The sequence below is a fragment of the Lactuca sativa genome, chromosome 6 (genome assembly GCF_002870075.4).
Source record: "Lactuca sativa cultivar Salinas chromosome 6, Lsat_Salinas_v11, whole genome shotgun sequence".
Classification (NCBI taxonomy): domain Eukaryota; kingdom Viridiplantae; phylum Streptophyta; class Magnoliopsida; order Asterales; family Asteraceae; genus Lactuca; species Lactuca sativa.
Genome location: NC_056628.2, coordinates 23,728,528 through 23,800,616, shown reverse-complemented (window position 1 = coordinate 23,800,616; position 72,089 = coordinate 23,728,528). Strand labels below are relative to the sequence as shown.

The 72,089-nt window shown below is 35.7% G+C and overlaps 2 protein-coding genes and 2 pseudogenes across 2 annotated transcripts; 2 read left to right on the top strand and 2 right to left on the bottom strand.

Moving 5' to 3' along the window:
- Positions 1-3,370: 3,370 nt before the first annotated feature.
- LOC111883011 (AP-1 complex subunit gamma-2-like) lies at positions 3,371-11,761 on the bottom strand (annotated as a pseudogene).
- Positions 11,762-30,482: 18,721 nt separating this feature from the next.
- On the bottom strand, positions 30,483-38,907 carry LOC111882989 (long-chain-alcohol oxidase FAO4A). The gene is given in 4 exon segments (XM_042895671.2): positions 30,483-30,653; positions 30,656-32,405; positions 37,961-38,230; positions 38,317-38,907. Coding segments are annotated over 4 exon segments (2,277 nt in total). The 5' UTR covers positions 38,524-38,907; the 3' UTR covers positions 30,483-30,603.
- Positions 38,908-43,826: 4,919 nt separating this feature from the next.
- Positions 43,827-47,095, top strand: LOC111882991 (protein LONG AFTER FAR-RED 3-like). The gene is made up of 5 exons (XM_023879349.1): positions 43,827-43,935; positions 44,014-44,225; positions 45,360-45,422; positions 46,887-46,982; positions 47,075-47,095. The coding sequence occupies exons 1-5, from the start codon at positions 43,827-43,829 to the stop codon at positions 47,093-47,095; spliced, it is 501 nt and encodes a 166-aa protein (XP_023735117.1).
- Positions 47,096-47,248: 153 nt separating this feature from the next.
- LOC111882992 (dynamin-related protein 3B-like) lies at positions 47,249-71,243 on the top strand (annotated as a pseudogene).
- The last annotated feature ends 846 nt before the right edge of the window (positions 71,244-72,089 follow it).

Below are 72,089 nucleotides of genomic sequence, written 5' to 3'. Positions count from 1 at the left end.
GTGAGAGTGACACATGGACTAGCTAACTATAGCCCAACAGTTAAATGAGTGTTTGAAATCACAACAAGGAATATTAGTAGGAAAACACAAGTGTATAGATTTTCCCACAGATAGATGGGTGTCAAAACTACTGGCATTACTGATGTAATAAGTTCAGGGAAAATTGACTTAACAGTAGGTCTTACATCATACCATACAAAAAGTTTGACAGTTCTTAGATTCCTAATTAGAGTACTGAAAGTTAGGAATATTTACAGACAAATGCTACTTAGAGCACAGATGTTCAAGGATATTCCTAAATCAAAAGACAGAGATGTACTAGGCATCATCTAACGGCGATGGGAATTCCTCGGGCGAGCCCTGAGGTCTAACACTTGACGAGACACCTCTTGAAGGTGTCGATCCTAAGCTCTCTGACGGGCTCTAAGTTCCACGACCTCAGCTCGGGAGGCAGCCAGTTGTTGTTGTAGGGTTTCGTTGGTTCTCCGGGTCCGTTCCATGTCTTCTTCAAGACGGCGGATGCGAAGTGTGTTGACACCAGAGTTGGCATCAATCTCCATGACCCGGTCGATGGCTGCTCGACCTTGCTCGACATTACGAGCTATTCTGCGGATAATGACAGGTAGAGCTCGGTCAGCAGAGCCACCATCACTGACGTTGTAAAAGGTTTGGTCCCCAAAGTATGGTAAGGGTTGACCCTGTTCATCACTCCAGCGATTCAAGTTGGTTGCCCACAAGGGAGTAGGACCTGGAAAAGCTGGTCGGGGATTGTTGTTCGGGGCTTGACCTACTATCGGTAGGTTGTTGACTTCGGGCTCAGAGTCAGGTCCATCAGAAAAGCCTTCTGCGAGGTGATCATCCAAAGGGATTGGATGGTCATCTTCGGGCTCTTCTTCAATCCACTCTGCATTGCCTTCATTTGGAAAGTACGGGTCGCCGTGATGGTATCCAGCCATTTAAATCTACGCGAGAAGAGAGGTATAAGAATATAGTATACATGTAACTAGTAGTACAAAATACACCTATAGTATTTTAAGTTTAAGTTCTACTGATCTTCTTGTGGTATTGTTGGTAAGTTTTTAGACTTTTTAACACATCACAACCATTCTAGGGCATATGCTAATCACTCCTAGAACCAGCATAGTTGATCAGGCTATGCCATTCCCAGGACAGACCATACATCCCCGCGCTCACTTGTGATATTCAACAATCGTAATAATTTTGTTCTTGTCATTGTGACACTGATTTTAGTATGAATGTAGACTAGTATACTTGATTAAATATTTTAATATTTAAAGTATAGACTCTTGGTCAGAGTGCTTTAATCCCTATTAGGTTTATAGTTTAGTATATCTTTTATGGGTCGATATACTTGATTCACTATAAACACTGCTCTGATACCAATCTGTCACACCCCAAAACCAAGAACGGTGGAAACGTTCTGGGGCGGAGGACGTCATGTATAGTATCACAACACAGTAAATGTAAATAAGCAAACAACATCATCCATTGCATTAAATATATAATTTTAATACAAGCGTGTTCTGTACAGTTATAGACACCATAATAATGTAAATCAAAATAATAAGATGAGTCTTGAATATGCTCCATCTTCTCAAAAGCTGGCCTCGGTACTTGTCTACTGATGACCTGAGAATACAAGTTATTTTGAAAGAGTTTATCAGCATTAAGCTGGTGAGTTCATAAGTATTTTAGTGTCAATGTTTGTTGTCAAAAATGTTTGAACCTGTCTCAATGTATAAGTTTGTATAAATGTAAGTAAGTGTTTGAAAGTGTTTGTAAAAGTTTGAATCTCTCAGAAAAACCTATATTTTCTATTAAAGTAACCTTCTACCAAGGCTTAACTGTTTTGTATGCTCGTTTGTTGTAAATGTGAGTAATTTCCCAAGGGTAACTATCATTTAACAAAATATAGTTTGTACATTAATGTTTAAGTGAGGTTATCATTAAAATATGTAATGGGTAAATCATTGTAGTACTGTAGTTTTGTATTATAGGAACTACTGTTGTACTAACTACCTTAAACCGGATTTATATTAAGGTATAGTGTGATAAATTGCACCATGCTATCGACTGGTAACAGCGACATAATGAATGGTCGTAATAACGGAATGACGTTTGGCACCCGCAGACCTGCAGGTCCGGCTGTAGCTAGCAGCAAGGTGTAGGATAGTCAATCCAGTATAGATCTATACGCAAACTCACGCTCTCCCTCCAAGAGAATTATGGCTACAACTCGGTCCATGACATTTAAGGCATGCTCCGACACAGTGGATCACAATTGTTAACGTGTTCATGTATATGTAATGTTTCTCGTTCTACTATAGTTGTATATGTTCTGTTTCTAGTATAGTTGTATATGTTCTCCTTCTATTATAGTTGTATATGTTCTCCTTCTAGTATAGTTGTATATGTTCTGTTTCTAGTATAGTTGTATATGTTCTGTGTTACCCCGATGGTAACTAACTATTGATGTACTGATAAGTATGAATATGGAAGTACTTTTATGTCTATACATTTATTTATGATATATAACTAATATTAAAACGACCCTCGGATGGTCACCCGAAATCCCACCAGACCACATCCAAATCGAGGAAAAGGAAATAGGGCGGATGGCCTTCCTAAGCCCTTTAAACATTACTTATATATCTATGCATATATGGGCATGCAATTTTTATAAGGAATAATCTAAAGTTTAATAAAAGCATTTGGTAAGTAAAGGAGTTTGTAAAACAATTTGATAAACAGTTTGAACAGTGAATAAATCATTGGTTTTCTAGTTATTAATCACATGTGATTAAATCAATCACATGTGATTGATGCAATAACTATAAGTATTTAACTTGTATTCCCCCCCCCCCCCCCCCCCCCATAAAGCATTTAAAACATTTAAAAGCATTTCAAAGGATAAAACAAGTAATAAAACACATCTAGGAAAGTAGACTCACAATCTGGGATGAAAACCTAAAGATCCGTCAGAGAGAAAATGGCTTTTCTCTAGTTGGAATTGTGAATAATGAATTAATTAAATTCAGAAATCTATTTATAGTCCTGAAATATTTTGACAGAAAATATTTTTATTCCGGAAGTTGGACTATAACATTATGAAACTTGGAATGCTCAAATTTCACAAACCCAAGAGTATCCACTCTCTTGATATCTCCTTAAACGTAAACCCTAATGTACGCAAACTTATACGGAAAAGTCTGAAACTCACTGAAACTGGACTAGCTTCTATTGAATAGATAATGTTCGTACAAATGGAAATTTCGGGTTGTCACAGAAAAAATGTGAAACATTGTTGTATAAATAAGTAACTAACCCTAAACAAGAATTAGGAGTCCCTTATAAGTCTTTAGTAGCATACTAATAACTTCCATTCCACCAAGGTTTTTATAACAATTTAGAGGTCACTAGAAATGCATGGAAAATGAAATTCATCATTTACAAGAACCTACTACCATAATACATACCTCAGAAAGAACCATGAGCATCTGATCAATGTACCAAATCTTATCAGGGGAAAGCCTACAACACCAATCAAGAAATGTTATTGTGTGTATGATACTTTGAAAATCATCAAAATATGCTATAATAATATTACATTCACCAAATTAAAAGATAAAAATGAAACCTTCAACTTACTTTTCTACAATGGAGCAAATTTTTTCAGTAAGATCTCCCTTGAAGTCCTGGTCACTTACATGTAGATAATCAATTAACTCCTTGGTCAAAGGTTTGATATTTGTCTCATTCACCAGAAGGTATACAAGTTCAAGAGCTCTTTTATGAATTAAAGCATCTGAATCCTGAATCATAAAGAAGCATTCAGAAACCACAACAAACTTATATAACTTGATTGATATTTCTTTTTGTTAAGAGAAAATTTTTACCTTTACACATTCCAAGATTGTTGCACGATGTCTCTGAACTGCTTGATCATCTAGTGAAATTGCTTTCATCAGCATGTTCAATGCAACATATCTGCCATATAACAAATCCCAATATTTTAGACCATAATAAAGGGAATACTCATAACACATATTAACACATAACTCACCTGATATTGTTGTCACGATTAGACAAGAATCTTCCCAATATATTGATTGCAAGAACACGTAAACCACTGCTATCTTCAATGCTCATAATGGTTTCTACACATTCATAAAGTATTGCATTCCCTGCATTCTTGTTTGACTCAGTTTTTGTTGCCACCTACACAAGGAATTTCATAAATTCTTATAATTTTGAATTATATATCACAATTCACAATGAGCTTTATTAAAATAAAAGCTAACCTGGGCAAGAATGTCATTCATGGAATCACTAGCATCAGCATCTCCATGGCCCAAAACACGCAAAAGGCGAAGCAGTCTTATATGAAGAAAAGGGTCTGCAATACCTGAAACATCATATTCAGGAGCATATGGGCTGTTGACAACATCCTTCAAAACTTTCACCAACACCTCTGTGCATATCTATACCAAAGGAAGAAAAAAGAAAATATATCTCATTACTAAAATTACTAATTTGCGCTTATAGAATCATATGTCAAACAGTTCGTAGCGCAAATACACAGTAGAAAGATAAAGAAAGAGAACAAGAACTAGAAGAAGACAATCCCAACAAATAATAGAGGATCTTTAACAAGATCAAGTATATTTACCTTCCTAAAAAATTCAAGAGCCTCTTCATTAAGGTTACGGAGATCTGTACAGAGCTGGATTACTGTTAAAAGAACCCCATGATGTTTTCTTTAAGTAAGGAAACAACAGGGTTGACAAAATTTTCTGCAAGGTCAGGGACCTTCTTTACAATACTTATTGAGCACAATGCTGCCTGTAAACTGTAAGAACTTATGTGAGTATGATTCTTCATATGAAATGTGAGAATTAGATGAAACATCCTTGAGAGATCATGAAATGAAATAAATGTTAACATCAGCTTACTTTCTTACGGATATTTGGATCTCGAAATTGCAACAATCTTTCAACTTCAGGTGCAAGATCACGAGCCATTTCTGCAGAACATATATTACCCAAAGCACAAAGAGCTAGTCCCACAATGTACTGATTGGTGTGGTTAAGATCTCTGCAGATGATGAAAAAAAATATTCTCAAGTCAACAATGTTGCTTGAACACAAGATATAGGAAAGATAAGAGTGAAGAAAGACAAGAGCATACTGCTTTAGTGAATTGGTGACAAGCATCAAAACTTCTTGTCTTTCATCAAGAAGCAACATAAGTCCCAGATATCCTATTCTCTTTTCAGGAAATCCAAGAGGTGCTATAAGTTTCAAGCACTCCAGTTGGCCAAAATGTGTGGGGTATCCTAACATGTGAATGAACATGAGCTTTGCCAAGTTATGGTGTCTGTAATCATTATCATTATCACTAACTGATGCGCGAATAGAAGCACATTCTTTTCTAACAACAACACGCTCTTCTGCAGCAGTTTTGGAGGCTCGTATTGCCCTAATCATGTCCCTGCAGTAGACCAATAAAGTTTCATTTACATTTTCAGACCCAACTAATTAACATCAAATTACGCATGTGGTATGAAATGTAGTCAAATCTTTTGCAGGTGAAGGATAAACCAAATCTTTTGTGGTATGAAATGTAGTCAAATCTTTTACAGTTTCAGACCCAACTAATCAACAGGCAAGCAGCTCAATGCTTTTTCCTAGACCCATTTCATTTGTTGTTTTTATAGAAACAAATCAGTAAAAACATCAAAACAGATATATGAAATATTATAAAACCAATCGGATTCTTCTGGAATTAGGGTTCTAATATGGCTTAAGATATCAAGGAAGAAGAAGAAGAATAAGTGAAGAAATTGTATGTGTTCCAAAAGTGAAGAAATTGTAGGTGTTACACGAAAAATTAAGATATCAGGGAAAGAAGAAGAAGAAGAAGAAGAAGAGACTAGATGAATAACGGTAAGCACAACATACCTTAGTGCAACCAGAAGAGAAGTATCAGACCTGCTTCATTGAATAGAATGAGATATTTCTTGAAATCGGACCTAGGGCTTGTAAGCAGAACAAAGATTCATGACAAATCATGCTCAGTAAAGCATACATTAGTTCAATCCGAGCTAGGGCTTGTAAGGCCCTAAATCGTCGGCGCTTTGTGGGATGAGAAGTTGTAAGGCCCTAAATTGTCGGCTCTAGGATAGAAGTAGATGGAACATGTAAGTTCTTCACACTTTCAAGCATAATTGTAACCCAATCGTTGGCTCAATCATAATTGTAACCCAATCATAGTCACTCAACGCGAAAATATGCGATTTTGGAATGGCGGAACTCTATGGCGAAACCGATAGCAGCTTGGAACGAGATTCAAGTAAGCCAAATTCAAGATTTGTGAAATTATAGGGCACACGAGGCTACATGTTGCCTGAATTTCAGTCTACCGGAGTTCCGACACATAAGTCCGACTTGTACGCTTTCGGAGTTGTACTTTCTTGAGATATTGTCAGGCGAAGAAGGCAAGTGAGGAACGAAGGAAGGAGTGTCGATAACTAGGCAAGGCGGCAGTCGAATCTACGGAGGGGGAAGAAAGCATCGTAATTAGGGCAAGAAGGAAACAAAAGTGGAGGATAAAAAAGAAGGCGGATGTTCAAAATTTTAGGGATTTCATTTTCCCATATCTACTAAACGCGCTTTTCATTAAAATTATAAAGCGACACTCATAAAGGACGCCCATTTAAGATACAGCGCCCTTTGTGTTTTTAATGTTTTCTCGTATGACGCTAATTTAAGGGCACGCAATAATGCGTGACCCAAATCCTTAAATTTTTTGAAGAGATGACACTTTTTTAACGTCACTCTCCATTGCGTAACATAAATCAATGAGTGTCGTGGTTTGCGCGTCGTAAAAGGCTATTTTTCTTGTAGTGGATAATTTACATGACGTCCTCCACCCCCGAACGTTTCCGCCGTTCCAATTTTGGAGTGTGACAGATTGGTATCAGAGCATTGTTTATAGTGAATCGAGTATATCAACCCATAAAAGATATACAAACTATAAACACATAGGGATTAAAATACTCTGACCAAGAGTTTATACTTTTGAGTATTAAAATACTTAACTAAAAGTATACATAATTACATGCCTACATACTTACTATAGAACAATGTCATTCTAGAACATAACAAAAGTATTTAACTGTTGGACACAACAGTCAAACCTTGGTAGTTATGTAATCGTATCTGGGATAAATATAGCCTGATCAACTATATTTATTTGAGATACAGTGAACGTGTGCCAGGGAGTGATTGGGGTGTTGCAACAAACCTAAAACTTACCAAATTATACATCTTCATATACAGAAGAACATGAGAACAAAAATAAATTAAAATACTATAGGAATGTTTTAGACACTATTTATTCAAAGAACAAACTTATTAGGAGTAGCAGTAAGTTTCCCTTGTAGAAACTTTTTATTTGTTTATCGCTTCATTTTAGAATTCTAAGATAAATTTTTTACCCTTATTTCTCGTCTAGATAGATGGCTGAATTCCACCTCCCCGGCGACCCTTACTTTCCCGGCCAAGAGAATGGTGGAGGGCTAAATATAGAACCAGAAGCAGAACTTGAACTCCCCTTAGATGATGATTTGGCAGAAGACTTTCTAGAGGATCTTGATCCCGAGCCAGAAGTTGAGAATCTACCCCCAGTGGTTCTAATCCCAAATCCTAACCCTCGTTCGGATTTTCAAGGCCCGACGCCTCCGTAGGTGGAAAGCTTGGAAACATGGAGCCAAGAGCATAATCAACCCATGCCATTCAATGGTGACCAAAGCTTTTATGAGCTGAGCAAAGGAGGCTCAGTAGACAGGGTCTTGCCAATCCTAGTCCGCAGAGTTGCCCGAAACGAAATACAGGGCAAGACAGTTCTCTATCAAATCACGGAAGTTAATGCCAATGCAAGAATGCATACCATCCGCACCATTCATCTTGAAGATGCCCATGAGAGGTCTAGGAGAGACCACGAGGCCCTACAGTAAGAGCTTGTAGCAACTCGAGCTGAAGTCATAGAGCTCCGAGTACGCCAGAGGGTATACGAAAGACACCTACTTGATATGGAGCGTCAGCTGGATGAACTAAGGGTTCATCCGAGGGATACCTGTCACCAGTAGGAGATGCTCTACCTTCCTTCCTTTTTGGGTTAAGGAATAACATTCCTATCTATGCTCTAACTAGCATGTTCCTATGTAACTACCCATGTACTGTATGTACTTTTTCGCGGGCCTTCGTTTTGTCAAAACTTTTCTACTTCGGATATGATGTAAGACCTACTCCAAGGTCACTTTTCCCGAACTTATTACATCTTAAATGTCAATGACATTGACATTCGGCTAATCCCTGCGACAATCCTTGTTCAAATACTTTCATCCTACTATCGTTAGAATTCTATCTAAATCTTACTCTCATAAAGTTTTTGAACGATGGTAATTTAAGTCATGGATCACTTCCAATTCTTTTCCGAAAGTTGGATCATGTTATCCACAACCAATGATAGCCTAGTCTGGACGACAATCGTCTTGTAACCATTCTATGAACTTACTTTTACTCTTTACCAGTACTACATCATAGGGATGTAGGTCAAACCACTGGGAACTTTAACAAAACGAAAAATTTACATTGCTTGAATGATTAGAATACAACTAGGACCGACCATAATTGCTCACCAACTCATTTTCTTATCGTATAACAGAATCATGTCATCATCCAGAAATAGTCAGCCAAACGACGAAACCCCGATCCTTCATGTAGACACCGCTACCTTCCAAGCCGCGGTAACAACTACCATGACAGCTGTCCTAGCACAATTCACCGCTAGTAACGCAAACAAAGATGGAAATGGAGTTGACAATTCAAATCGTGGTAACAATCCGGGAAATCAACAAATGATAACAGTCACAAACACCTAAAGCCACAAATCTGAGTATAAGAAACGAAAGCGTCAAGCCCAAAAGGAACGCAACCAATCTCAAAGACTTTCCATGAAACAACAACAAGTGGCGACCCTTGTCACTTCAGCACTGATCAAACGATATGAGGGAACACTCCCGAAGTGTAACAAGTGTAACTTTCATCATAACGGAGTCTGTTGTGAGTTGCAATGCAACGATTGCAACAAAATGGGGCACACTGCTCGTGTCTGTAGAACGCCAGCACAAACCACCTCCCAAATCACTGGTACCGGAGCCAGCCAGGCTTGCTATAGTTGTGGTGAAACTGAACACGATAATAGGGATTGTCCAAAAAGGAGGAACAATGAAAGTGCTCGTGTCCACATAACTCTACACATCACCTCCACCACCGACGCTGGTACAAGCCAGATATGTCATATATGCGGTGAGATAGGACATCTCAAGGAGGATTGTCCGATAACAAAGAACTCTGGCACAGACGGGAAGATACTAAGGATCACCGCCGCAGGAGAGACTACTCTGGAACCACGTTGAAATACTAGTACATTCCGTAGTGATAAAGTTAGACTTATAAAAACTTTTAAACTACTAGTGCAACTCGAATCATATCATTCTGTGAGATCCCATCGGTTCTAGGGACTCTCGTGCTACTTGTACTTGATTTTTGCAATATACCTTGTTTGCAGCAACATTATCATAGTTGAAACTAAAGTACCGAAACTCTGACATAAGTTGCACCATGTGTTTTTGTAACACCTTGCTGGACTAGTCTAACGCCAGTTATTCCGAGTAGTCTGACATTGTCATTTGACCCCAGTGAATTCGATCCTCACAATGCCAGTTTCGTGCAAAAATTCTTTTCCCCGTAATCGACTTTCTACCAAGGCCGTCGTTCCAGAACTCTGAGGTACTCATGTGTAGAGCGCATTATGTTTCGTATCCTTCATGAAGAAACCTCAACAAACCTCCTCGGAATACCACTCGTACAGTACGTCAAGTTCAATCCAAAGACCCATACGGTTAATCTATTACCGAGGAATCTATACGCAAGGGTGGTACATAATCAAGGATCTACAGGCTTAGAATTGATGATTCTGGTTTAACTTCTTTTCCTTGTTTGGATGTGAGCTTAGAGAAGAATCATTTATTCGAATGCCTTTTCAATCTTAATTGTATACGGCTCGTATATATGAGACTGTGATTGATGAATATATTATGAGTTATAATATGAACTTCAGGACGGAGACTGCTCAAGACTACGAGTGATAGTGTTGTCATGCGAATAAACTTAGAAGCCCAACAAATGCCTTTCCACCGAGCGAGACAAGGGATGCAGATAGAACAGAAGTATCTATCCTTTTCCTTGATTCATGAGTAATCGTACTTTCTTTTAGATCTTCACGACATCTAATCCACCACAAGGTTTTGACGTTATAAACGGTATGAATTGGTTGGGTCTACATCGAACTGACATCATGTGCTTTTAGAAAGCAGTTCGTCTTAACCTCCCTAACAACAAAACTCTATTTATCTACGACGACAAATCAAGTACGAACCTTCGCATTATTTCGTGTAGTTAAGCTCAGAAGCGCTTACGAAAGGAAAATCACGTGTTCCTTGCACAAATCGTCCTATCGTCTAGCACCTACAGAGATGCAAGAACTGTCCAGTCAACTTAACGAACTACTCAACAAGGGATTTATAAGACCAAGCTTCTCACCCTGGGGAGCACCGGTCTTGTTCGTCAAGTAGAAATACGGATCGTTTCGTATGTGCATCGACTACAGGGTGCTTAACAAGCTAACCGTTAAGAATCGTTACCCTCAACCTCGCATATATAATTTGTTCGATCAACTTCGAGGGGCGAATTACTTTTCAAAGATAGATCTGATATATGGGTATCACCAGCTACGAGTTCTAGAGGAGGATGTCCTGAAGATAGCCTTCCGAACTCGTTATGGACACTACGAGTTCGTAGTAATGCCATTTGGATTGACTAATGCGCCCGCAGTATTCATGGACATAATGAATAGGGTATACCGTCCTTACTTAGATCAGTTTGTCATTGTCTTCATAGATGACATACTTATCTACTCTCGTAGTAAAGAAGAGCATAGTAAGCATCTACGTTAGATCTTGGAAACGTTATGATCAGAGAAGCTCTAAGCGAATTTCTCTAAATGCGAGTTTTGGGTTCGAAGAGTCGAATTCTTGGGTCACATTGTTAGTGAAGAGGGGATTCATGTGGACCCTTCCAAAATCAAAGCCATTGAGAACTGGTCAGCACCGAAGACGCCTACAAAAATTTGTCAATTTCTAGGCCTCGCTGGCTACTATCGTTGGTTCATTAAGAACTTCTCTCGAATTGCGAAACATCTTACGACTTTGACCCAGAAGGGCGTGGCCTTTGACTGGGAAGAGAAGCAATAGAAAGCGTTTCAAACGCTGAAGCAAGCCTTGTGCATCGCACCGATAATATCCCTCCCAGAAGGGATATAACATTTCGTTGTGTGTTGCGATGCATCTAACCAAGGGCTTGGTTATGTGCTTATGCAAAGAGGAAAGGTTATTTCCTATGCCTCCCGTCAGCTTAAGGCACTTGAATCCAACTATACAACACACGATCTGGAGTTAGTGGCAGTGGTATTTGCTCCGAGGATCTGGAGACACTACCTATGTGGTACAAAGAGTACTGTATTCACAGACCACAAAAACCCTCAACACACATTCGACCAGGAAGAAGTATCATCCCAGTTAAGTCGAACAAAAGAAGCAAAGGCGTGTCCCGATAGTGAAAGGTTCGCTGGTATACCAAGCGAGGACCTGAATTTCACTTGGGGACATGAGGATCAGAGGAACGGAAATATCCTCATCTTTTCGCTTAGTTACTTGTATTAACTTAATAGCTTAAACTCTAATTTCAGGACGAAATTCTCTCTAACGGGGGGATGATGTGACAACTCGAAATTCCTAGCTTGTATAAACGTTCAAATCTATCAAAGTTAGACTCGTGTTGCTATCTTTTAGCACTGTTCAGGGTCTATTCTGATTATTCTAAGACTAGTGCATCACAAGAGTCAGTGTTTGGATTTGTCAGTTAAAGTTCCAAACCATCTAGCAAACCGTAAACCTCCTCAAAAGGAGTTTACGGTCAGGAAATTTAGAGATTATGGTCATGGTGACCATAAAATCCTCCCTACATATATAATGGTTGATCATTTCAACCATTTTTTCACTTTTCAAGCCTTAGAACCGATTCTCTCTCAAGTATCATCCGACTTTTCTCTTAGATCTTCAAGATTCTAAGCATTTCTTCCCTTGATTAGTGGATATCCTTCTAAATCTAGTGATTATACATGATTACATCCATGAAATCTCTTTACTTTGATAGATCTTCAAGTGTTCTTCATTTCACCAAGAACACACACTAGTGTTCTTGGATCCTAATCACCCTTACAAGCTCCAATAAGTATGTACACTACCCTTAGCTTATTATATACTTGTATCACTTGTTAAACACCTAGAAACATCAAGAAACTCAAGAACAAAAGGTGTTTACGGTCTAGTGCATCTTCATAGACCGTAAACCCTTATAAAGGGTGTTCTTATAGCCTTTACCCTTCATAAGGCTAAGCATGGTCCCCAGAATCCAATACCTTTGATTGAAGCCCTTGAAAACCATCATTTGTGACAGATTTGGTGAGTTTGCGGTTGGATTTCCTTAGACCGTGAACTCCATGACCGTAAGGTCATTAGACCATGAACCCAAGAACCGTAAATTCCAAGGACCGTGAACACTTGGACTGTGAACTCCCTAAGTCATGCCATTTAGACCGTAAACTCAATAGGGTGGCCATACACCCTAGTTATGCAATCATATGTGATTGTATCCCTTCAATCTAAGAGTTTCCTAGTCATTTAGGGTGTTATCCCTTATAATTAGTTGTTTATACAGTAATCAAATACACATACATGTCATTATATGTTTATTAGGATCTTTGTGTGCTCAAGGTTTCACCTGACACTCTACATCCTATTTCCAAACATACTTTCGTATCACTCACTACAGGTGAGTTCATACCCCTTAATCCATATTTTAAATGATTTTAAATGCTTTTATGGGGGGGGGGATACAAGTTGAAACATTATAGTTATTATATCAATTACATGTGATTAATTACTATCAAACAAATAGATTTGCTATACTTTTAACTGTTTTATCAAACAAACTACTTCAAAATGTTTATCAAACTCTTCTACATGTTAAACTCTTTATCAAACTTGTTCTTCCATGACAAACATTATCTTTTAACTCTTTTAAACTTATATATTGTCAAAACAATCTCTAATGCATATATAGTTGTATAAGTAAGGTTGGAAGGACTTAGGACTGATAACTTACTTTATTTTACTGTTCCTCGTTTGGTTGTGGACTTAGAGTACCATGTTATTTGTCCGAGTGTCGTTTGATCCTTAGTTATATATTATGTATATTTGTATAAGACATAAAAGCTTTTATCTCAGTTCAATACACTCAGTCATACAAACAACTATACTAGTAAACTATAATAGGTATAGTTTAGGAAGATACTACTCATTACTTCTATTACAATGAAACATACAAAGAATCAGTTCATACATGAGTCAATACTTACTATATGAGAAACAGAACGAATATACTATATGAGAAATAGAATAAACTCACTATATGAGAAACAGAACAAACTTACTATATGAGAAACAGTATGAACATACTATATGAGAAACAGAACGAACATACTATATGAGAAACAGAACAAACTTACTATATGAGAAACACTACAAACGTACTATATGAGAAACAGAACGAACATACTATATGAGAAACAAAGAGAACATACTACATACTAGACATAGAGAACATACATTACACTAGTACATACAATACATATACAAGAATACTATAACATAAATGTGAGCCACGGTTTCGGGGCATGACATCACCAGTCATGGCTCGTTTTGTATCCAGAATCTCCTAGAGAGAGAGAGAGAGTGAATTTGTGTATAGATCTATACTAGATTGACTATCCTACACCTTGTTGTTCGCTACAGTGGGACTTGTAAGTCTACGGGTGCCAAATGTCATTTCTTCCAACGTCTTTCATCGTCGTGTTATTAGTCGATAGTATGGTGCAATCATATCACATTATACCTTAAATAACAGTTGGTTTAAGGTAGTTGGTACAACAGTAGTTACTATAATACAACACTACAATACTTTATTATTTCCCCATTGCATTCACATTGTGATCTTCTCACATAAACGGTAATGTAAAACTATATTTTTGGTTAATGATAGTCACACTTGGGAAAATGCACACTCTTACACGAAACAAATATACAAAACATTTGATACCTTGGTAGAAGTCTACGTTTAGTAGAAAATATAGGATTTTCTAGGAGTTACAAACATTTATTACAAACATTTACTACAAACATTTGCATTGAACATTTACAAACGTTTTCATCAAACTTATAGAAACATTGACGCTAAATGCTTATGAACTCACTAGCTTTAAAGCTAATAAACTCTTTCAAAATAACTTGTATTCTCAGGTCATCGGTAGACAGGTAAAGTCGACCAGGTTTTTGAGAAGACGGAACATGTTCAAGACTTGTCTTTTATTTTGATTACTTGTTTTGATGTCTTTTTACTATGATATAACACACTTTTATTAATTTGTACTATTAATGAAATGGATGATGTTGTTGCTTGTTTACTATTTTGCGTTGTTATGATACTGTAAATGACGTCCTCCACTCCCGAACGTTTCCACTGTTCTGGTTTTGGGGTGTGACACAATGAATGGAGCAGGGGAATCAGTCTACCGATCTAGAAATCTCATTACTCCCTGATTCAAGATTAAGCACAAAAAGTAAGGAGCAGGAATTTAGAGTTAAGTCATAAAGCAAACTAGTCCTCCCACATCGATTCAGTCTTAGTTGGTTCCATAACTTGTTAGTTCTCTGACCTCATCTTCTCCAACTCCAGTTACTGTTCCAGTAGGTGAGAGATTGTAGGTGGATTTCAAGTTCGAGAGCATTATGGTGGATTTGGGGCAGGAGCATTGTGGTGGATGTGTTCACCGACGAAGGTTACCTGTAGAGAATATTTTTCACATAGTAAACACACAAAATCAAGAGAGAAAGAGAGAGAGGGGGATGTCCCCTCTTAATTTTTAATTGTTTAAATAAATAAATAAGTATTAGATTAAAATATAAACAAAAATAGAAAATAAATACCCCAAGGCTATGAAAGTCATTTTAGTTTATCGAGGGACTAAATCTGCAACAAATCTAGCTCAAAAGGACCACAGAACCAAAAAAGTTGAGGTTTAGACTAAACATCAGAAAAAATGCGTACGATAGGGACCATTTTTGTAGTTTTCTCTCTCTCTCTCTCTCTCTCTCTCTATATATATATATATATATATATATATATATATATATATATATATATATATATATATATAGAGAGAGAGAGAGAGAGAATAAGTTGTTATGAAGATATTTGATATCGAATGTAATGTATATATATCGAAGTGTCTGTATTGAAGATGTACTTTGTACTATATATGAAGGTTACCCACCTTCTATACATCTATGTATTTCAATTTATATTTATGTAAAAGTCATTTGATGTCAAAGAAACACTGTAGATTTTGTAGTATGTGATAGCACCATAAATAGTGTTGTAGTCTAGAGTATTAGGTATGCACTTTTCTATACTTTGCATACTTGTACTCTTACTACTTCCAGACTAAATCAGAACTTAAACATAATTATTTGGATCTAGTGTTCATTTCATTTCTGAATTCTTTACTTGATTTAATCCTTAACTCATCAAGTGGTATCAAAGTGGGAATCACAAATCGTTGTTTCAACTGTTTATGAATTCAAATTTTCTGCAATTGAAATTTACCTTTCTTGAAACATTGTTTGAGATCAATCAATTTGAAATTAGGATTTCAATTTATTCAATTTATTTCAATCAATCTTTCTTTCAATTCATTTCTTCTTATCTTGATGGCTAATCTGAACGTAAACGCCATAATGATCTATGTTAATTTGCTTGGATCTTCAATGAAAACCCCAATGCTTCTTCTAGAATACTATGATCAATAGGCAGACCGTATGGTAGATTATATGTATGGAATTGATGAGTGTTCGTAGTACAAGGTTGTTAGAGTTTCATATTGAAGTGTATTATGATCGCTTTAATGATTTGATCTATTAGTGTTCATAGTACAAGGTTGTTAGAACTGAATTAGAGTTTAATTAACATCACTTTTGTTCAAGGTTTAAGGAAGGAATGGAGGAATATTAATTTGATGATGAACACTCATGAGAATTTTGACTCATATTTTTTTTCAGTTCTGTATAACATTCTCAAAGCAAATTAATCTGAAGTCAAGGAGATTAAAGATGATAAAGATACGACAATGTTTGGTGGTCCTTTGGCACTTGTATCATAATCAAATTTTAAAGAAGGTGGTTCGAATGAAGAAGAAGATGATGATAAAGGAGTAATTGTAAATTCTGATGACGAAGTGGTGGCCTATTACTAAAAAACAATGCAAAGAAGTTTTACAAGTCAATAAAAGAGAATTTCAAAAACAGTACTTATTAGAAAAAATCATTGAAGCCCGGTTCAGGAAATCAAAGAAAAATTTATGATGGTACTAAGAAATTCAACTCACGGAACGAATCTTTGTCAAACAAGAAGTTAGTAGAAGACTTTGGATATGATTGCAACTATTGTAATGGTAAGAATCATCTTGCTAAAGTCCTTGTGTTGAAAAAGAAAGAAGAGAAAAAAGAGAAAGTCAAGCATGAAGCCTACTATACGATGAAGATAGAGGAGCTGAGAGTGGAGACTAAGAATATTTCTCTCATGGAGAAAGGTGAAGAGGAGAAAGAAGGCACATACCAAATTTGGTTATCAGGCTCCGATGAAGAAGAAATGTGTCATCCCACACATGGAGCTTTGTTTGCAAAGCATGGATTGTTAAGCATTGATGAGGCTGTGAGTAATGGAGAAGCTAAGAGTGATAGATAGGCTTGGAGTGATGGAGTAGATCGTGTTGAAGGACACTAATTAATGGCAACATCTTCATGTTCTTCTATAATGGAGAAGGTATGTACTCTTTTAATATCATTTGATATTCCTTCTAGATCACATGATTATGTTTTATTTAATATAGATGATAATTGTGCTTGCTTAAATGATTTGTTAATTTCTTTAAGTAGTGACATGGAGAAAACAAGGTTTGGGTTGTTTGAGGTTAAGAATAAGATTGAAAAGAGGAATTCTAGGATAGAAAGTTTGATTACGAAATTGAAACATGTTACTTTAGATAGGGATGTTGTAAGAATTGACAATATCTTATTGGTAAGACAACAAAGTATCTATTATAATACTGCTAAAAGGTTGTATGGTAAAATTACTTCACTATATCATTCATAGGACATATCCAAAGAACATCATGGGAAACTTTTTCCATTTATCACTTTTAAGAAAGAATTGGTTGATGAAATATCTTATGATTGTGAGAGTAGAGTTTCTATGTTTGATCAGGTTCCAAATGATTTATATGCTTATGGAATTGTAAATGTTGATGAATATTTGGATTCTAATGATTTGGTGAATATTGTGAATGATACTTTGAGCGAAAAGGAACAAAATCAAATTTTTAATAAGATTGAATCATCGACACAGAGTCATCAAGTAAATTGTGCTGATATCAAAGATGATTATGATGATATTAGTGAAATCAAAGAAGAGTTGTGTGTTGATTGTTCTGATTTCTAGATTATAAAAATTGATTCATTAACTCAAAATGATAAACCTGTTACTTTGACATCGAATGAAACTATTAACATTTAGCAAAAGCAATTTGCTTGAAGATCCTTTGATGTAGAAATAGAAATCACCAAGGCAAAGAAGATAGCAACCAAAGTAGATTGTATCTAATGGTTCACGCCCAATAATTCCAAATTATTGATGCTAGAAGATAAACCCCTAGAGCAATAAAGATTGACTAAGTAATTAATCTTGAGAGAAGATAAACTCTAGAAATGTAAAGCATGATGAAAGGTGTCAGGGAGGGTATTTATAGCTTTTGGTTACTTGAAAAGAAAACTAAAAATAATAATTAAATAATCTAATTCAAACCTCCTTTCCTTCTATAGCCTTGGACGAAAATCTCAATTATAATTTTTTGCTGATTTTCATCCACCTCCATAGAGGATCCATAACCTTCCTTTATTCAATAAATGAACTATTAACATTTAGTCTCTATATTTTTAATTAATACAAATTAATTCTAGTTAATTCCAAACTAGTTTCTAATTAATTTATCATCACATTATCAATTAATAAACTATTTGTATCTTCTCTCTCTCATAACATTCTAATACAATTAGGATCATTAAAGGAAACCCAAAAAACACCATTCTATCAACGAGTAGTCATATTAACTAGTTATGACACTAGACACTATTCCAACAATACATACTTTATACACATGTATAATCCGTATTTCCTACAAATACACATATATATACACACATAATTTCCTATTTTCATACGTACGAATACATAATATACACACATACAATTCACATTGTACACACTTATATACATGTTATACATACATACAATCCACATTACATATAAATACACACACACATATGTATGTATGTATATATATATATATATATATATATATATATATATATATATCAATTCCTTTTTTCTTAGATAAAAATACATATTATACGCATATATACATACATTACACACACACACACACACATATATATATATATATATATAAACATCCAAAATCGTGTTCATCAAAGACAACTCACTGGAAAGAAGTGAAAGAGAAAAAAGAGAAGAGAAGAACGTGTGGAGGTCGTTGATTATGGATTAAACTTGTCGGTAGTGGAGGTGGTTCCTGGTGGCAGTCGATGGTCGAAATCAGTGAAACCCCAAATTAATCACCGAAAGTAGTAATGAAATCGCCGGTGTGAAATAATGAGAGAAATGGAAGCATAAATGGAAGTCGATGGAGGGAACATTTTTGTGGTTTAATTTTTCGAGCATTAGCGACGATAAGTGTTGCAACTATTGAAGTTTCCGGTAATTATTTTATACGACACACATCTCCAATCATCGAATGTACACCACCATTCAACGATTAGGGTTACAAGATCAGAACTCATATAGATCGCCATCAAATGCCTTTAGCGACAAATGTTTGGTGTTGCCACTAATTGTGGTTATTGTCGGCAATGGCGTCTCTGCCATTGCCCATTACTTTTGTAGTAAAATAATAGCTACAACTTTCAATTTCTAGCTACCACCCCATAAAACAAATGTGCATATACATATATGCATATTGATACATATAGATCATATGCTCAAAAAAAACATCACGAAACATATGTATAAGCTGCATCAAAGATGTTTTTTTTTTCTTTTTAAAGTTTATTTTTCCTGTACCAGCAACTAAAAGATTTTGTGAATAAGTTTTGTGAAAAAGTATTTTTTGGCATATGCATATATATATATATATATATATATATATATATATATATATATATATATATATATATATATATATATATAGACCATATGCTAAAAGAAACATCAAGACACACACACATATACATACGCGCGCGCGCGCGCGCACACACACACACACACATATATATATATATATATATATATATATATATATATATATATATATATATATATATATATATATATATATAAGCTGCATCTAAAATGTTTATTTATTTTTTAAAAAAATCTGTTTTTCATATGCATATGACATCATGTATATGCACATACGTGATATGCATATGACGAAAAACGATTGTAAATCTCTTTTAATGTTTCTCTTAAGCGTCGAAACGTTTGAAATATGGTCTTAATGTTATATTTGTTTTAAAAAAAATATGAATTTAATTTTGGATCCTAACATTTTTAAGTTATCATTTGATCCATATATATATATATATATATATATATATATATATATATATATATATATATATATATATATATATATATATATAAAAAGTTTCTTTGAGTTTTGAAAAAAAAGGGACTTTAAGCTTTTTATTTCATATATAATTACTTTGTATTCATATATGAATAGTACGACGTCCAAAAAACTTGTATTATACTACATAAATACTATAATCATATTTTGACAAAAATTTAATATTTATGCAATTTATATGTAAAACTCACTCCATGAGATGTTATTCAAATTGTTTTTTGGTTCTTTGAATAATAACTAGGGAAAACTGCAATAAAATCCCTACATATTGGCCTCATAATCGATTTAGTCATTATATATTTTTTTATTCAATTAAGTCCCAAATACCGGTAATTGTATTCAATTTAACCTTTTGACCCGGTCAACAGGTCATCCAACTTTCAAAAATTATATTTTTGGCCCAGATTTCAAAATTTATTACAAATTTGGTCCAAAATTTATACTTTTGGCCCAAATTTTAATTTTTTTTTACAAATTTGGTCCAAAATTTACCCTTTTTGCCCAAATTTTAAAATTTTATTATGAATTCATCCTAACTTTAGTTTTTTTTATAGCTTTTTTTTTTCTCAAAAATTTGTTTCTAATATGTTTTTCTTTATAAACTCATATTTATACAAAAAAAACATATTTTCACATAAAAATCTTATTTTTTCTATATAAAAACTTTTTTTTTGAGTTTTTGTATATGAAATATCTACTTGTAAAAATAGGTTTGGATTATTTGTGTGATTTTTCTCTTGAAAAATCATTTAACAAATTAAAAGGAACCATAAATTATACTATCAAATTATAGTTTGTTAAAAACTAGTTACACTCATTTTAATATTATTTATTTGTTCTTTAATCACATTTATAAAACAAATAATGTTAGATCTTAATTGTAGTTCATAGAAAAAAAAAAAAACCATTTTATTAAAAAATTTCGACAGCATGTTTTTAAGTAGGTTGTGATACTTTCCTTGTGAAGCTCAACTCAAGCATGTTTTTGAGTATTTTTTTTTAACCAAACTCATGTGTGAATTCTTTAGAACCTTATTTAAAGTATTCTATTATGTTATTGATAGTTATAATATTTTATATATTTATGTTGCTATTGTATTTTTGGTCATTTCTCACTCCCCTAAAAACATGTTTAGCGATAATAAATTGCAACCAATATTCATATAATAGACATTAAAAAATAAAGGAAATACAAGATTATAAATAATCCAAGTAAGAAGAGGTTGATTGGCAATAAAAAATCACAACCTAGATCGGACACGTGCCATGAATAGATATGTTTTATTTAGATAATATATTTATTAAAAAGTTATAAAAAATATATCAAAGTTATGATTTTAACTTTTTTCTTAAAAAAATTCTTATGAATAAAATATAATACTATTATAGTATATATATTTTAAACTTTCATATATAATGTAACTAGTTTAAACTTTTATATAAATGTGATTAAAGAACAAATAATCCAAACCTGTTTTTATAATTTAGGGTTACTTATAATTTCTTAATTGATATTTTAAGAGATATCACACAAATAATCCAAACCTATTTTTATAAATAGATATTTTATATACAAAAAACTTTTTAAAAAAGTTTTTATATAGAAAAAATAAGATTATTATGTGAAAATATGTTTTTTTTTTTTGTATAAATATGAGTTTATAAAAAAAAACATTTTAGAAACAAATTTTTGAGAAAAAAAGTTGTAAAAACAACTAAAGTTAGGATGAATTCATAATAAAATTCTAAAATTTGGGCAAAAAGGATAAATTTTGAACCAAATTTGTAAAAAAATTTAAAATCTGGGCCAAAAGTGTAAATTTTATACAAAATTTGTAATAAATTTTGAAATCTGGGCCAAAAATGTAATTTTTGAAAGTTGGATGACCTGTTGACCGGGTCAAAGGGTTAAATTGAATAAGATTACCGGTATTTGAGACTTAATTGAATAAAAAAAATATATACGGACTAAATCGATTATAAGACTAATATGTAGGGACTTTATTTCAATTTTCCTTAATAACTAAAAAAATATGTGGTGTTTAATAAACTAAAATGTCAAACTTGTAAGAACTGTTTTTTGCTGGTCACTTTGGCTTAGCATTAACGTATTAACGTTACACTCTGTCATTTAGTATTTAGAAGTAAGTAAAACTTGTCAAACAAAAAATCTCCAACGGTTATTTTATGTTATCACTCAAAGAAAATACTATGTCATCACTCAATTAATTTTGACCTATAAATAAACGACAACTTCAATGGTTAAACTTATATATATATATATATATATATATATATATATATATATATATATATATATGTTAGTTATTTTGTTTTTAGTAACTATTGTGTGCCAAAATACACATATCTGGACCATCGGATGGAATATAATCAAAGGTAATGATCTGAGGGTCTATGATAGTAGAACAGGATAATATATACCATATAATCACACAAATTTCAGCATAAGGGCATTTTAGTCAATTAACCTATATTAAAAAAAAGTAAATTTTCGGATTTTTAGGGATAATTAATTCCTTTATTTTTAAAAATCTGAATATTTTAAATTAATTCAAAATTAGAAATTTGATTTTATTCTATCAGAATGGTAGAATGTTAACCATAAACTAGTAAATATATTCGTCGATTATATTCTGTCAGAATGACAGAATGCCAGCCATAAACTAGTAAATACATTCTAAAAACAATTCTTGAACTAATAATATCCAAATAATTACATTGTATGATTATGATTAATTGAATAATAACAACATTATGAAATAACAAAGAAAAAAAACATCACAATCTAACAAAAACACTAATCTATTATAATAGAATATTATTTTTTAGCAACACTTTATATATTGTAGCATAACAAATTCTGGTATATAATACACTCTCGTTCTCTATGTTTTCTTCCTTCTCCACATCAATGTTAGCCTCTTCAAAACCTAAATCCACAAAGAAAACATAATCAAGTTTCAAAAATTAAAAAATTCAATGCGTTCTAAGAGAATAAAAACTATAAATTCTAACAGAATGTACTTGTTGTTGACAATTATTCTCAAACATTCTAATAGAATACATCTATATAAACTATAATTTCTTGTTGTTGACAATTATTCTCAAACATTTTAACAGAATACATCTATATAACTATAATTTCTACAAATAGAATATAACTATAACTATATTGTTCCAGTTATCATATAAGCATCTTAAGAATAACATCTAGGTTCAATAGAAAATTAAAGAACAAACACATACACAATTGGCCTTTGTAATCAGTTTTCATTTCACATACAAAGGTAAACTACACATTCAAAGGTATTTCATTCAAAATCAGTTCTCATTTCACATTTAACTTCAAATCAAAAAAATCCACAGCAAGGAAAATTCATATCATGAACCAGAAAACAGAAACCAAAAAATCGACAGCTCCTTTGTCAAAAAAAGAGAAACATGAAATACAAATCTTAACATATTAGATTTTAATCTCTACATTTTATATATGGAATCAATTCAGTATATGATTTTTTGAGTTCCAATTCAATTCAGTATAAATATTGATTGAAAATTTAGAGAACCAAAAAATTAATCTAACAGATACAGAAAACAGGGAAAAAAATGAAGATCGATAGAAGCACAAATCGACAGCAAGGAAAAAAACATGAATGAAAGCAGACAGAGAAAGACGAATGTAGACAGTAGGAACAAACAAAAACCTGTGTGGTCGAAGGAAAAATCGACAGCTCTGGTGTTGCGGTGGGCTGCGACGATCTCCGGCCGATGGCGAGGAAATGCCTAACGGCGGCGAGCAGGGGTGGATCGCTTGAGGAGTCAACGACAGGAGCAGACCATCGTCGTTGGAGGAGGCGTATGTGATATGTTGTATAAGGTTATTAGGTCAAATATATTTACTTTATTTCCATAATTATAGGATTTCAATTAAATGATTTCCTTAATTAAAAGTACAAAATGTCCAAAATACCCTTTATTGATTTATTTAATTATTTATTATTTCTTGAATTCTCATTGGTGCATTTAGGCACACAATATTTGTTGAAAACATTTGAACCTAACTCTCTCTCTCTCTTTCTCTCTCTCTCTCTCTCTCTCTCTCTATATATATATATATATATATATATATATATATATATATATATATATATATATATATATATATATACTAGGTGTGAAACCCGTATGTTATACGGGTTTGATAAAACAAAAAATTAAATATGAAAGTTTAAACAAAAATTTATTTAAATTTGAAATTTAAAATTTAAAATTTAAATTTAAAAGGAAACATATTAAATACTATATGAATACTAATATTATAATTTATTGATTATTTTCAATTAAGACAATTATTAGTTGAGGTGTAAACATGATTGTTAATTAAGAAAAGATAAAAAAAAATGAGAAAATGGCAAATGAAAAAAACATTTAATTAAAAATACCAAAAAATAACATGTGTCCAAGTTAATGAGAGAGTGACATGTGGCAAAATTATTTTCATTTATTAGAGATAATTTCAATTAAGGCAATTATTAATTGAGGTGTAAATATGATTGTTAATTAAGAAAAAGATAAAAAAAAATAAGAAAATGACAAATGTAAAAAAACATTTAATCAAAAATACCAAAAAATGACATGTGTCCAAGTTAATGAGAAAGTGACATGTCGCAAAATTATATTCATTTATTAAGGAAGATATATATATATATATATATATATATATATATATATATATATATATTACCCTCACCTATCTAAAATAATTTATAAAACATTCTCATTAATTAGTCAATTTTAAACCCAAATAATATTTTAATAAAAACATACAAATACAACTATATCGGTTCATTATTTAGATATATACATAAAATATAAAAACAAATATTATGTTATAGTTTAAAAAAAAAATAAAAATAAATAAAAACATTGAAAATATTATATTATTGTCATAAATTTTATATTTTATAGATGAGATGTCGTTGATTATTTAATAAAAATAATTAATTAGTAAAGGAATATAAAATATATAAAAATCCATTATAATTAAATGGGTAAAATGAAATATGTTTAAAATTGAAAGGTTACATGTACAAGTATATTAAACACTTAATATATATATATATATATATATATATATATATATATATATATATATATATATATATATATGATAAAAACAAATTAAAAAAGAAAAACTATTTTGTTCAATGGTATTAAATGGTCGATAAAAAAATCTACACTTCAGCTATTTGCTAAGGGCCTTTCAATGTCGTTTGGAGGCTGAGGTGGTCAGCCTCAACGCCTTTAAGGTAATTGAAATATCGCCCCGGCTACATACATCATGGCTATATGTGGAGTTCTCAACAATGGTCTATAAAGTTATGTGTTTGCAAATCTTGATTGATGAAAAATACATACATCAGAGGGCTATTTGTAGCCATTTACAACAGATGAAAAGGAGAAGATTATGGACCTAAACTAGGCAAGATACAACAATAATATATTGACTAGGAATAAATCAATTTCATTAAATTCAAATTATGAATTTGAATATTTTGATTGATCCGTAATACGCCCCGCAAGATGGAGGATCCATTGGAGACTCCAATCTTGGACCGTAGATGAAGAAATGTAGAACGAGGCAGCGACTTGGTAAGAGCATCTGCAGGTTGATCCGTGGAGTTGATATGGAGTACTCGAAGGGAGCCATTGGTGACTTTTTCTCGCACAAAGTGATAGTCCAAGGCGACATGTTTCATCTTAGAGTGGTAAACCTGGTTAGAACATAAATAGGTGGCACCTGTATTGTCGCAATAGAGAGTAGGAGGGTGATCCGTGGGTATACCAAGTTCATGGAGTAGATTTTGTACCCAAGAGACTTCTGCTGCAGCATTGGCAAGAGCCTTGTACTCTGCTTCCGTAGAAGATCAGGATACCGACTTTTGTTTGGCAGATCGCCAGGAGATGATGTTGCCCCCAAGATATAATAAGTATGCTGTATTGGATCGACCGGCGGTGGAAACACCACCCCAGTCAGAATCTGAGAAGACCTTGAGGTCAAGTGTAGTTGCCCGTTTTAAGAAGAGACCATGATGTATTGTTCCTATTAGGTAGCGAAGAACTCTTTTTAATGCTTGCCAGTGTGTTTGAGAAGGAGCATGCATAAACTGAGATAACTTGTTAACCGCAAATAAGACATCAGGTCTTGTAAATGCAAGATATTGAAGGGAGCCCACTAGTTTGCGATATAGAGTTGGGTCAACCGGGGGAGAGCCATCCATTAAGGATAGAACAACTGATGAGGATAGGGGAGTAGCAACTTCTTTTGCACCATCCATGTGAAAGTGGGTGAGAAGGTCTTGAATGTGACGGTGTTGAGAGAGGAAAAGGCCAGAAGCGGTGGAAATAACCTCTATGCCAAGGAAGTGATGTAACGGACCAAGGTCTTTGATAGAGAATCGTTGGGCAAGAGTGTGGACAAACTTGTCCAAGAAGGTAGGGTTATTACCGGTGAGGACGATATCATCAACATAAACCATGAAGTAACATGTGATGCCATCATGATTATAAATGAAGAGGGATGCATCGGCCATGGATTTGTGAAACCCAACAGAAGTAAGAAAGGTGGCGAGTTTAGTGTACCAAGCACGAGGTGCTTTTTTAAGACCATATATAGATTTTTTGAGTTTGCATATGTGGTTGGAGAATTGGGGGTGAATGTAACCCGGAGGTTGGATCATGAATACCTCTTCATTCTAAGTTCCATGGAGAAACACATTGTTCACATCGAGTTGTTGAAGTGACCAATCTTTTGAGAGTGCAATGGAAAGAACGGATCGAATGGTGACAGGTTTAGTGACTGGACTGAAGGTGTCAAAGTAGTCTTTTCCGTATTGAGAGGAAGACCGGCATAATGAAGGAGAGCTAGCCCCGTTTCAATAATGTGACGATGACGCCGTTCAGCGGTTCCATTTTGTTCCGGCGTGTGGGGAGGGGTAGTATAATGGGAAATTCCATTGGTTTTGAGAAAAGGGGTTAGGCCTTGATATTCTCCACCATTGTCAGTAAAAAGGGATACAAGTGGGGTGTCAAAATATTTTTCCACTAGTGATTTAAATTGTGGAAATAATGTGGCAACATCAGATTTACGTTTCATTGGGTATAGCCAAACATATTTGGTGTAAAAGTCCACAAATATGACATAATATCTATATTGGTAAATAGAAGTTTGAACAGGTCCCCACACATTTGAGTACACAAGTTGTAGTGGTTTGTTAGCAACAAGTGAATTTTGACCAAATGAAAGTTTGTGACTTTTATTAACTGAACAAGAAACACAGTGAGCATGAAAATCCGACATAGACTTTGAGGTGAGACCTAGGTGTTTTATAATAGACACAAAGGTTTTTATTGATGGGTGGCCAAGTTTGTGATGCCAGTCTAGAAATGAAGTTTTGATGGTGTGGTTGATTTGAGGAGCGGACGACAGGGTGGCATGGTAAACGTCATCAGTGTTCTCCCCCCGCAAGAGACGCGCCCCTATGCGAAGATCCTTCACAAAAAAGTGAGTTGGAAAAAATTCACATGAAACTTGGTTAGTCTTACATAACTGAGCAACTGATATAAGGTTTCTTTTTAAATGAGGAACACAAAGAACATTAGGTAAATTTAAGGTTTTGTATGCAGTTTGAATTTGTTTTTGGCCTGTATGAGAGATTTTAAGGCTCTTACCATCACCAAGAACAATCTCATCAGGGCCTCCATATTCAGAGAGATTATGAAGTGTTGCATGATTTGAGGTGATGTGGTTAGAAGCACCACTGTCAAAGAGCTAGGTTGGTGTAGCATTTGTGGAGCCAGATGTAGTAACATTTGCAACAGGACTTGTACCTTGGGAGTTCACCACTGAAATATTATTTTCTTTGAGGAATTTAGAGAGCTTTCTGCAGTCCTTTGTGTGGTGACCAGAAATATTGCAGTAATGGCAAAAGGATGTCCGATTTGAACGTGTTCCGCCTTGCTGTGGAGTAGACCATGGAGGTCGAGAGTTGCGTTGCTGATTATTTGGTGAGTACCTGTTGGTGCGTGAGGCAGTAGCCAGACCAACAGAAGTGTAGGGCTAAGATCGATTTTGTTAGCGATTTGTGTAGTTGACTGTGGTAAGCACTTGTTCGAGTGTCACTGAGGTAGCTTTTAAGGACCGTTCAAAGTCAAGGAGTTTATCAAACAACTCCGAATATGAGATTGGAGTTTCACGAACTTTAAGTGCAACAACAATTGTTGTGTATTCGTCACCGAGTTGCGAGAGGATGTGAACCATCAGATCTTTTTCGGTCACCGGGTTTTGGGCAAGGGCCAGGTCGTCTGCAATTGCTCTCATATCATGTAGATAGTCTGTGATGGATCGATTACCTTGTGGGTTTTTAGCGAGCTTGGATTTGAGGGAGATAATACGAGATCGTGAGGCACTCGCGTAACTTGAGTTGAGTCTTTCCCAGGCTTCTTGGGTTGTTTCAGAAGAAGATATGATTGGTTGGATGGAGTCAGAGCAACTCCCTAATAGTGCACTGATTATCATCTGGTCTTGTCTGAACCATGGAAGATAATCGGGATTAGGGCTTGTTTTCTCTTTGTCGGCTGTGACTTTTGATGGTGGTTGAAGAGTGCCATCAAGATATTTGTAGAGATCAAGTCCAATTAAGGTTGATTGAACTTGCTTCCTCCATACAGTGAAGTTGGAGGCTGTAAGTTTAATGGGAAAATGAGCAGGAGCTGTAAGTTGAACAATGGCATAATTAGGGTTAGACATGGTTGGTGAGGAAAATGATATGGCTGAGGATCAGATCTCATTTGAGCAATTTAGGCTCTGATACCATATAAAGTTATGTGTTTGCAAATCTTCATTGATGAAAAATACATACATCAAGGGCTATTTGTAGCCATTTACAACAGATGGAAAGGAAAGATTATGGACCTAAACTAGGCAAGATACAACAATAATATATTGACCAGGAATAAATCAATTTCATTAAATTCAAATTATGAATTTGAATATTTTGATTGATCCGTAATATGGTCAACAACGGTATCCTTTTCTGATTCATCATCATTTGCTACAAAATTTTTTCACACAAGAACCGATAAACAAAACATGAAGAAGGATAGTAACAGATCCTCGAAGAAGATTATGAAAAAACGAACTACTTGCAAAACCGGAAAATCCTTGCAATAACAATGGAGTCATTGTAGTAATGCAGTTGAATGCACGAAGGACTAATAAATAGGAATACAAATTATAGAGAAGCCCATGAATTATAGGTCTAGTGTTGGAGCCCAATATGTAGAACATAATGTTCTTTCTAATAATGGTCTATCTAAGTAGTCCATTAATTAAAGATGTTAAAAAGTTGTATCTTTATTTACAAAATCCAGTTTAAAATAAAAGAAGTTAGATTGAATCAATCGGACAAGAAGAAAAGTCTTATTTTTAAAAGCACTTATTACTCATGGCGATTAATTTATTTATATTGTATGTTTCATAAAACTATAGCTTTTTTTTTTGGTATAATTACTGAAAAAATGAAAAATGAAAAAAAAAAAAAAAAGGAACAAGACGTCAGGGAAATTAAAGCGGTGTGATTGGAATTTTCTAAAAAATATGGTATCATATAGAGAATAACATAGCATGTGAGATGATAAAAATTAATATCAAGAGTGTGACCTATACCCAAAGACTAATAAGCTATAAAAAAATCTCTACTCTAAATGCTAACATAGAGTATGAACTATTTACGATGTTATTCATATTTTATGAACATACTGCTCCTAAAATAATTTTGAAGAATTAAGTAAAATTTCAAAATCTATTTTATGAATGGAATATTTATTTTATAATTTCGAAAAGTTGGCCCCACTATGCAATCCTTCTTGAATGAGCCCCCGAAAGCTTGATGCAAATAAACGAATTTTTGTTCTACGTCTCCGAGCGATATATCCCCGTCTAATTCTGGTCATTGAATAAATGAAACTTTCACGAATAAATCGAAAAGGCCTGTGCTTCCTTTGTTGAAATAAGGACAAATGGTTTGCTTAGATATTTTCTAAGAATCGACTTAACTAAGTCACCTATTTCTTATACCGGAAAAAGGAACGATCTGTCGGGTACTCAGGTTAAAAGCTATAACAATCATTTAGTTTTAAGACTCCTCGTAACATGTTTCCCAACTGATGTGCTTAATTTTAAACTGAATGAGAAGACTCGTTCTAAAATAAATGTAAAAGCTACTTTTAAGTTGTTTAGAGGAAAGTCGTCATTTTCTTCTAGGTAAATTTCCAACCGCAATTAACTGTTTAACACATTATATATATAGCAATACTTTGAGAATATTATCGTAATAGATTTATTGACCGACAAACTCTTATTATACATCTTATATCCAAATCACATTACTTATAGCATTTAATCACAAACCAAACTGTTAAATTATTAACTTTATTTTAACATAACATAGGGTATCTCGTATCCTTCATTCTTCTAAGTGACTCAGAGCAGACTGAGCGGTGCAATAAGCAATAGCCTGGACTGTGACCATTGGATTCACACCCAATGCTGTTGGGAAAACGCTCGTGTCAGCAACATATAGCCCTTCCACCTCCCATGTCTCTCCCATCGGATTCACAGCAGACCCTTTTGCTTCAACACCCATTCGACAACTCCCCATTTGATGTGCCGAACATAGAGGTGTTGATAGATCACTCAACACCCTTGAGCTTTCCTCTCTCACAAACCTTTCGAACTCATGATGACTCGCATTCTTGACATGTATTGTTCTCCCTTTGTTGTGTTGGGTTCCTATCTCTTCTGCTCCAGCAGCTGCAAGTATCCTTAGTGATTTCTCTAGTCCTCTCTTCAGGTTCTCTTCATCTGTGATGTCCATCTGGTAAGTAATCGAAGTCTTCGGTCCTATTTCCCCGGAACCCTTGTCTCTTGCCAATGCAAATATATGGGCTGTTCTTGAGAACTTAGATATCCGTGTCTTGAAGTCCCAACCTGAAACCCAAGGCATTAGTGCCGAGAACATACCAGGATGCAGTGATGGTGTTTGTATGATAGCACCGTATCCTGACCCCTTGAAGTCTGCAACCACGGTGGACATGACACTCATTATTCCTCCTTCGTAGCTTTTTTTTTCGACTTCCGGCCACCTCTCTGAAGGGAAGTGACCCCATGCCATTGCCACAGGATGAATATGTAAGTTCTTGCCGATGTTGGGATTCTTCAACCCGCTTCTCTTAAGGAGTTGTGGGGTACACATAGCCCCACATGCGACAATGGTTACTTTTGACTCGGCCAAACAAATTTCTCTAGATCCGTCTTGGTTTAGGAACTCGAAGATGACCCCTTTGGCTGTTCTCCTATACCTTCCTTTCTTTTGATCATGCACAACTTTTAGAGCCTCACATCCGGGTAGAATTGCACCATTACCGGATTCCACCAAGTCCACGAGCCATGTCTCAGAGGTACCTTTCTTTCTTCCATCTTTGCAGCCAAAGCAGCACCACCCACAGTAGTGATTGGGTGGTGAGTTTCTAGGGATATTATTTATTGGATAACCTAATTCCTCGCATCCTTTCCTTAAAATCATGTTATTGAATCCTTCGTCTTCCACTTTAGATTGAACACCCATCCTCTCGCACACAACACTCATGGCTTCTTCATATAGTCTACTTTGAAACAACTCTAACTCATAACATTCCGACCATTCTTTCAGTACATGTTGTGGGGTTTTGATCGATGCCGACCAGTTAATCGATGAGCCTCCACCTACTGTGGAGCCAGCAAGTATCACAGCTTCCATGTTGCTTGTAGCTAACAATCCTTTTCCAAGGTACATCTCTTCCATGGATGGACCTTCAAGAAGAGAAAGATTACTTCTTGCATTATAGTTCCCTTTCTCCAATACAAGAACTTTGTAGCCGGCTTTAGACAAAATGCCGGCAACTACACCACCGCCGGAGCCTGAGCCAACTACTACTGCATCACATTTGATGATCATTGATGGAAGTTTGGGATTCTTGTAGAATCTGGCTGGGTGACGGGGAACTGAGATGCCTAGTCTCGATCTCTGCAGGGCTTCTGCAACGACTCGTATGGGTTTATTCAGGTAGATAACGCCTTTGTAAAGCGGGCCAAAAATGTTTTCTGTGTTGAGATTATGATGGATGGGTTGAATCAAATAAGGATCAGGTCCACAATAATTCAAGGCTTTCCAAGAAGGGTTTTCATTCTTTTCATTTACCTGCAAATAGTATACAAAATTCAAAGATAGTGTTAAAGACTTAAAATAGATCGGACTAAGTTTATTTTGTGTGGCTTATGTATGAATTTATTTTGGCGTTTATATAAGTCATTCTAAATTTATTTTGATACCATTTGACCTCGTTTCTAGCAAAAAAAAAAAAAAAAAAAAAAAAAAAAAAAAAAAAAAAAAAAAAAACTATTCATTCTGAGTTGTCAAAATAGAAAAATGTATTTTATTTTTTCTAATAAACAAAACTTAATTATGTCATATGTCTTAACTTAATTATGTCATATGTCTTTATTTTACCATTTACATTGCTACGTGTCATACTTCTAAATAATTCTCATAATTTTCAAAAATTATATAAAAATTCGGAAATATTAATTGTAATTAATTAATTAATTTTAATGCTAAAATTATATAAAAAAACCAGAATTATTATTTGGAAATTACAATCAAATTCCACTTATTTTTGGTAACAATATCAAATCCTGTTAAAATTTTGAAACACAAATTTTATTCTATTTTGATAATGATATTTTGGTTTACAACTTAATAAATTTATTTCTACCTTTCCTTATAAACAAAACTCAATTATGCCATATGTCCTTATTTTACCATGCTACATTGCATGTGTCATACATCTAAATAATTCTTATAATTTCCAAAAAAATATATAAAAATCCGGAAATATTAATTGTATTGCCAAAATTATATCAAAAAAATCTGGAATTATTATTTGAAAACTACAATCAAATTCCATTTATTTTGGTAACAATATCAAATCTGGTTCAATTTTTGAAACCCAAACTATATCTTATTTTGATAATGATATTTTGGTTTACAATTTAATAAATTATATAAAAGTAATTCAAAATGCTGAAGCATACAAATTGAAAATCTTTTGTTCTTTTTTTTAGGCTTAGGAACAAATTAATGCATAATAACTTTTATTTCAATTAGGCGATAGGAATAGATGACAAAATAATAGTATAATATTATTTATTTTAATTATAAAACCACGGAGTTGATACAACAAGTGTCCGGGAGACTACGAACCGTGCAGAGTAGACGAAAGAGTTATGCTGACCGACATCGTTCTAATCTTGAGTTTCAAGTTGGAGATTTCGTGGTGCTAAATGTGTCACCATGGAAAAGTGTCATCTAATTCCGGAAACAGGGCAAGTTGGGCCCTAGATACATTAGTCGTTTTAACGTTATTGTCCAGGTGGGCAAGGTTGCTTATCGGTTAGATCTTCATATGGAGCTTAGTCAGATCCACATCACTTTTCAAGTTTCTTAGATGCAGAAGTGTTTAGTTGATGATTCCTCAATGATACATTTGGATGACATTCAAGCTGATGAGCGTCTGAATTATATAGGATAACTGATTGTCATTTTCGACAGGAAGATGAAGACCTTGCACAACTATGTAGTGGGTTTGTTTAAGGTGCAATGGTAGAACCGGAAGGGTTCCGAATAGACTTAAGAACCCCAGGAGGAGACGATCGTGTAGTATCCCGATCTATTTGCAATAACGGATTTCTAGGACAAATCAAGTGGGGGAGAGTTGTAACACTCGATTTTTAGGTATAAATTTTGGTGCTTAAATCTTGTGGAAGTTGGTGGCCATGACGTGTTAGGGAAGATCACCACAACGTGACAACCACTTTTGGTTCACAAATATTTTAAGAAGCCACAATGTGGCGACGTTCTAGGCTTTAACCCTATTTTTTCGGGCTTAAGGCCCTATTTAAAGGATGTGATGGCTAGGGTTTGTGCACCCTCAACATCCATCACTCCTCTTTGTGCTTAGATCAAAACCATAGCCTCCTTTCAAGCTCTTGAGCTCATTTTGGGTGATTTAGTGACCGTTAAAGCAGAAGAAGAAGATTGATAGTGCAAGGACCCAACAAGCATATAATCTCTACCTTTGTGATCACTTTCTGGACCATTGTAAATGTTAAGAAAAAAAATGATACTTGTCAAGACTCTGAACAAATCGGATGCCATTTGTCAAGTTCTGATGACCCTTGATAGGAAGTAATGAAAATAACACATGAAACTAAAAGTGCAAAAGACACAATATTTACGTGGTTCGGTCAAGGTAACCTACGTCCATGGGCAGAAGGGGAGTATTCTTTATTCACAAAGTTCTCAAATAGAGATTACAAGTACAACCAATAAATATTCATCCTACTCACTGAGGATACAAAAGACTCTTCAAATGACTTAGCATGCATCCCTGTTTATACTGAAATGAGCAGACCTTAAACCCTAATGGGCCAAGCCCATTGGCCCATAAGCCCGTAAATGGTGCCAACCAATCACAGTCCACCATGTATAGCTTCTCGAACATTTATATATGACATACAACACATGAGCATCAACAATGCACATGATGGAGCACCATGAGCCATATTGGAGCATCATGATGAACATATGGCGCATCATGAACACTAGTGGACCTACATACATCATGGTGGCACAACATGGTGTATTCCTTGAGCATCACCAACTTCTAAGAATCCTTAAACAATCTTAAGTGTCATAGAGGACTTCATAGAATACATGGCTCATCAGGGATAACATGCTTCATCAAGGAACCAAAATGCACATCTTGCATGATGATGACCCATATTGTGCAAGGATGACACAAGATCCTTCAAGCTTGGCGCAACTTCCTTCTAAGTGGTGCAACTTCCTTCCAATGAGGCACAAGGTCCTCCAGGTTCGCGCAACTTCTTCTACTTTGGCTCAATATCTGCCAGAGTGGCGCAACATAATCCAAAATGGCGCAACACGATCCAAAGTGGTGCTACATGTATGTCAATGGAGAAACATGCTTTCCTAATAGCGTAAAATGCTTTCTTGTTAGGCCAACACCAAATCAAATGGTGTAATGGTGCATCAAGTTGCTACATTCCACTCTTAAGTACTTCAAACCTCTTCTAGGTGCTCTAAACCCCCTTTTAGATTATCAGTTCTTTTGGCACTTGATCTATTCCTTTGTCAGATGATCCATTCACTTCTCAAATGATATGTTCCTTTGTTACATGCTTCATGAACCCCAAGTGCTCCATTGAACTTAAATGCTCCATGAGAATGCTCTAAATGCTAAACTCACATTTAAAAATCTCCACCTTGACTTGAACATCCTCTGAACTCCACCTTAAACAATAACTTCGTCTTCCTTTCTGCCATCAAGTGTCGAAGGGCTTACCACCTGCGAACATCAACCAAGTCTAAGCATAGCTTAAGCTTCTCTCTGGCAATGTCCTTTTCACCATGTCTTCTAGATTATCCTTGGCTCCATACTTTTGAATGCATAACCTATCATTATAACTTGATAGGTTTCTCTACCTTCAAAAGAAGACTCTAAACGAAACCACCCACTAATGATCTTCTTATCTCCATATGACTTGCATGGTCCGATTCTATCAATCCAATCAAGTTCGTATTGCATCCCTATGTGTCACAAAATATAATGGTCTCAATATATAGGTAGGTTCAATTGAGAAAATAAAACATGTTGAGAATTAAGGAAGCATTCTCAGCCAATCATTCATTTTCTGCCGCAAAACGCTCCGTTGTACCGGATGACGGAAGATGAGTAATATTCATATATGAATATAAATATAAATGTATTCATATATGAATACACCACCTCCCTTCCGCCACCAACCACCACCACCATCACCACCAACCACCACCGTCATCTCCGCCACCACCACAAACAACCACCACCAACAATCGCCACCTCCGTCACCATCCGTCGCCGTTATATTCATATATGAATAATCACTTCTTTTATACGTATTTATATATGAATACACGTATTCATATATGAATACATTTCTTCATACGTTTTTATAAATAAATATGATCTGTTCCATCGGCCTAGTACGCTGGAGCGCTTAAGCGGCAGATTTGAAATGAGTGGCCCAGATTTATTTCTTCGTTATCAACATTTTTTTTTCAATTGAACCCTCCTCTCTCTCTCTCTCTCTCTCTCTCTGTATATATATATATATATATATATATATATATATATATATATATATATATATATATATATATATATATATATATATCCTTGTACACATTGAAAATTGTAACAATAAATAAAAAGGAAAAAATAAAATACATTTTTTCTTTAATAAATAATTTGAACAACCTACCACATCATTAGGAATATCAACAAATTCCAAAGTACAACTTTGCGGGGAGAGGGAGGAACGACATCCTTGTATACATTTAAAATTGTAACAATAAATAAAAAGGAAAAAATAAAATATATTTTTTCTTTAATAAATAATTTGAACAACCTACCACATCATTAGGAATATCAACAAATTCCAAAGTACAACTTTATGGGGAGAGGGAGGAACGACCATTAAAAACACCATGCACCAGAAATGATATATTGTCTTTTCTAAGAAGAAAAAGATAGAAAGAAGGAAGTATATATATATATATATATATATATATATATATATATATATATATATATATATATATATATATATATATATATATATATATATATATATATATATATATATATATATATATATAGGGTTAGGTTATTTTGTTTTCAGTATCTATTGTGTGCATGTATGACTGATTCTGGACCAATCATTTTAGTTATTTTAAGAAAGTAATTAATGCATATTACATGTTGAAGATATAATATGTATTAATTACATCTTCAACATTTAATAAGCATTAATTATTTTCTTAAAATAACTAAAATGATTGGTCCAGAATCAGTCATACAGACACACAATAGATAGTGAAAACATTTGAACATATATATATATATATATATATATATATATATATATATATATATATATATATATATATATATATATATATATATATTGATTATTTTATTGAATTGGTTCTTATTCCAATATAAGACAATATATATTTTTGTGATCTTTAATACGACTTGTGTGTCTAAAAGTATTTAAATGATGTAATTTTAGTAATTCTTTGTAACAGATAATTTAGTATACAAAATTTGTTATAATTCATAAGTTTTTATATATTTTATTATACTAAACAAAAAGTAAATTTAATATATAAACAGTTGATAATTATAATTATATATGACTTTCGGTCCCCGATGGCTCGTACAAATAGCAACCGATCTTGGACGGATGCATGGAAAAATATGCCTTGTTTGGTAATTAACGATTAAACCGGCAACAGAAATATTTGCGTTTTTAATCCATGTTTGGTGATAAAAAGGTTGTGCTTAGACCCTATATATAAGGTAAGTTCGTTTTACAACGACGGTTAGGTTGATATGTCAAACACCATAAGTTTAATTATATACCGTATTAGAAAGTGAGATATAAGTATTTTCTATTTCGTAACTAAAAAGGTTAGTTAATTAATGCATGTTGATACATTTTATATTCAAAATTTTATTAAATTACTTGAAAAGTCTAAAAATACGGCACCTTTTATTCTTTGACATACTAAGTTATCATATCACATCATAAGTAAATCTGAGATTAATTTGAAGAAAAGGGACTTGCCTGAGTGAAGAAAGCCAATGGAACGACGAATTTGAGGGCACGGAAAAACATTCTCAGGAGAAAAAAGTAGCTGAGAGACCATGAATACAATATTTTTTCTCTTTTCTTGGTTGAAACCCTAGAGAATTTTTGTATGTAAGGAAAGTTATTTGACAAACTTTCCCTTCCGCAAAGAATCAACGTTCCGATTACTGTTGATAAGAACCATAAGGTCAACCGAATCAAGATTTGCTTCGGGTGCTCTGTCTTCAATAGCATCATCATCGCAACCTACGATTGCCATAAAACAACGTTAGCAAAATTTACTAAACTAATTGAATTATCGTAATTCATAATTAAAGATATTAGAAGTTCACTTGATTTGGAGTTCCAGTCATGGAAGCTGAAGTCTGGTAAAGTTTGACAAGTGAACCATCAACATGATCTTTAGAAACTTTAATTGATGGTAATAATGTGTCACATAAGGCAACCAAAGACTCCATTTGTCGAGAAGAGAGTGGGCATGCAAAGTTATAACTATGTTCCTTACATCTCTTCTCGTTTTTGAAATGAGATCCCGACATACTAGTTCTCAATATATTCTTTCTTTTCTAAATCACCAGCTTTTCCCCAACACTTCTCATCGACACCCCCTATTATGTTGCATCGTGTAAAGTTGGCGTTGTAAGTAAAATTTCCTGAAGCTTGCTGTATATTAAATTACACACTCAACGACTCTAAAAGGCTAACATAAATAAAATAGACAAGGATGTAGAAAGAGAGATTTGAAGGAAGTGGGATTTCTAGGAAGTTGAAAGAAGAGGTATTTAATATGAAAGGTAGAAGGGTAAGAGAGTCGCCTCATGGGTGGACCGATGGATAAGGGAGAGAGGGGCACCACTTTTCCAGAAGGCTCAAGTCCCGTCGTCTTTGATTGGAATACGTTGCAAGCCCCTTTCAAGCTTCTTGTAAATCCTCTGCAATATCAAAGCTAAATTTGAAAGTCCAGTTGCAACTCCATATAGACAAAAATGGCCCACATAATATCACACTATCTTATTTATTTATTTATTATTAGAAATATGGTTATAAAATTTAGTAAACTTTCATAATTATTAATCAATTATTTTGAAATAAATAATTTTAAATAAATTATTAATTAAGAGATATATCAAAATTTTAAAATTATTATAACATTAAATTTAAACATATAATTAGAAAAAGTAAATATGAATTTTAAAATGATCTACCAAATATATATCAATGACATGTGTCATAATATTAATTAGAAGTTGTATTAAAGTGACATATGATAAAAAAAGATTAAAACTATTTCTTTTATTAGAATAAAGAGATGTTAAAAAAAAACTATTTTTTTATAATTATTTTTTTTAAGACCATTCTTATTATCTTTACAAACCTCATTTTAGAAGTGATCAAATACCAAAAAAAAATAAGTATACAAATTCATCATTTTTTAACCTCTTTTCCTATTGATACTTTTAAATAAAATTTTGTAACATGCGCATCAAATGCATATTATTTGGAAAAAAAAATTTACAGCTTATTTCTATCAAAAAAAATATTTAAAAATATGTAAATTCATCACTTTTTAATCTCTAACGACACTCAAATTAGATTTTTTTATGCATATAACGTAAAATATGCACCATATACACATAAGTAGAAAAACGTTTGTTTTGAATTTGTTTTTCAAAAAATCATCTTCTATAGCAGTGTCTTAGTTTATTAATATGTTTTTCATGTCTACATTAATGTGCATATATGTAAATGTGTATATATGTATATTTTTCATTTTGTGTTATGTACATAAAATGCACATTTAACGTAATATTCAAAAGAGGCTAATAAATGATGAATTTGAATACTTTTAGTTATTTTTTTTTCGATATAAGATAAACTTTAAACCAAATGTTGAAAAATCATGCACATTTGAGTTTGTGTATATATGCACATTTGTTTTAAATTTTTCTTGATATTTTTTTATAATGTCTTAATTGTCTAATATGTTAATATATAAAGTTATTTGTTGAATTTATATTTCGAAAAAATGAGTTTTTTTTATTTTTTTAAATATGCATATGTTGCATATTTTTTGTAGATTTTTTTTTTCGAATATCAATTTATATATATATATATATATATATATATATATATATATATATATATATATATATATATATATATATATATATATATATATATATATATATATATATATATATATATATATATATATATATATATCAAGGTTGTAAAAATCGCTTAACGTTAGCTAGTCGGTGGATTGGGGTTAAGGGATTAATTGACTAGGCGGAGATTAATCGGGGATCATTAATTGCTAGTTTGTTGAATTTTAAACAATTAAATATGACTAATATCATATAAAAGTTCATAAATACCACCAGTATCATAACAAAATAGGTTATTATCATTAATAAAAGACTAATCATACCATAAATAGTTTCTATTGAGATATAACTTCTTCAAAGTGTTAAAATTTCATCGAGTTCTACTGCTTCACTCATTGTGTATGCAAGGATTAATCGTTAGGCGCCCTCTAATTGGTCGAGTAGCGCCTAGGGATTAATCGGGACCTAGTCGGGATTTTTACAACACTAATATATATATATATATATATATATATATATATATATATATATATATATATATATAGGATAGGGAATATACATTACAACCCTACCTAAGCTTAGGTATTAAACCTCTAAATTATGCAGATTTATCTTATCAAATATAACCGATTCAATTTTCACTTGGTAAATATACAATTCTCCATTACATTTCTTTCATCTATCATCATTTAATCATCTATGCTCTCTTTCCTCCATTAGCATTTATTACTTCACGTTAGTGAACATTACTGTTTACACCATCACAAAAATCAAAGATAATTAACATTTTTTATTTCCTATGAAAATTATTTCTTCAATATTGAATCTGCAATGTCAAGTGTTAATCATGAATCCCCTAATTACAATCTTTAGGTAATAAAACGACGTAGTTTTGTGAGATTTAGTACCTAAGCTTAGGTGGGGCTATACTGATATTCACTTTTCCCTATATATATATATATATATATATATATATATATATATATATATATATATATTGAATATAACCTATAAGGTGTAAAAGTTTAGGTACTTAAACCTAATATACTACGTTGTTTTGGTATCATATATGCATTGTAGTCGTCCAAAGTTCTTAAAATTCAATTTTTATCTTGATTTATTTCCAAGATTTTTAGAAATTCCACCCACTATAAGAAAAAGATCATTTTACGACGCGCAAACCACAAAACTCATTGATTTATGTTACGCAAAAGAGAGTGATATTAAAAAAGTGTCATCTCTTTAAAATATTTAAGATTTTAGGACACACATTATTACGCGCCCTTAAATTAGTGTCTCATGTAAAAAAAAACTTAAAAACACGGAGGGCACTTTATTTAAAATGTGCGTCCTCTATGAATGTCGCTTTATGTTTTTTACTCAAAATGCGCGTTCTTGAGGAAATCCTCTTAAAATTCTGAAATTTTTAAATACCCCGATTCAAGATCTCCCTTGGTTCTCTTCTTCCCTTATCTCTTCAAACCCTAATCACGATACCATCTCTGCTATACACCTCGACAACTCATATAATTGTTCCATAATTATTTTCTTAAAAAATCTCGTTCATTCCTGAAGATCACAAATGGAGACCACCAACTAGGGCTTTTGTACGTGCTCCCAAAGACGAACGTCGCAGATCTAGCAATTGGGGTTCTGCGACTCCTCATGCTCACAACCGACGATATAGTGTTCCTCATCCTCTCCTCTTCCCATCAACCCTACTTTCCAGCAATATAAATGCTAAGAATCATTTAGGGTTTGTTAATTGGTAATAAACATTTTTTCCAGGTATGGAGACGATGGAACAAGGGAGGAGATGTCCTTGTCAATTGGACCTACCGATTCAACCACCTCTAATCGACGCCTTTATCTTCTAGCATTGCCACCTTCTCATATCTTTCCCCTCCACCAGGTATTTCCGTTTCTCTCCTCCACCAGATTAAGATTGACCAAGAGGTGAAGGGGCCAACCGAAAGAAACCCTAACTCCCTATTGCGTGGTTCAAAACACAGACAAATGGGCGATTTAGGGTCATCGAGGATGATGCTTCCATTTCTCACAGATTTGAGTAACCATTTGATTTCTATGGTTAATAATATATATGAGGTTTCAATATTTCTCCCTTTAATTTCTCATTTTTCTTTATATCATGGCTTAAATCATTTTTTCTATATAAGAACTAGCTTTGTGTAAAGAAAAAATGTTTTACGCATGATCAATAAGCCAACAGCAGCTGCAATTGCTTATGGTGTAAGCAATATGTCAAGTTTCAATAAGAAAAGGAATGTGCTTGTTTTTTTATCTTGGTGGTGGCACTTTTGATGTTTCACTTCTCACCATTTCCAAAAATAAAAATAAAAATAAATAGTCAAACATGGCATTTAAACTGGTTGTAGAGTTTTTGACAATTGATTCCCCTAAAAGAACTTTGCATCTTATGTATTGAAGAGGTTATAAATAACTAATAATATAGAAAATGAATTCTTTCCTTCTTGTCACTAATATTAAACTACATGTATGATGGTGGGCTGTTTGGATAAGATTAATCTAACAAAAATATAATTGATGAATTCTTTCCTTCTTGTCACTAATAAACACAAAGCTAGTTCTTATATAGAAAAAATGAGTTAAGCCTATTTCTATGGTTAACAGGTGCTATTTCTTTTTGACTTAACGGCCGTTTCTTTTGGGACTATTTACAAGGGCTATATTGCTGAGAATGTTTGGGTTGGTCTCAAATCTCTGCCTGTTGCTGTTAAGGTTCTCAATAAGGAGGGTCTTCAAGGCCACAAAGAATGGCTTGTAAGCTCCTCTAGTTCTCTGTCCTTGCAGCAACTAGTTTTTTGTTTTGTTTTATCTTCCTTATACCATTCTAATCTATATATGTAATGACGTTTTGTGTTGTAGACTGAAGTTAATTTCCTTGGTCAGCTCATACATCCTAATTTGGTGAAATTGATTGGGTATTGCTGTGAAGATGACCACAAATTGCTTGTTTATGTGAGAGAAGGCATTTTCAACAGTGGGGACACCAAACTATATTGTCCTTGATCTGAAGTGTTGTTGAAGAAAGGACATGAGATGGAGTGTGATTGGTTAGTGTTGTATTAGTATTTGATAAGGACATTTCACAAGATTTTTCTACAACTTTTCTTCTTTTCTTTAAAGCACTAAGTATAAAAAATACATTGTTTTTTATTTTATATATGAATCTTGGATACTTCACAAGATTCTTACATTCCTTTTACTCAATTGTCTGTGTACAGCCTGGTAATCTTGCAACCAATGTGAAAACCGTCTTCACTTGCATTCTAGACCAAGTTGTTGTTCCATGGATTTATTGATTCTCATGTCCATTTGCTTTTTGGAGGACTCTAGGTTCTAAAGTCCCTCACCTTCTTCAAATGATATACATATAACATTTGTGTTTTGTTCTTTTCAGTTTAGGGCTAAATGAAAATCATAGCAACATACTTTAATTTATTTGTGCATTTCTTTCATCATTACAACATTATACTTTAAATATATTTATCTTACAAGCCATTAATTGTATTTTGAAAATTCTATTTTTTTCTCATCAAGAATTAATTTTTAATGTACTTCCAACTATGATATGTTGATATTACACCTCATCATCTTGTAAGAAAAAACTAAATATAAATTATATAAACTGTAATTAAACCCAACTTAATCACAATTAGTCTTTTCAATCTTGACAGGTATGGCTTTCAAGAATGGATGGCCACATGGGATTGGCTTACTCTTTAGCTCTAAAATTATCTGGAGTTACAAGTAACATGCAAGCTCCAGTTGGTGGAACTATTAGCAGAAATGAAAATGGAGGTATAATAATATTATATATGATTATTATATTCTTGGATTCATTTTGTAAACTCATGTCTTTTGAATCATTATATGTAGAACCTTCAGGCCTTATGATTGATTCTGCAATGAAAGTTGTTCTTTCATGCGTTCTGGAAGTTTCTGTTGAAGAAAGAAGACAAGCATTGGATAGAGCTAGTAGGTATGCATTTATGAGAGGTGGCACAACAGTTGTTGATTTTGGAAGATATTTTCCTGGAGCATCACTAGAACACCCGATTCTTAGGTATTGTTTAATTATGAGTTATTGGGTTAAGCCTTACTTGACGAGTTGGTTGACCTACTCGTCGAGTAGCAGCAGGAAGGATCGCGGGTTAAGTGACCTACTCGACGAGTCCATATTAGAACTCGGTGAGTAGGAGCTGGCAGTTGAAACCCTAAATCTCGGGGTTGTGCACCCTGTTTAAGGTGACACAAACCTCCTTCAGCCTCTTTGCAGTCTCTTACCAATCCTTAATACGTGTGTGTGTGTGCCCATTGTGTGTTTGAAGCCTTGGAAGAGGATTTTGGTGAAAAGAGCTTGGGAAGCAAGTGGTTGGAAGCAAGGAGCTTGGGGGAAATCCGGATCTACTCCAATTGTCCTCTCTTGGGAAGGTATCAAGCTGTTATCCCCCTTTCTACTTTGTTCTAAACCTCCTTGGTTGGAGATTAGGGTTCTTGGATGGGTTGTAAAGTCATTTTCTGGAGTATGAGCCAAGATCTGAAGTTGTAACTTCAGATCCAAACTCTCTATGGGTTGTAGATCCATAAAGTCCCTGCTTTGGACGTGAATGAGGCCTCCCTTACGCATAAAACCCATTAAGAGCTTAGTTTTGGGCATTAAGAACCTTTTTAGCCATGCATGCACGTAAAGTTTGCAACTTTACCTGAAAGGCAAGCCCTAGGAGCTTGGATCTGTAGTTTGGAGTCGTTGCATGGCTTAAAATGGGTCTGTATGGCTTAAGGACTGAAGGGACTTGGCGAATCACAAGGGCTATCGGCGAGTCGTTTGAATAAAGCCGTGAACTCGACGAGTTGGAAGAACAACTCGGCGAGTCCGATGAAGATTGCCATGAGACTCGACGAGTTGATGAACAACTAGGCGAGTCGGATGAGTTTTTACCAAGATATGTTGCGTGTTTATTTGTCGATTTCAAGGGGGGGGGGGAACTCGATGGGTGGCCTTGGGGTTTAATCGAGATTCGAAGGAACTCGACGAGTCACCGCGATGACTCGACGAGTTGGAATATGCTTCAAGGGACTCGGCGAGTAGCCGAGTAGACTCGGCGAGTTGAGGTCAACATGCACTGTTGACCTTGACCAAGGACTTTGACTTTGACCAGGGCTAACGAGTGGGTTATAGAGTACTCTGAAGACTCATGAGTATGTTCGTATTATGGTAATAGGTGGTGGAGTCTTTGATGCGTGATCAGAGAGCTGTGATTATTTATCGAGCTAACATCTACGAGGTGAGTTATCCTCACTATACTAAGGGGTCTAAGGCACCAAGGCCGGCCCATTGGAATCGATATCCTAGTAGTTATTGATATGTTGAGTTGAGTTAGTAATGTATGCCAGCTGATATGCTAGTCGGGTAGATCTGTAGGACTGCATGTGATACTGATTGATTACTTGTATGTGCATTTATCTGTTACATGTCGACATGTTATGTGGGATGGGTTGAGGTTGTACTGCTCCGTGCAGTAGCCAACAAATCCGAGAGTATTCCAGATATGAGCTGAGGGCCCGATAGGCATTCCAGACTCATACTGAGGACTCGGGAGCATTCTAGATACAAGCTGAGGGCCCGGTAGGCATTCCAGACTCGTACTGAGGGCTTGATGGCATTCCAGATACGAGTTGAGGGCCCGGTAGGCATTCCAGACTCGTACTGAGGGACCAGGGGTAGTCTAGCTTGTAAAGTTGTGGACCCAGTGCATGCTGTTCTGTTTTTGATTGATATGATATGCTAATGTTGATATTGCTATGTGGATTGTATGTGTGTCGGTATTTTGGGGGTAACTCACTAAGCTTTCGGGCTTATAGTTTCAGTTTATTGTTTCAGGTACACCAGGGGATCCTGGCAAGGCTAAGGCGTGATCGTAAAACTCCTCCTGTTATGTTATGTTTCTGGTAAATACTCTGATAATTAATATTTTGAAAACAAAGTTGTAATGTTTTGATGAACTTGACATGTTTTAAAAAGTTTAAATTGGTTTGAAATTTATGGGTGTTACAGAAGAATATTGGCCTGGAGCATCACTAGAACATATGGCTACAAGATATTTTCCTGGAGTTGATTTTAAAATAATATTTAAGATTAGTGATATAGGTATTGTTAGCCACACGAATTACAAGTTATTAGGCAGAATTTGATTTTACATAATAAAGATTGTCAACAGAAAGTAGACCCAAAAAGTGTCTCGATAATTATAATCTTGACTAGTACATATAGGGAATTGGTAATTCTCAAGTAAGTTGCAAATAAGAAATACAAAGCAAAAACATGACTAAATCCATAAATCCCAATGTCAAATAATCAAAGAGAAATATAACTACTTTACATAATTCATCAAGACTCCAATCATCATCGCTAAGATATTGATTCTTAACAGTTCAACATAAACCCTCAAAAGTCAAAACTATAATAATACTGGACCACCACCCAGGTCAAAAAAAGAGTCCTACTTCAGAAAGGAGGAATCACCTGAAAGAATGAAAAGAAACATCAAACATCATGGAATCAACCATTCCATTCCTTCCCCCCTAATTCCATAATGTGAAAATAAAAGGAAATGTATATATATACCTTGACTTGATTCAGTTAAAGGTGAATCCACCAGAGGGAATGGAAACATCACCACCTCCAAGTTATTTTCCTGGAGCATCACTAGAACATTCATGAGATAACATTTCTTTCATGTTTCTTGTAGCCATATGTTGATGAGCCTTGGAATATTGGCCTCCAAGTTACTGATATGGAAAGCTTATCTAATATGATTGTTCAATCCGACAAATATGGCCTCCAGGTATTTTTTATTTTTATTTTTTTTCATTTATCTTTAAAAATGTGGTTGTAAATATGTAAAATAACTTACTAGTTGAGCAATTTTTTCATCAGGTTGCTATTAATGCTATTTGAGATAAGGCCAATGACCTGATCTTGGATATGTATAAATCAGTTGTCTCAACATTTGAGTCATGGAAGTGCAACCAAGTTTGGTGGACAAGGGATTGTTGCTTCATTGATATTATATCATAGCTTGTTCAAGTCTACTACATGTTAAAGATTAATATGAAGTAAAATCAATATTCATATTCATAAAATTAGTTCCCTAGATAGACCAGTTTTACTACCTACATAAATTTTCATCTAATAGAATTTTGTTGTTTACATGTTAACAGAGTAATTGTTTCCTTGAATTCTGTATGATCATGAGCCTCTAAATAGAAAGTTCAAGCACTTTATATTCTTGTCAAGTGAGATTAGATCACTGACTTCTTATTTTACAATCTGGATACTATAGGCTGAGACTGACAGGGAAGCAGGGGGAAACAAGGGTGTTTTTGATAAGCAAATCCGTTTAAAGATTCTCTCTCCTAATGTTCTTGACATAACTCTGGTTGATTTACCTGGCATAACAAAAGTTCCTGTGGGTGATCAACCCTTTGATATTGAAGCTCGCATCAGAACAATGATAATGTCATACATTAAGACTCCCAACTGTTTAATTCTTGCTGTGACACCAGCAAATTCAGACCTTGCCAACTCAGACACCCTTCAAATTGCTAGAAATTAGGCCTGGCAATTGGGTTGGGTTCGGGTTGATGGGTCAGAAAACAAAAACTCAACCCAGCCCATATAATATATGGGTTGACAGGTTGGTGGGTCACGGGTTGGTGGGTTGGAAACCTCAACCCAACCCAACCCATATAACCCGTTTAAGTATATGGGTTCGTGGTTTCACAAGTTAATGGGTCAATCCCAACCCATATAACCCGTTTAATAAATAAGCAACACATTTTAAAAAATGAGGTTTTTAAACATAACTTCTTAAAATGATTAAAGTAATTAACATAAAAAAAAGTTTTTCAAAAAAAATTCATAAAGTCAATAATATGCAAATAAAAATGAAAAATGAAAACATTCATTGAAAGTGGATGTGTTCGTCGTTGGTGACTCGTGAAAATAACGACATGTATTTTTTTCTTTTTCTAATTAATAAACCGCAAACGCAGATTAGCCAAATACGAATATAAAAGAAATACAATGATATGGAATATTACGAATACAAATGGAAATCAAATTTCATTAATAATTAAATATATTTTTTTTGAAATGTAATATATATATATATATATATATATATATATATATATATATATATATATATATATATATATATATATATATATATATATATATATATATACGGGTTGACGGGTTGACCCGCGAATCCAAACAGATAACCCAGTCCAACCCATGAAATAAACGGGTTGGTGGGTTGACGGGTTGGCGGGTCAAAAATCTCAACCCAAACCCGTCTATTTTCGGGTTGGGTCAGTGTCGGGTTACGGGTTGGGTCGAGAGTTGCCACCCCTACTGGAAATGCTGATCCAGATGGTGTTTGACTCCATGCTAATGTAACTTATGATATCATAATCATCTCTTTAGAATGATATTATCCTCTTTATTTTTACATGTATGTCATACAATTGGTGTGATAACAAAGGTGCAATATACATAAACCCAAGTTTTCATTTTTAGTCATTCCTTAATCCTATCTGTTGTCTGTTGTTATTCATTTCTGACATGTTGTATCCTATTCATTTTATTTAGTTGGACATCATGGATACAGGTACAGATGCCCGTAACTTTTTGCTTGGAAAAGTTATTCCCCTAAGACTTGGTTATGTGGGTGTTGTAAATGGTAGTCAATAGGTAATATTTTTTCTTCCTTCAACACTAAAAAACCAAACGTTATTATTATAGATGCACTTGTGGGGCTTTTCTTGTGTTAGTTAATCTCACAACTTATATACAATATTGTTAAATAGGATATTATGCTTAATCGAACAATTAAAGATGCACTTGTGGCTGAGGAGAAGTTCTTTTGCAGTCGTTCGGTATGACTACTTTTTTACTTTATTTATTTATTTATTTATATATAAATTAACAATTTAGCATTGATGAGATCTTTAGTTAATTTAACAATTTATAGTGCAGGTTTATAATGAGCTTGTTGATCGTTGTGGTGTGGCTCAACTAGCAAAGAAGTTGAACAAGGTATTGTGAGTGTTTGAAGAATCTTTTTTTTTACCCTTGAACAATGTGATATTTGTTAAAAGATACTATAACATAATATTTATTTGTTTCTTTTGATTTGTAGATTTTGGTGCAACATATCAAAACAGTGCTACCAGGGTTGAAGTCTCACATTAGTGCTACATTAGTTTCAGGGTAATTTAAGTACATGATTTATTTCAAGGGTAATAAAGAAGTTTGTCTACACTCTACACTATAGACACCATGTGGGACCCCCACATAGAAATAAAATAAAATATATTACTATTATGGGTTAAAAATAAAATCCATTAAAGAAATATATGAATAAATTGCTATTATGGTAAAAAAAAAAAGTAAAATAAAGTACTGTCACACCCCAAAACCGGAACGACTGAAACGTTCTGGGGTGGATGACGTCATGTCAAGTATCACAACATATGCAGTATAGTAATCAAAGTACAACAACAATTTCATTAATAGTAATAGTTTTACATAAGTTACATTTTATAGAGACATCAAAGTAATACATAAACTAGTATAGATGCAGCTCGGTTCTAGGCTGGCTTCACAAAAGCTCCCGGGTGTACCTGTCTGTTGCTGACCTAAGAATACAAGTTATTTTGAAAGCGAGTACCAGCATTTTTATAAAATGCTGGTGAATTCATAAGTATTTAGTGTCATTTGTGTAAGTAAGCATTTTATTCAAAATAACTTTATAAAAAGTAGTAGTTTAGAATCTACGGTGTATTAGCGCCCTTTCCAGAAAATCCTATATTTTCTAATTAAAAGCAGTCTTTTACCAAGACTTGACAGTGTTATGTTTTAAAGAGAAATTTTCCCTGAAATACTATCATTACCAAAATACGGTATTTGACTTTAAGGAAAATAGGAGAATATCACTAGTAAAAATACTAAGGGAAAATAACATATACCTCAGCAGAAATACTGCTGACTAAGGCAAAAGAAATCATAGACTCCAGGAGATTATCGAATGAATGATACGCATGGCTCAGTCTAACAAAAGGAAACACAGACCCCAGACGGTATCAAATGAACGATACAACTAGCAAGGTCTAAAACAAAGAAACAAGGACTCCAGACAGTGTCAAATGAACGACACAGCTAGCAAAGTCTAAAACAAGGAAATACAAACTCCCGACAGTGTCAAATGGACGACACAACTAGCAAAGTCTAAAACAAAGAAATATAGACTCCAGACAGTGTCAAATGGACGACACAACTAGCAAATTCTAAAACCAAGGGTGAATGTGAACTCGTATGTAACCATGCTGATCGACGATAGAGTATCCAATGACCCTCCAGGTCATGCGTAGAGGTAGTGGCATTATGTCACCCATGGGCCTTACCGGCGCGGACTGTAGCTAGTAGTCAGGGTGTGGGAGTGTCAGTCCCATATACATCTATACACATGATGTTCGCTCTCCTTCCCGAAGACTCTGGTTACACGGCGTTGGCGCAATGCAACGTCGTAGAGGGAAATAGTGTGTCACATTCTAAAGTAAAAGAGAGAGGTATGGATAGATATAGAGATAGAGACAGAGACAGAGACAGAGATAGAGATAGAGATAGAGATAGAGATAGAGATAGAGATAGGGATAGAGATAGAAATAAGGATAGAGATAGAGATAGAGATAGAGATAGAGATAGAGATAGGGATAGAGATAGAGATAGAGTTAGAGATAGAGATAGAGTTAGAGATAGAGATAGAGATAGATTTATAGATAGAGATAGAGATAGAGTTAGAGATAGAGATAGAGTCTCCTAACTATTCCTATAATAGTTACTAGGGTTCCAGAAACATGAATAATAAAGGGAGGCCTTTACTACCCAAGGCGATGCACTGGCTGAGTGAGAGAGAGAGAGAGAGAGAGAGAGGAAGCTGTTATGTCCATATATGTATACATGATATATAACTAATGTTTATATGACCTTCGGATGGATAACCGAAACCCACCATACCACATCCTAACGAGGAAAAGGAAATAGGGAGAAGTAGCCTTCCTAAGTCTTTTAAACATTATTTATATAACTATACAAATACAGTCATGCATTTAACGAAGTAAAAGTATAGAAGAAAACTTTGATGAAAAACTTTGGAAAACTTTTACACATAAGAAATTTACGACTTGATGTCAGTTTGTAAAACAAGCTTTGAAAACCGTTCATAAACACGTTCTATAATTTGATAACACAATATAAGTAAAGAAAACCTTTGTTTAAAACATTGCCGTAACTGGTTTAGAGGTAAAACATACAGCACGAGAGACAATTTGAGAAAGATTTAAACAAGTAAGACGTTTTGGAAAACCATCTATAGTATTATACTTGGTAAAACAACTGAAAGTGTGCTAAATCCTTGTGCATGCGGGTTATTAATCACATATGATTGATATGATAACTAGCATGTTTTAACTTGTATTCTCCCCCATAAAAGCATGTAAAAACATTTAAAAGGTTAATTCAGGGGCATGAACTCACCTATTGTAAGTGGATCGGGCGGAGGTGCCGGTTGGGTGCTCGATGTCAAGTGAAGACTTGAACACACTTAGTGACCTATTAACATATGGTGACATATGTTTACATACAATTAGTAATTATAATACTAATTAAACACGTAAACACATCCTAATGTGCGGAAAACACTTTGGTCAAGTGCTAGGAGGCTATTGGGTTGCAAATAAGGGAGTGTATGGCCTAGTTAGTGAGTTTACTCTTCAAGAGTAAACTCTTTATAGAGTTTATGGCCCTAAGACCATATCCCCATGAGTTTATGACCGTAAACTCATGGGTGGTGTGCTCTTGGATGATTTAAGGTCTTATCTCACTAGTGGAATTAAGCTAGGCTCAAATCTAGGGCTTATGAATGGTTTAAGGCCTCAAATAGACCATTCATGGGAGTTTACGGTAGTAAACATAGATTTTACGACCGTAAACTCTTACTAGCCCCTTCCTTTTGTGTTTTGATTGTTCATACTTGTTTCTAGTCAATTATACAAGTCATAAGGGGTATTAGGGGCATCATATGACCGTTTTATGGAGTTTACGGCCCATGGACCAATCCTAGGGGGGGTTTACGGTCGTAAACTCCTAGGTCCTTGGTTTAGTTGATGTTTAAAGCCCATACTTCATTTGTGGTTGATTCTAGACATTTTCCCAGGCCATAGGAGGTGTTTGAGGGCAATTCTAACACCTTAAAAGGTGTTCACGGCCCTTGAAGAGGGGTTTATGGTCCAAGAGTGTTCTTGGGCCATAAACTCATGTTTACTCTCCATATAATAAGGTTTTGGTGTTCTAATCTCGTACATGCAAGTCTACAAGTCATATATAAGCCCTAGGAGTGATTTGGAAAGGTTTTGGGGCTTCAAAACCCCACATAGGGGTGTTTACAGTCCAAGAGTGTTCTTGGGCCGTAAACACATGATTTGGCCCCTATTGGATGTCTTAAACACGAATTTGCATGTTAAATGAGCTAAACAACAAGTTAGGGTAGACCACTTACTAGTTTGGGGCTCGAAATGGGCGGTTTTTGGATCGAAAGCAACTTGTAGAGAGAGAGAGAGTGTGTGTAGAGAGAGAGAGTGAAAAGTCTCAAATGGAGTCCACTCACACTTATATAGGGGTTTGAGTTTGTGGCTCAGTGGAAATCTACCCAATACTGACGTTAAACGGGGCTTTTGGTCGCACCCGATTAAATGGTCGTATTTTTGACTTGGTTGTAACTAAAACTTTTCAAAGAATTATTGAGGATGTTTCTAACTTGTTTCAACCCTTCTGAAGTCATAATAAGTCCCAATTTAATTAACCTAGTCCAAAAGGTTAACGGTGTCACAACTGGCACTTTTGCTAAGAGTTTCTATTCTCATGAAACCACCAACTATAGTAGGGCTTGTAATTTAAGTGAATGCTATACCCTTTCCTCGTTCAAATACCTCTTATAGGTTCAACTAGGGGTTGGAAACCGTAGGAATTCCGGTTCAAGTTCCTTATGAACTAAAATTCTCCTATTGAGCATAATGGACCAATAAGTCTTCAACTTGACCACTTTAGGCCATGATGGGCCACAAAGGGATTTAATTACCCCTAATGGACCCTAAACCCATTTCTTTTACCATTTTGGGCCGTGAGTCTCCTTAAGAGCCCAATGGGCCGAAAATTTATTTTGGGCCTCATAAATTCGGCCAAGACCAACAATGGGAAAAAACACCTCATCCTCATTTACCTTAGCCCAATCTCGGCCCAAGATCATTCCAAAAACAAAAAAAAAAAAGAAGAAATGAGTTATCCTAACCTTGCCACCTCAATATTGCATGGTGGTCATCCATGCATAATAACCACCATACAACAAGGTAGGCTCATGTATCTAGGCAAGGAAATCATTTCTTTCTCTCCCTCCTTCAAACTCACGGCCATATGGCCTCTCTACCTCCAAATTTCATTCTAAAACCCAACATTTTCTCTCATCATTCCTCTTAAACACTCTCAAGAAAAAACCACCCTTCCTTCCCCTCAATTTTTCGAGATTTTAAGAATTTCAAGAAGGTTTTCCCACCTAGGTCATCATCTTTGGTAAGTTTTCATTAGATCTATGATTTCACTCCTTGATCTACTCAAAAATCTCCTCTTACACCATACTTTCGTGAATCATACTCTTATAGCACCATAGAGCTCGAAAACCATCTCCATAACACATCTAGGGTCGAGATCTCTTCACTTCTCCATCAAAACCGACTTCCAAACCCCAAGGTGAGCTTCATACCCCCTATTTTCTGTTTTTATGAGTTTTGTGGGGGGGGGGGGGAATACAAGTGAAAGTGTAGATCTATATGTGTTTATATGCCTTGTATGATTTCCATGCTTATATGTATGCTTTTATGTGTTTTAATGTTGGATCTAGCCTTAAAACCCATCAAAACCGTGAAATATCTTGTGTTAAATGATTTTAGCTTCAAATATATTTCTAAACACAAAGTGTTTCAAGAAAAATGGCTAAGTGGTTTAGTAATAATTTTCTTTGGGTCAAAAACACAAATTTTGGGCCTAAAATGTGAAAAATACAAAAATAAGGGCCCAAATTGACATTTCACAGATTCTGATGGATGAAGTGTGCCAAAACAGTTTCCATAAAACTATTTCTGGAATTACACTTAATTAGAGGACTAAAAACATGAATTTCAAGCTTAATGGGCTAAAAATGAAAATTTCGGCCCAATAAGGCCCATTATGCGAATTTTTCTGTTTTGGAGGGCCAAAACTGTAACTTTCTGTAAAACAGTGGACTATAAGTGTTCCAATTCCTTTTCAAAGGTTTAAAATGCTTTTTAAATTTAAAAAGGACCAAAGTTGCAAAAATTTTTCTATCTGGGCCAAAATTGTCAAATTTGCGAAAAGAAGGGATTAAAACCAAGAAAACTGCATTTTCAGGATCTTAAGCTGTTTTCTATGGAAAATATGCTGGAAAATGATTATTTCAATAATTTTTGGTGTTAAAATGTCAAGAAAATTGATTTAAATACCAAACCGGAAAATATTTTAAATAAAGGGTTGAAAAGGTAAATTTTACAAAAGAGGAGGGGCTGAAAACAGAAAATTTCCAAGACTAATTCTATACATGCAATATGATCAAATAATGGTACTACTACTATCGACAAAATACAATACACTACAATACCAAAAGTCGTTGTCAAACGAATTGGTTCGGTCTCGAACCAATGAAAATCCGAAACCACAAATACAACGATACTATGATACTACAATACTATGATTCATACAAATAACGATTCGGAATACATTATACATGTGCACAGACGTCTACGCACTATCTTTGGGCCCCACAAGTGTAAAATCTTGTTCGTTGAGCCTAGCTAGCCCGACGACCTGATCTTAAGGCCCAAAGACTTCATCTTACGAAGTGTTGGGTTTTACTAACCCGACACAACGTAACCGGACTTTCAACGGCTGTAGACTACTGGTCCCCAAGGGTCCTTTAGTGTCGCTAGTAAAGTCTGCCTTTTTTTGCGAGGCGGGTCTGGGACCCCTCGTACCTTTTTATCCCCAACCGGCTAATGGAGTCGTCGAGGCCTTCGTGTCCTCCTTCTCTTCGGGTGTGGGACAACAGGACGGTTGGATAGCATGACTAGTACGGACGACGCCTTCGGGATCGTTGGTATTGCTATAGACTAGTCGTTTGTGTAACGCGTGTCTGTGGCGGATAGTCATGCTCATCAATGATCCAATGTCGTCTGGAATAACAACTTCATGCGTTGCAATGGTTTCAAGTAATTTCATGGAATTCAAGGAATTAGGAAGACATCGGGTTTTCCTAGGGTTTTCAATACATACAAATTCAGAATACATACGATTTCAATAAACAATATTTTACAAGTATAGAAAACAAACAGACATACTTATGGATCTTCACACCTTTTTGACTATACTATTTTCAGAAAATATCGGATTTTCTGGTGGTTTTTCAAACGATACGAACATTGTTTTTCTTCAAATACCGCTTATGAACTCACCAACATTTCATATGTTGACGTTTTTCAAAATACTTGTATTCTCAGGTAACAGATTAAGTGAAGGATGAATTGTACTCTATGACGTTTCGCTGTTGCTTAATTAGTATCGAACAATTACTTTTGAGAATGTAATATTTAAACAATGTATTTCATGTAAACGCTACTGGTTGTATTATATTAATGCATGGTGACGAATGTTGTTATGTTTCATATATTCAATGTTATGGTATTCAATTGAGTCACGATAGCCCTCGGACGTTTCCGCCGTCTGGTTCGGGGGTGTGACAGGTTGGTATCAGAGCTTTGTTTATAGTGAACTAGCATGTCGAGCCACACATTGATATGCAACTATAAACCAAAAGAGGGACTAACATAACTCTGAACAAAACAAATAAATAAAACACCCTTGCTTGCATTAGGAATAGGAACCTAACACTGAACCAAACAAGATAATGCTAGTATCTCGGTTAATTCAGGACTGTTCTTAGTTGTATCAAGGAGCGGATGTAGCCTGATCAACTACATTCCCTCCAAGGTACAACCATCACATGTCGTGAAGAGATCGTGATAACTAGGAACCTAAAATCATACCCCTTAATCTCCAAGAGGAGAACCTCAACTGAATCTATGCAATAGTCGTAGAGCTATAGGAGTAATTGGTATGCTATTTGTTTCTAGTATTCATAACCCATCGTGCAATACGCTATAGACGAGTATCATTAGCCAAGGAATAGTCGGGTGGCTCGACCCAGAGGAAGAACCCTAGGAGGGACACAAAGTAGAACTCGCAGGTGAACCCGCTGAGTCAATAGTGGACCTCGTAGAGGAAGAGCCGGAGGGCAATGACGATGACGACACGGATGTAGAATCCAATGACATCAATCCTCCATGTAAATTCAGGGCACCGACTTATAGTGTGGGCCCCGGTGACCCCATGCCCCCTCGGGCACCCGATATTTGGGGATAAAGTCACCAGTAAGGAATACGACCACACCACGGTAAGAGCTGAGGTCTCTTTAATTTTAGCCACAGAGGACCAGCTGACCAGGCCCTCCCAGTCGTGGTGTGACGCACTCGAGGTATCGATAACCGAGCTCAGGACACCCCAAATCGAACGAAACAAATGTGAGTTGCTATTAAGAGGGATGAGAGGCAAACAAGGGAAGTGAATGGAGACTCTCGAGCGAGACAGTTAGTTTGGGAGGAACGCCTACGAGATACCGAGCAACAAGTAGCTCGTCTCCGAAGTGCATCCACTTCATCAGCATCACCACCAGACACTTCTCACCACGACTAGGATCAACCTTTTCTAATTTCCCCTACTATCCGACATGACTCTCTTTCGTGTGCTAAGATGGTACATACCCCTGAAACGATTATGTGTTATATTTATTTCATATTGCTGCAACGACTCAATTATATGCACAAGCGAACCCTCGGAACCACTAGATACTTAAGGATCACGAAACTAAAACAACCCATATAATCTAAGGATAGACATAACAATCGTTCCAGATCTGTGATCATCTGTTACTGCAAATACATCATAGGGATGTAGATGGAGGCAGTAAGAAGTATACGACAAGATGCGAAAATTTATAGAGTACAATCAGGAATGACGATCATTACTTACGATCTGGGTTATCAATGTGCATTAGGAAAATGCCACCCCGCAAGAATAACAAGCGCAACCGCGAGACACCACTCCTGCAGATGGACCCTGCTACATTTCAAGCTGCTGTAATGGCAGCAGTAACCGCTGCCATGGCACAGATCAATGCAAACAACCCAAATGGAGGCAGGAATAGCACTGACAACTCCAGCCAAAGGAACAAACATGGAAACCAACAAGTGACAACCTGTCAAGGAACTCCAAACCCCAAACTTAAGAGCAGGAAGCTGAGGTCTGAAGGTAAGAGAAAGGGACAACACACTCAAGGGTTCTCAAGGGAGCAACGTGTTGTTCATGCGACCACGACCCCTATTACACCAGCAACCAGGAGACCCTATGCTGGAAACCTTCCAAAATGCAACCAGTGCAAATTCCATCATAATGGAGCCTGCAGGGAGATGCGTTGCAACAAATGCAACCGAAAGAATCACATCGCCAAATTCTGTAGAACTTATCCATGCCAGAATCGTCAGCCAAATGAAAATGACAACAATCGCAACAACCCTAACAACAACACCAATGATGAAACCAGTCGCACTTGCTATAGGTGTGGAGGAACTGGTCACATCAGGCGCAATTGCCCTAGGGATAACAATCAAGGAGCAAAAGGATCAGAAATGGTCCTGACCTTGGGTCAAGGCGAAGCAATCCAAAACCCAACGGTTGTTACTGGTACGTTCCCACTTGACAACTCTTTCGCTTACCTCTTATTCAATGGTAAATCCGAGTGAAGTTTTGGTTAGTAACAACTTCAAACACTTACTAAAACAACATCCCCAAAGCTAAGCTAAGCCTTTTCAATGGACATGGCCAAAGGGGAAAAATGATTTAATCTAGGTTACTCATGTGGAGTACGCCTTAACACTAAACGACCATTCATTACAAATAGATTTCATGCCAGTAAATATTAGGAGTTTAATGTGATAATCGTCATGGCTGGGTAAGCCCCCACTGTGCTGATGCTATGTGCCGCGAGAAGGCCGTTTGCCTTCACCTTCCTAATCACGAAAACTCTAATAATCCATGGTGATAAACCTAGCGCAAATCCTCTTCCTATCTCGTGCATCAAGGCACAGAAGAGCCTGCACCAGAAAAACTCTGTTTTTTTTTCTCACTCATGTTGTGGACAAGATCAAAGAAGAGGTAGGCATACAGAGTATTCCAGGAGCTTGTGATTTTTCCCAAATGTGTTTCCTAAGGAACTTTCGGGAATACCCCAGAGAGACGGGTTGAATTTCGAATCAACCTCATATCGATAACCACATCAATTGCCAATTCACCCTATAGGTTGACTCCCGCCAAAAACTCACAAGTTATCCTGTCAACTGAGTAGAATTGTTGCGCAAGGGATTCATTAGACCAAGCTTCTCATCCTAGAGAACTCCGGTCTTGTTTTTCAAGAAGACAGATCCTTCCGAAGCTCCAGGAAGCTCGTTACTTCTTTAAAATAGATCTAAGAATCGGTTATCATCAACTCTGAGTCCGAGAAGGCGACATTCCAAATCTGCATTCCGAACTCGTCGCGACCATTTCAAATTCATTGTGATACCCTTCAGTCTAACGAATGCTCCCAAGGTATTCATGAACCTTACGAACCGAGTTTTCCCAACCATTCCTAGTCGTCCTTTTCATTATTTTCATCAATAACATACTCATCTACTCTCGAGGCAAGAACAAAACGCTACCCTCATCTACGACCCGCCTAGAAAGCATCAAGGCTGGGAATGTCGCGATGAAAGCACTACATGGATGGATACAACTCTCGAAGTCGAAAGACGAAACTTTTTTTAGAGTTGAATTGGGCATTATCTGAGTGATCGTCGATAGATTAACCCAATCTGCCCATTTCCTGCCAAGACAAAAATCAAACAAGATGGGAGAATTAGCTTGGATCTATATCCAGGAGATCGTGAGACTCCATGAAATATCGGTATCTACTATCTTAGATCGAGATAACAGATTTTCTTCAAGACTATGGCAGTCACTTCAGAGGGCTATGGGAACATCACTAGACATAAGCGTTGCTTACCACCTTCAAACCAATCGCCAAAGTGAACGAACCATTTGACCACTCAAATTCATACTACAAGTCTAGGTGTGTGAGTTCAACAAGTCAGGGGATACCCGGTTTCCTTTGACAAAATTCTCATACAATAACAACTACCGCACGAGCATCAAGAATGCTCCTTTCGAAAACTCATTATAGTCATAAATGTATATCACTTGGTGGTACTCTCATGAGACCGGAAACCACTAACGAAACTAACAAAAGAAGATAATCCAAATCAAAGCTGGATCTCCAGCATCGCGAGACCGACAGAAGAACTATTCTGAAAAGCGGCGTAAGCCAGTAGGATGTCAAGTCGGGGATCGCGTTTTATCAAAAGAATCTCCTTGGAAAGGAATGATTCGTTTTAGGACACGAGAAAACTAAACCCACGCTACATCGGACTATTCGAGCTTCTTGCTTGGATTGAAGACATATAGACTGTAGCTGCCTGTGGAGCTCAGCAAAGTCAACCCTGTGTTCTGTGTCTTGAATCTGAAAAATGCCTATCAGGAAAAACTCTTATCATTCCTTTATAAGGGATCGAAATAAACAAGAATCTCATGTTCGTCAAAGAACTAGTCGAGGTGTTCGAGATAGGGAAGTAGAGCATACAAAGCAAAACCACATTTTCATTGTGAAGGCTCTGTGGAACACTAAGCGTGGACCGAAATTCGCATGAGAAGCGTGAAGATCAAATGAAGTACCTATCCTCTCATTCATGATCATACCATTCGAAAGAATTTCGGGACGAAATTCCCTCTAACGGGGGGATGATGTCACAACTGGCACTTTTGCTAAGAGTTTCTATTCTCATGAAACCACCAACTATAGTAGGGCTTGTAATTTAAGTGAATGCTATACCCTTTCCTCGTTCAAATACCTCTTATAGGTTCAACTAGGGGTTGGAAACCGTAGGAATTCCGGTTCAAGTTCCTTATGAACTAAAATTCTCCTATTGAGCATAATGGACCAATAAGTCTTCAACTTGACCACTTTAGGCCATGATGGGCCACAAAGGGATTTAATTACCCCTAATGGACCCTAAACCCATTTCTTTTACCATTTTGGGCCGTGAGTCTCCTTAAGAGCCCAATGGGCCGAAAATTTATTTTGGGCCTCATAAATTCGGCCAAGACCAACAATGGGCAAAAACACCTCATCCTCATTTACCTTAGCCCAATCTCGGCCCAAGATCATTCCAAAAACAAAAAAAAAAAAAAGAAGAAATGAGTTATCCTAACCTTGCCACCTCAATATTGCATGGTGGTCATCCATGCATAATAACCACCATACAACAAGGTAGGCTCATGTATCTAGGCAAGGAAATCATTTCTTTCTCTCCCTCCTTCAAACTCACGGCCATATGGCCTCTCTACCTCCAAATTTCATTCTAAAACCCAACATTTTCTCTCATCATTCCTCTTAAACACTCTCAAGAAAAAACCACCCTTCCTTCCCCTCAATTTTTCGAGATTTTAAGAATTTCAAGAAGGTTTTCCCACCTAGGTCATCATCTTTGGTAAGTTTTCATTAGATCTATGATTTCACTCCTTGATCTACTCAAAAATCTCCTCTTACACCATACTTTCGTGAATCATACTCTTATAGCACCATAGAGCTCGAAAACCATCTCCATAACACATCTAGGGTCGAGATCTCTTCACTTCTCCATCAAAACCGACTTCCAAACCCCAAGGTGAGCTTCATACCCCCTATTTTCTGTTTTTATGAGTTTTGTGGGGGGGGGGGGGGGGAATACAAGTGAAAGTGTAGATCTATATGTGTTTATATGCCTTGTATGATTTCCATGCTTATATGTATGCTTTTATGTGTTTTAATGTTGGATCTAGCCTTAAAACCCATCAAAACCGTGAAATATCTTGTGTTAAATGATTTTAGCTTCAAATATATTTCTAAACACAAAGTGTTTCAAGAAAAATGGCTAAGTGGTTTAGTAATAATTTTCTTTGGGTCAAAAACACAAATTTTGGGCCTAAAATGTGAAAAATACAAAAATAAGGGCCCAAATTGACATTTCACAGATTCTGATGGATGAAGTGTGCCAAAACAGTTTCCATAAAACTATTTCTGGAATTACACTTAATTAGAGGACTAAAAACATGAATTTCAAGCTTAATGGGCTAAAAATGAAAATTTCGGCCCAATAAGGCCCATTATGCGAATTTTTCTGTTTTGGAGGGCCAAAACTGTAACTTTCTGTAAAACAGTGGACTATAAGTGTTCCAATTCCTTTTCAAAGGTTTAAAATGCTTTTTAAATTTAAAAAGGACCAAAGTTGCAAAAATTTTTCTATCTGGGCCAAAATTGTCAAATTTGCGAAAAGAAGGGATTAAAACCAAGAAAACTGCATTTTCAGGATCTTAAGCTGTTTTCTATGGAAAATATGCTGGAAAATGATTATTTCAATAATTTTTGGTGTTAAAATGTCAAGAAAATTGATTTAAATACCAAACCGGAAAATATTTTAAATAAAGGGTTGAAAAGGTAAATTTTACAAAAGAGGAGGGGCTGAAAACAGAAAATTTCCAAGACTAATTCTATACATGCAATATGATCAAATAATGGTACTACTACTATCGACAAAATACAATACACTACAATACCAAAAGTCGTTGTCAAACGAATTGGTTCGGTCTCGAACCAATGAAAATCCGAAACCACAAATACAACGATACTATGATACTACAATACTATGATTCATACAAATAACGATTCGGAATACATTATACATGTGCACAGACGTCTACGCACTATCTTTGGGCCCCACAAGTGTAAAATCTTGTTCGTTGAGCCTAGCTAGCCCGACGACCTGATCTTAAGGCCCAAAGACTTCATCTTACGAAGTGTTGGGTTTTACTAACCCGACACAACGTAACCGGACTTTCAACGGCTGTAGACTACTGGTCCCCAAGGGTCCTTTAGTGTCGCTAGTAAAGTCTGCCTTTTTTTGCGAGGCGGGTCTGGGACCCCTCGTACCTTTTTATCCCCAACCGGCTAATGGAGTCGTCGAGGCCTTCGTGTCCTCCTTCTCTTCGGGTGTGGGACAACAGGACGGTTGGATAGCATGACTAGTACGGACGACGCCTTCGGGATCGTTGGTATTGCTATAGACTAGTCGTTTGTGTAACGCGTGTCTGTGGCGGATAGTCATGCTCATCAATGATCCAATGTCGTCTGGAATAACAACTTCATGCGTTGCAATGGTTTCAAGTAATTTCATGGAATTCAAGGAATTAGGAAGACATCGGGTTTTCCTAGGGTTTTCAATACATACAAATTCAGAATACATACGATTTCAATAAACAATATTTTACAAGTATAGAAAACAAACAGACATACTTATGGATCTTCACACCTTTTTGACTATACTATTTTCAGAAAATATCGGATTTTCTGGTGGTTTTTCAAACGATACGAACATTGTTTTTCTTCAAATACCGCTTATGAACTCACCAACATTTCATATGTTGACGTTTTTCAAAATACTTGTATTCTCAGGTAACAGATTAAGTGAAGGATGAATTGTACTCTATGACGTTTCGCTGTTGCTTAATTAGTATCGAACAATTACTTTTGAGAATGTAATATTTAAACAATGTATTTCATGTAAACGCTACTGGTTGTATTATATTAATGCATGGTGACGAATGTTGTTATGTTTCATATATTCAATGTTATGGTATTCAATTGAGTCACGATAGCCCTCGGACGTTTCCGCCGTCTGGTTCGGGGGTGTGACAGGTTGGTATCAGAGCTTTGTTTATAGTGAACTAGCATGTCGAGCCACACATTGATATGCAACTATAAACCAAAAGAGGGACTAACATAACTCTGAACAAAACAAATAAATAAAACACCCTTGCTTGCATTAGGAATAGGAACCTAACACTGAACCAAACAAGATAATGCTAGTATCTCGGTTAATTCAGGACTGTTCTTAGTTGTATCAAGGAGCGGATGTAGCCTGATCAACTACATTCCCTCCAAGGTGCAACCATCACATGTCGTGAAGAGATCGTGATAACTAGGAACCTAAAATCATACCCCTTAATCTCCAAGAGGAGAACCTCAACTGAATCTATGCAATAGTCGTAGAGCTATAGGAGTAATTGGTATGCTATTTGTTTCTAGTATTCATAACCCATCGTGCAATACGCTATAGACGAGTATCATTAGCCAAGGAATAGTCGGGTGGCTCGACCCAGAGGAAGAACCCTAGGAGGGACACAAAGTAGAACTCGCAGGTGAACCCGCTGAGTCAATAGTGGACCTCGTAGAGGAAGAGCCGGAGGGCAATGACGATGACGACACGGATGTAGAATCCAATGACATCAATCCTCCATGTAAATTCAGGGCACCGACTTATAGTGTGGGCCCCGGTGACCCCATGCCCCCTCGGGCACCCGATATTTGGGGATAAAGTCACCAGTAAGGAATACGACCACACCACGGTAAGAGCTGAGGTCTCTTTAATTTTAGCCACAGAGGACCAGCTGACCAGGCCCTCCCAGTCGTGGTGTGACGCACTCGAGGTATCGATAACCGAGCTCAGGACACCCCAAATCGAACGAAACAAATGTGAGTTGCTATTAAGAGGGATGAGAGGCAAACAAGGGAAGTGAATGGAGACTCTCGAGCGAGACAGTTAGTTTGGGAGGAACGCCTACGAGATACCGAGCAACAAGTAGCTCGTCTCCGAAGTGCATCCACTTCATCAGCATCACCACCAGACACTTCTCACCACGACTAGGATCAACCTTTTCTAATTTCCCCTACTATCCGACATGACTCTCTTTCGTGTGCTAAGATGGTACATACCCCTGAAACGATTATGTGTTATATTTATTTCATATTGCTGCAACGACTCAATTATATGCACAAGCGAACCCTCGGAACCACTAGATACTTAAGGATCACGAAACTAAAACAACCCATATAATCTAAGGATAGACATAACAATCGTTCCAGATCTGTGATCATCTGTTACTGCAAATACATCATAGGGATGTAGATGGAGGCAGTAAGAAGTATACGACAAGATGCGAAAATTTATAGAGTACAATCAGGAATGACGATCATTACTTACGATCTGGGTTATCAATGTGCATTAGGAAAATGCCACCCCGCAAGAATAACAAGCGCAACCGCGAGACACCACTCCTGCAGATGGACCCTGCTACATTTCAAGCTGCTGTAATGGCAGCAGTAACCGCTGCCATGGCACAGATCAATGCAAACAACCCAAATGGAGGCAGGAATAGCACTGACAACTCCAGCCAAAGGAACAAACATGGAAACCAACAAGTGACAACCTGTCAAGGAACTCCAAACCACAAACTTAAGAGCAGGAAGCTGAGGTCTGAAGGTAAGAGAAAGGGACAACACACTCAAGGGTTCTCAAGGGAGCAACGTGTTGTTCATGCGACCACGACCCCTATTACACCAGCAACCAGGAGACCCTATGCTGGAAACCTTCCAAAATGCAACCAGTGCAAATTCCATCATAATGGAGCCTGCAGGGAGATGCGTTGCAACAAATGCAACCGAAAGAATCACATCGCCAAATTCTGTAGAACTTATCCAGGCCAGAATCGTCAGCCAAATGAAAATGACAACAATCGCAACAACCCTAACAACAACACCAATGATGAAACCAGTCGCACTTGCTATAGGTGTGGAGGAACTGGTCACATCAGGCGCAATTGCCCTAGGGATAACAATCAAGGAGCAAAAGGATCAGAAATGGTCCTGACCTTGGGTCAAGGCGAAGCAATCCAAAACCCAACGGTTGTTACTGGTACGTTCCCACTTGACAACTCTTTCGCTTACCTCTTATTCAATGGTAAATCCGAGTGAAGTTTTGGTTAGTAACAACTTCAAACACTTACTAAAACAACATCCCCAAAGCTAAGCTAAGCCTTTTCAATGGACATGGCCAAAGGGGAAAAATGATTTAATCTAGGTTACTCATGTGGAGTACGCCTTAACACTAAACGACCATTCATTACAAATAGATTTCATGCCAGTAAATATTAGGAGTTTAATGTGATAATCGTCATGGCTGGGTAAGCCCCCACTGTGCTGATGCTATGTGCCGCGAGAAGGCCGTTTGCCTTCACCTTCCTAATCACGAAAACTCTAATAATCCATGGTGATAAACCTAGCGCAAATCCTCTTCCTATCTCGTGCATCAAGGCACAGAAGAGCCTGCACCAGAAAAACTCTGTTTTTTTTTCTCACTCATGTTGTGGACAAGATCAAAGAAGAGGTAGGCATACAGAGTATTCCAGGAGCTTGTGATTTTTCCCAAATGTGTTTCCTAAGGAACTTTCGGGAATACCCCAGAGAGACGGGTTGAATTTCGAATCAACCTCATATCGATAACCACATCAATTGCCAATTCACCCTATAGGTTGACTCCCGCCAAAAACTCACAAGTTATCCTGTCAACTGAGTAGAATTGTTGCGCAAGGGATTCATTAGACCAAGCTTCTCATCCTAGAGAACTCCGGTCTTGTTTTTCAAGAAGACAGATCCTTCCGAAGCTCCAGGAAGCTCGTTACTTCTTTAAAATAGATCTAAGAATCGGTTATCATCAACTCTGAGTCCGAGAAGGCGACATTCCAAATCTGCATTCCGAACTCGTCGCGACCATTTCAAATTCATTGTGATACCCTTCAGTCTAACGAATGCTCCCAAGGTATTCATGAACCTTACGAACCGAGTTTTCCCAACCATTCCTAGTCGTCCTTTTCATTATTTTCATCAATAACATACTCATCTACTCTCGAGGCAAGAACAAAACGCTACCCTCATCTACGACCCGCCTAGAAAGCATCAAGGCTGGGAATGTCGCGATGAAAGCACTACATGGATGGATACAACTCTCGAAGTCGAAAGACGAAACTTTTTTTAGAGTTGAATTGGGCATTATCTGAGTGATCGTCGATAGATTAACCCAATCTGCCCATTTCCTGCCAAGACAAAAATCAAACAAGATGGGAGAATTAGCTTGGATCTATATCCAGGAGATCGTGAGACTCCATGAAATATCGGTATCTACTATCTTAGATCGAGATAACAGATTTTCTTCAAGACTATGGCAGTCACTTCAGAGGGCTATGGGAACATCACTAGACATAAGCGTTGCTTACCACCTTCAAACCAATCGCCAAAGTGAACGAACCATTTGACCACTCAAATTCATACTACAAGTCTAGGTGTGTGAGTTCAACAAGTCAGGGGATACCCGGTTTCCTTTGACAAAATTCTCATACAATAACAACTACCGCACGAGCATCAAGAATGCTCCTTTCGAAAACTCATTATAGTCATAAATGTATATCACTTGGTGGTACTCTCATGAGACCGGAAACCACTAACGAAACTAACAAAAGAAGATAATCCAAATCAAAGCTGGATCTCCAGCATCGCGAGACCGACAGAAGAACTATTCTGAAAAGCGGCGTAAGCCAGTAGGATGTCAAGTCGGGGATCGCGTTTTATCAAAAGAATCTCCTTGGAAAGGAATGATTCGTTTTAGGACACGAGAAAACTAAACCCACGCTACATCGGACTATTCGAGCTTCTTGCTTGGATTGAAGACATATAGACTGTAGCTGCCTGTGGAGCTCAGCAAAGTCAACCCTGTGTTCTGTGTCTTGAATCTGAAAAATGCCTATCAGGAAAAACTCTTATCATTCCTTTATAAGGGATCGAAATAAACAAGAATCTCATGTTCGTCAAAGAACTAGTCGAGGTGTTCGAGATAGGGAAGTAGAGCATACAAAGCAAAACCACATTTTCATTGTGAAGGCTCTGTGGAACACTAAGCGTGGACCGAAATTCGCATGAGAAGCGTGAAGATCAAATGAAGTACCTATCCTCTCATTCATGATCATACCATTCGAAAGAATTTCGGGACGAAATTCCCTCTAACGGGGGGATGATGTCACAACTGGCACTTTTGCTAAGAGTTTCTATTCTCATGAAACCACCAACTATAGTAGGGCTTGTAATTTAAGTGAATGCTATACCCTTTCCTCGTTCAAATACCTCTTATAGGTTCAACTAGGGGTTGGAAACCGTAGGAATTCCGGTTCAAGTTCCTTATGAACTAAAATTCTCCTATTGAGCATAATGGACCAATAAGTCTTCAACTTGACCACTTTAGGCCATGATGGGCCACAAAGGGATTTAATTACCCCTAATGGACCCTAAACCCATTTCTTTTACCATTTTGGGCCGTGAGTCTCCTTAAGAGCCCAATGGGCCGAAAATTTATTTTGGGCCTCATAAATTCGGCCAAGACCAACAATGGGCAAAAACACCTCATCCTCATTTACCTTAGCCCAATCTCGGCCCAATATCATTCCAAAAACAAAAAAAAAAAAGAAGAAATGAGTTATCCTAACCTTGCCACCTCAATATTGCATGGTGGTCATCCATGCATAATAACCACCATACAACAAGGTAGGCTCATGTATCTAGGCAAGGAAATCATTTCTTTCTCTCCCTCCTTCAAACTCACGGCCATATGGCCTCTCTACCTCCAAATTTCATTCTAAAACCCAACATTTTCTCTCATCATTCCTCTTAAACACTCTCAAGAAAAAACCACCCTTCCTTCCCCTCAATTTTTCGAGATTTTAAGAATTTCAAGAAGGTTTTCCCACCTAGGTCATCATCTTTGGTAAGTTTTCATTAGATCTATGATTTCACTCCTTGATCTACTCAAAAATCTCCTCTTACACCATACTTTCGTGAATCATACTCTTATAGCACCATAGAGCTCGAAAACCATCTCCATAACACATCTAGGGTCGAGATCTCTTCACTTCTCCATCAAAACCGACTTCCAAACCCCAAGGTGAGCTTCATACCCCCTATTTTCTGTTTTTATGAGTTTTGTGGGGGGGGGGGGGGGGAATACAAGTGAAAGTGTAGATCTATATGTGTTTATATGCCTTGTATGATTTCCATGCTTATATGTATGCTTTTATGTGTTTTAATGTTGGATCTAGCCTTAAAACCCATCAAAACCGTGAAATATCTTGTGTTAAATGATTTTAGCTTCAAATATATTTCTAAACACAAAGTGTTTCAAGAAAAATGGCTAAGTGGTTTAGTAATAATTTTCTTTGGGTCAAAAACACAAATTTTGGGCCTAAAATGTGAAAAATACAAAAATAAGGGCCCAAATTGACATTTCACAGATTCTGATGGATGAAGTGTGCCAAAACAGTTTCCATAAAACTATTTCTGGAATTACACTTAATTAGAGGACTAAAAACATGAATTTCAAGCTTAATGGGCTAAAAATGAAAATTTCGGCCCAATAAGGCCCATTATGCGAATTTTTCTGTTTTGGAGGGCCAAAACTGTAACTTTCTGTAAAACAGTGGACTATAAGTGTTCCAATTCCTTTTCAAAGGTTTAAAATGCTTTTTAAATTTAAAAAGGACCAAAGTTGCAAAAATTTTTCTATCTGGGCCAAAATTGTCAAATTTGCGAAAAGAAGGGATTAAAACCAAGAAAACTGCATTTTCAGGATCTTAAGCTGTTTTCTATGGAAAATATGCTGGAAAATGATTATTTCAATAATTTTTGGTGTTAAAATGTCAAGAAAATTGATTTAAATACCAAACCGGAAAATATTTTAAATAAAGGGTTGAAAAGGTAAATTTTACAAAAGAGGAGGGGCTGAAAACAGAAAATTTCCAAGACTAATTCTATACATGCAATATGATCAAATAATGGTACTACTACTATCGACAAAATACAATACACTACAATACCAAAAGTCGTTGTCAAACGAATTGGTTCGGTCTCGAACCAATGAAAATCCGAAACCACAAATACAACGATACTATGATACTACAATACTATGATTCATACAAATAACGATTCGGAATACATTATACATGTGCACAGACGTCTACGCACTATCTTTGGGCCCCACAAGTGTAAAATCTTGTTCGTTGAGCCTAGCTAGCCCGACGACCTGATCTTAAGGCCCAAAGACTTCATCTTACGAAGTGTTGGGTTTTACCAACCCGACACAACGTAACCGGACTTTCAACGGCTGTAGACTACTGGTCCCCAAGGGTCCTTTAGTGTCGCTAGTAAAGTCTGCCTTTTTTTGCGAGGCGGGTCTGGGACCCCTCGTACCTTTTTATCCCCAACCGGCTAATGGAGTCGTCGAGGCCTTCGTGTCCTCCTTCTCTTCGGGTGTGGGACAACAGGACGGTTGGATAGCATGACTAGTACGGACGACGCCTTCGGGATCGTTGGTATTGCTATAGACTAGTCGTTTGTGTAACGCGTGTCTGTGGCGGATAGTCATGCTCATCAATGATCCAATGTCGTCTGGAATAACAACTTCATGCGTTGCAATGGTTTCAAGTAATTTCATGGAATTCAAGGAATTAGGAAGACATCGGGTTTTCCTAGGGTTTTCAATACATACAAATTCAGAATACATACGATTTCAATAAACAATATTTTACAAGTATAGAAAACAAACAGACATACTTATGGATCTTCACACCTTTTTGACTATACTATTTTCAGAAAATATCGGATTTTCTGGTGGTTTTTCAAACGATACGAACATTGTTTTTCTTCAAATACCGCTTATGAACTCACCAACATTTCATATGTTGACGTTTTTCAAAATACTTGTACTCTCAGGTAACAGATTAAGTGAAGGATGAATTGTACTCTATGACGTTTCGCTGTTGCTTAATTAGTATCGAACAATTACTTTTGAGAATGTAATATTTAAACAATGTATTTCATGTAAACGCTACTGGTTGTATTATATTAATGCATGGTGACGAATGCTGTTATGTTTTATATATTCAATGTTATGGTATTCAATTGAGTCACGATAGCCCCCGGACGTTTCCACCGTCTGGTTCGGGGGTGTGACAAACGGACAATTAATAAAGCGGGTTTTATTAACGGAAGATGAGGTTAAAAATGATGGAATAAATTTCGGGTTGGTTGACAACCAGATCATTTGCTGGACGATGTTGACTCAGAAATTAGAAAAACCGGGGTAGAGAGGGCACAGAAAGGATCTTATTTATTTCAAACACTCCTCACTAGCAATGCACTTGTTGCATTTGGTTCTGACCTAAAAGTTGTATATGTTGGTAATGATGCCCCTACTCTTTGTTAAACCTCTTGCAAGATCAGTGTCAAATACAATATTTAAGGGTTAGAAACAAGAATCAATTTTCATGATGTTTCTTGATTGTTTTCTACATGGAATTATACAAAAATAGCATAAGCGGCCTAATAGTCTAGCTGGATTAGCTCGATCATCTTCTTGGTTTGATATGAATGAGATATAATGGAAACCCGTAAGATATTTACTTTTATAAAAAAGAAGCTTATTGAGTTTATCTTTTTTCATTCCCCTTTTCTGTTTTAGTAAAAAGTTTATCTTTTTTTTAGGTCGGGGCTTGCAGATCCTCTTTTAGGCTCACCTAGAGTTCCAGGAGCTTTAAAGAGAAGCTTTTTACCTCAATTAACTATTTACAACTGGAGATGCAATCATTTCTCAAATCCTCTTCTTACAGCAACTTCAGCTACAATGGTGAAGTTTATTTTGATTTATGTATTTTTCTTTTTGTTTTTCATTTTCAGCTGGTAGCAATCTTCATAATCCAATTACTCAATGGAAGCAATCAACCAACATGGAGGAGCAAATAGTAAGTGTATTCTTAAAAATTTTGTTTATGAAACATAAGAAATGAAATAAAAAAGAAGCTTATTGAGTTTTTTCTATATTTTGTTAGAGGCTACTCCAAAATAAGTTTTGAAGCTAATGGGAATTCAAGGGCTTACTCTATTACACTTAAAGAGTCATCTCCAGGTATATATATATATATATATATATATATATATATATATATATATATAGTATATATGACATGTATACATACTCCTGAAATTTCCTATATTTGGCTGAAAACATGCAGACAAATTAATTTGACATATTAGTGCCTTGCAGCCTCTCAAAGTTCCTGCATTCAGGTTATTCTTTTAGAAAGGAAATTATCAAAGGAGAATTTAGTCATGACTTTCTTTTAATGTTGTACATGTTTTGTTTTCTATAATAATATTATGCAATATTAGCAATGTGTTACATTTACTTACTATTGGAATGATTATCTGTATTTGACATATTAGTACAATGAATTATCTTTATTGTTTGTGGTATTTTATTTTGTATTATGAGACTTTTAATATGTTATTTAATTTGAAAAGTAGTAAATCTATCAAAAATATATAATTTTAAAAACATTTAAAATTATGACATGAAAAAATGCGTGTCATCTTCCTTTATGAGAGGGGCTTCCTTGATATGCATTGCGTGAGATAAACACGCGCGTCGTAAGGTTACGACACGCAAATGTGTGTCGTCTTTCTTTATGACAGGGTCTTCCTTAGTACGCATTGCATGTTATAACTGTGCGTCGTAAATGCGTGTCATAAATGTGCGTCGTAAATAGACGACGCGCAAAAGCGTGTCATCTCTCGTTATGACAGAGCCTT

Bases quoted from the DNA above. Each gene is read 5' to 3' on its own strand.
- LOC111882991 (XM_023879349.1), top strand. From the start codon at position 43,827: ATGGATGGCCACATGGGATTGGCTTACTCTTTAGCTCTAAAATTATCT. The intron at 43,936-44,013 runs GTATAATAATAT...CATTATATGTAG, and splicing joins TAGCAGAAATGAAAATGGAG to AACCTTCAGGCCTTATGATT. The intron at 45,423-46,886 runs GTGAGTTATCCT...TGTTTCTTGTAG, and splicing joins ATCGAGCTAACATCTACGAG to CCATATGTTGATGAGCCTTG.